Genomic DNA, 72089 nt, shown 5'->3' with positions numbered 1-72089 from the left:
CCCCCCGCCACTGGCAGGGGATGGGAGGGTATTGTTGCCGAATCCAGGCTGGAAAACTCCTGGAGATTCAGGAGGGAGGGGTGGAGCTCGGGGAGGACAGGGATCTTAGTATTTTATTGTTATTATGTATTGGGCTTCTAACCCTCCCTTCCCCACAAGCAAGCTCAGGGTGGGTCGCAAGAATATATAAACCACATAATACAACCAATTAAAACATAACAAGCGGTTGAAAATCAGTATCTCAGTTTATACTAATAAACTGTCGATGGCACCCGTAATTCATCTGCTCCCATTATACTAATAAACTACTGTCGATGGCACCCGAAATTCATCTGCTCCCGGAGGCTATAGCAGGGTATAATGCCATAGAGTCCACCGATCTCTGTAGTCGGGAGATGAGATTGTAATGGGGATCCTGAGGTCCCACCTGGAGCCTGGCTTCCCTATATGGAGTCCACCCTCCAAAGCTGCCGTTTCCTCCAGAGGAGCTGTTCTCTGTAGCCCGGAGAGCACTTGGTATTTCAGGAGAAATCCAGGCCCCGCCTGAAAGCTGGCAACCCTGTTTAATGTGCACAGGCCTGTTGTGATGCAAACAGTCCTCACAGCACAGCCTCCCTCCCTCGGTCTCTAGGCAAGCCCGAGCACAAAGCTGCCGTACCACTCCAATGGGAGAAGCACAATGTGTGGAGGTGCTAATCGCTCAGCTAATTGGCAGGTGGGGAGACAAGAATGACAGTGATGTAAGGATGTGGTGTGGAGGAATGTAAACAATACCACTGTCACCTAAACATGGATCAACAGAAGCACCACACTGTTTCTACTAAGAACTTGTAACTCAAGCAATATAGCCCTTGCAATATTTTAACAGTGCAGTCCTAGGCAGAGTTACCACCCTTCTAAGTACACTAAAGTCAATGGGCTTAAAATGGGCAACTTGGTTTAGGACCACATAAATCATCAGACTGGTATGGCAGGCTTAAACATCTTTATTCAGAAGTACGTTTGGCAGATTACAACAGGTCTTACTTCCATGTAAACTGTTACTGGTCCTCCTCCCTAGTTGTGTAGAAATGTTCGATGTTTTGATGATCGCCGCTTTGGGGACCCAAGAAGCGACAGTTAGAACCGGATATGGAACAACTGATTGGTTCAGCATAGGAAAAGGAGTACGACAAGGATGTATATTGTCACCTTGCTTATTTAATATATATGCAGAGTACATCATGCGAAATGCTGGCCTAGATGAATCACAAGCGGGAATTAAGATTGCTGGGGGAAAGATCAACAACCTCAGATATGCAGACGATACCACTCTGATGGCAGAAAGTGAAGAGGACCTCAAGAGCCTCTTGCTCAGGGTAAAAGAGGAGAGCGCAAAAGTGGGCTTGAAGCTCAACATCAAAAAAACTAAGATCATGGCATCCGGCCCCATGACTCCTTGGCAAATAGAAGGGGAAGCTGTGGAAGTAGTGACAGACTTCACGTTCCTGGGATCCCAGATCACCGCAGACTGTGACAGCAGTCATGAAATTAAAAGACGCCTGCTCCTTGGGAGGAAAGCGATGGCGAACCTAAACAGCATGATAAAAAGTAGAGACATCACCCTGCCAACAAAAATACGCATGGTCCAAGCAATGGTATTCCCAGTAGTCATGTATGGCTGCGAGAGTTGGACTATAAGGAAGGCCGAGCGCCGAAGAATAGATTCTTTTGAACTATGGTGCTGGAGAAGACTCTTGAGAGTCCCTTGGACTGCAAGAAGAACAAATCAGTCAATCCTAAAAGAAATCAACCCTGACTGTTCCCTGGAAGGCCAGATAATGAAAATGAAGCTCAAATACTTTGGCCACCAAATGAGAAGGGAGCACTCACTGGAGAAGACCCTGATGCTGGGAAAGATTGAAGGTCAAAGAAGACGGGGACGGCAAAGGATGAGATGGTTGGACAGTGTCATAGATGCAACGAACATGAAACTGAGCAAACTTCAGAGGACAGCGGAAGACAGGAGGGCCTGGCGGGATCTAGTCCATGGGGTCGCGAAGAGTCGGACTCGACTGTGCGACTGAACAACAACAACAAATCATCAGACTGGTATGGCAGGCTTAAACATCTGTATTCAGAAGTACGTATGGCAGATTACAACAGGTCTTACTTCCATGTAAATTGTTACTGGTCCTCCTCCCTAGTTGTGTAGAAATGTTCGATGTTTTGATGATTGCTGCTTTGGGGACCCTTATTTGGGTGGAAAGGTGATATAGAAAATTTTAAAATAAATAAATGAATAAAGGTGATTAAACCTACAGAGTAATACTACTATTTAAACCAGGCTACTTATCTGATGGAAAACAAGTCAAAGAGAGAAAGTGCCATAGCAAGTGGAGGAGGTACTATTGCAGCCAATGAGAAACTACCACCACATATCTTGTTTGCATCAGCCCTAATGAAGTATATACAGCATAAGTGGAAAGGAATGCACTATTTTTATTAGCATTTCCTGTCAGAGGATTCAAGGAGAAAAGCAACAGACTCTTATGTTAACATAAGGTAAAGAATGGTGGCGTAAAGAATGGTGGCACAAAGGTTTAAATTTATCAAGTGAAAATATTCCAACAATGATTCCCAATTTTGAGTTTGTATTTGGAAAAAAAAATCTGCCATGACTCTTTTTTGTTTTGGGTCCAAAGAATATTTTCATAGTCACATTGCCTTATCAGATTAGCTAATGTGTGTGTGTGTGGGGGGGGTGTCACATTTGTGGTCTCCACACAAACCCAATATTAGCCACCCTTGCATTCCACCAATAAGGAGGGGGGAAGATCTTGTGTAAACAGGACTACTGGTGCCATTCCCAGAGTGCTGTAAAGTCTATACAGTTCTTGGGAGCCCCTGAGGTGTGGTTTCCTTTGAGCTTCACAGTGGACAAAACACTACCTGACCTGGTTACTCCACTTGCTGACTGAATACAAAATAATTTTAAAGTTTATCTGATCTTTCCTAACATATTTTAGATTTTAAATTACTGCTCCATTGGTAGGTTAATATGCTGAGTTATAACAACTAACGCGATGTGAAGAAATCTGAAAACTCTGATAGGCTACATAAATGCCAGTAAATAATAAATGAGTGCCGTCAAGTTGCAAACAAGTCCTTGGCCATGGGGTTCTCAAGGCAAGAGATGGGCAGAGGTAGTTTGCCATTGCCTTCCTCTGCCCAGCAACCCCAGCCTTCGTGGCTGGTCTCTGTGACTGATCCATATAAATGCCAAAGGCACTATTATTACTTGAATGGGGTGCAATGCCGGTCCTGGTGTATGCATTGCTTATAGTTCAAACAGCAGGTTCTTTACATTAAATAATAAAAGAACCACAGGACTAATTCTCAAAGCACATTATTATTTTTCACAAAGATCCAAAAAGGTGAACATCTAGCTCCTCACGTACCAACAGGAAGTAGCCCCCATACCTTATGCCAAGTGGCATCCCTTTTCAAAAACTGAGGATACTTTTGACAGATCAGGACATGCCATGGTGTCTACCATTCAAACAAAAAAGTGAAGAAATGCAACTGGAAATGCTGAAGTCCTTGGCTGTATCCCAGGCCGAGGTTTGGGACACAACACTTGACTCTGTGCTGTCAGAGACTTCAAACCCATTCTACGAATTGGTTTCTTTCCTGATTTAAAAGTAACCCCTCTTTATCTATGAGTATATTTTCTGTCTCTAGCAACAAAAAAGGCCATGCTGGCTTAAATTATCATACTGTACAATTTCTTTAATAGCAGGGACTGCCTAAACAGGTGGCATTTGCTTGCCTGAGCAACCATTTTATTAATGCACAGTTTTTCTATTACGTAGTGACCTGGATACAAAAAGCCACAACCTACACAGATTTCCCAGTACACATTCATTTTATAGTTCAATGCAAAGCTACATTCTTCTGCTCAACAGCCTGTGTTTTAGTTTTATGAATGCAATATGGGTTAACAGGATTGAAATATTACACAGACAGGCCTCTTATGCCAATTACATATTTAGCAGAGGAGCAGAGTGCTAAATATATGTATTATATGTGTAAGTATTATGGTATTCATTCACTTTTACAGCAGATCTTTTAAAGCCACTACTATATATAGGCACCTTCCATTTTCATATATTCTTACAAGGTCCAAGTACCATGTCACAAAAGCAGTTTTCAGGACCAATCAGGTGGATGAAGGACAATGGAAAATCAGATGTTTCATAATATTTCATGAAGGACAATGGAAAATCAGATGTATGTAGTTTCATATTTCTGGAAGAGTGTCACGTGAACAGTTGTCCTTAGCTAGTGAAGAGATGCTGCACTGGTGGTGGAAAGTGCTGTCAAGTTGCAGGTGACCTGTGGTGACCCAGGAGGGTTCTCAAGGCAAGTGATGAGCAGAGGTGGCTTGCTGTTTCCTTCCTCTGCATAGCAGCCCTGGACTTTCTTGGTGGTCTTCCATACAAGTACTGACCAGGACTGACCCCTGCTTTGCTTTCAAGATCTGATGATACAGAATCATAGAACTGGAAGGGACCTCCTATATCCTTCTTAAATTGTGGTGCCCAACATTGGGCTAACCTGGGCCATCATGGCAATGCTGGATCACTACCTCATAAAAGATCCAAAGAATCCTGAGCTGAGCTGACCCTGGGAATGACATAAGTCTCCCCTGTCTCAGATGCACCCAAGTTCTAGGAAAATCTTCCATCAGGATGCAGGTATAGATATGAGATCTCACCTGTTTTCATTTCAAAAGCAAAGTAGTAGACCTGGTCCACACATGCAGTAGAATGAGGTGGAAGGTGGAGGAATTTTTTTTAACGTCCTCCCCTTGTTTTACAGAAACAACAGCAGCAATTTCAGTAAGTGAAGAATTAGCACATCAGAGGGAAAGATCTACCCTTCTCCTGGCTGTACTACTCCCTTACTTGCAAGGAGTTTTTCATAGAAGAGAGCATTGAAAACGTAGAGACTAGCTGGTGTGATGTAATGGTTAGAGTGTCAGATTAGAACCTGAGCAAACCAGTTGGGAATCCCTACTGTGTTATAGAGGCTTGCTGGGTGACCTTGGTCCAGTCAGATATTCTCAGCCTAACCTTCCTTACAGGGTTGTTGTAAGGATAAATGGAAGAATGACGTAAGCTGCTTTGGGTCGCCACTTGGGAGAAGATGGGGTATAAATGAAGTAAATAAAGTATGCTCTGCACCAAGTTCCAAGTAGCACAGTCCATTCTACCATCCCCTTAAGAGTCACAAGTACACAAGACTGTGGAAGAGCCTGGAAAGGATGTGCTATTCATTTCTCATAAAAGGTTTTATGTTTTTCAACACAAAAGCAGAACTGGGATTAGCAATATTTCTGTTAACTCAACAATCCATTCAGTTTTATTTCCATGATTCCCATCTGTCAGCAAATGAAGTGGTTCAGAGGAAGCTACCTGATCCTAAAGTGGTAAAGGAAGGAATAAAATAGGAGGGGTGGAAGAACAGTTGGTTTTTATACCCTGCTTTTCTCTATCCTAAAGGTTTACCTTGCTCGAAAACTAGTCAAATCCAACTCTAGGGGGTGGTGCTCATCTCCATTTCCAAGATGAAGAGCCAGAGCTGTCCGAAGACTTCTCCGTGGTCATGTGGCCAGCATGACCACATGGTGAGGCGCACGGAACGCTGTTACCTTCCCACTGAAGCGGTACCAATTTATCTACTTTAAATTTCTTGCTTTTGAACTGTTAGGGGTGGGAGCTGGGGCCAGAGATGGGAGCTCACTCCACCATGCAGCACTAGGGTCTTGAACTGCCGAACTACAGACCTTCCAGTCTGCAGCTCAGCGTCGTAACCTCTAAGCCACCAGGCCCCCCCCTCTATCCTAGGAAGTCTCAAAGTGGCTTCAAATTGCCTTCCCTTCCTCCCCCCACCACAGTCACCTTGTGAGGTAGGTGAGGCTGAGAGAGTCCTGAGAGAACTGTGACTGGCCCAAGGTCAACCAGCTGGCTTCATGTGGAAGAGTGGGCAATCAAACCTGGTTCTCGAGATTAGAGTCAGCCACTCTTAACTACTATACCACACTGGACTCGGGCAACATCAGCAGCCTGATCTCACAAACGTGGGGCTAAAAGGGAGGGAAACAGAAATGGCAGGTAATCCCATGAGAATCTTTATAATAAAGGCGAAATAACAGATCTACATCCAACCCTATGGGTAACGGGGAAGTGAAGGTGGCTAGCATTTCTACTAGCTGATGGACCGCTTTTGTTTTGTTTTTTACTTGTATTGGGAACAATACCTCTTTAAAGAACCTTTTCCACCCAGATTTCCAATCCAGTTTTGTTCTGGTATAAGCATAAATTCTAAAGATCCACTGCCTATTACCAGACTAGGTACTTTGAGGTATCCATAAATACAGGAATTTCCTCAGGGTGTTCATCTTTAAATGTCATGAGCTGTCTTTTTAACACCAGAAAATAAAAATGCTACAAATGTTAAGTTGGGTCCTGAGAACTGTGAGTAGAGTAGAGAGCCAATTTGGTGTAGTGGTTAGGAGCACAGACTCTAATCTGAGAGAACCGGGTTTGATTCCTCACTCCTCCGCATGCAGCTCCGGGTGTGACCTTGGGTCAGTCACAAGTTATTTCAGAGCCGTTCTCTCAAGAGCTCTCTTAGCCCCACCTACCTCACAGGCAATGTTCCCTCTAAGCTATGGAGGCTTGTGAGCAAAAGTTCTACTTTGTGAGCTACTGGCAATAAAGTTGTGAGCGAGCGATTTGACTACTGCATAAATTAGTTTGTTCTGGAGCCATCTTTCCTGACTTAAGACAAAAATCTCTGAGCTGGAGGCTCAAAAACTGTGAGCTAGCTCACACTAACTTAGCTTAGAGGGAACACTGCTCACAGGATGTCTGTTGTGGGGAGAGGAAGGGAAAGGAGATTGTAAGCCACTCTGAGACTCCTTCAGGTAGTGAAGGATGTGGTATAAATCCAAACTTTTCTCTTCTTCTAGATCTCCAAGTACAGAGTGGATCTCTCCACTCCGCCTTCCTCCTGCCGCTCCTTTCAAGGGTTGAAGGATTACCAGGAATAGGGCAGGATGTAGTACCGGAGGCTCTATCTTGCAGGGGAAATCAGCAGAAACTGAAGAGTGCCTGACTCTAGTTTAGCATGCCAGATTTCAATTTCAAGTGGGGCTACTAACAAATACTGTGACTGGGTAAAGCTTCATAGCTCTTTCCCCATATTATGGCTTAAAGTTGCCATTCTTTACTTCCTGCTGGCTAGTAGAGTGGGGGGCGGGGGTGACTTCTTGAAGATACCCACAGATAAAAGCATTTTCTACTTGCAATGCTCAGGAGTATCATTTTTAGCACTAAATTTACAAATGGGTATCTCTAAGCCAATGCTCAATAGGCTTTTACTGTATTTAGTAATTAATGTGACCAGTACTATTATTCTAAGTTCAATTTGATATATCTTACAGATCTTACAGATTGCTGAAGTGTACCAGTTTCCTAATATAATACCAGTTTCCTAATATGATAACACCAGTTTCCCCAGATGAACCACTGCATCAAAACAGTACTCAACCCCCCCATCCCAACCCAATTCCATCCCCACCACACCCCTGACAAGTCTAGGTGCCTACCGGGATCAGAAAGGAGATGAGCAGTGCCGACTGAAGAGAGCCAAGAGGATGTTATTTGGAGTCTGTTGCCAAAGGAGTCCAGGGTCACTATGTGGAGGCAGCAACACGTAAGAAAGGAAAGATACAGAGCTGATGCAGGAGAAGGAGTAAAATTAGCAGCTCAGGGCTCTAATCACAGACAATAAAATCTCCACCCACCAAATGTGTAGAGAATTGAACCACAAGAACATGGAGCTGGAGTCCATAGCAAATTCCATGGAGTACAAGGATCAGAGTGGAACATCAGATGACTGCGATTCAGAAGAAGAACAAGAGGCTTGAGAAGGCGGCCAGCATGACTGTCCTAGGAGTCAGGGATGGACCTCTCCTCCAGGACTCTTGTGGACACCCCCTTTAAGATCCTCTGTTCTTATGTCTAGCTGGGGGGGGGGGACGACGACGACATGGGACCAGTTTCTTGAATGAGAGCACCACTAGATCCCCACAGATGAAAGTACTTTGTACTTGCAATGCTCAGAAGTATCATTTTTAACACAAAATTTACAAATGGATATCTCTAAGCCGATGCCCGATAGGCTTTTACTGTATTTAGTAATTAACATGACCAGTATTTTTATTCCAAGTTCAGTTTGAGATATTTGTTTAAAACACAGGTCATCACAAAACACTTGCTTTCAAATCCTATTGTTTCAATTTTTAGGTTTTATGACTACTTTTAAAAAGACAGAAAATAAGTTTGCATAGTACCCAATTGGCTTTGCTGCACAGAGGCCATGACAGAATCTACTTCCATCTAAAAGAAAAGAAAATGACACCATCAGAGAACAAACTGAAGCAAGCACATTGCATTTTCACTTTTTATTTGTACATAAATAGAGTCTGCAATGTAATTAGAACATTCTAACAAAGAATTGCTTTTAAATCAGAATATGTACATAAGCAGAGTCACCAAAATCATTTTGGATAGTCTCATAAAGAACTGTCTTTAACTTGCCTCAGATGCCTAAATGTCACAAACACAATCTTTAACTTTGGCTAGATCATATACCAAGAGTAGCTGACTTAAAAGACATTTCTCCAAAAATAACCAGTAAAAATCACTTAAGTAAACAGCCCCATTAAAATCTGACAGCTTGCTGAAGTGTATTAGTTTCCTAAGAATTAGGATCTAAACAGTGATTCTTTAATGCGCCAGAACACACCCTGAAACAAAAGTATTTCTTCAAAACTATTCAGAAAGAATGAGGCTGCTTTAGAATGTAAGAGGTGCCTAATAAAAAGCAAGCAGCAGGCCTAATAAAAAGCAAGTTATAAAGGCTTTTTATAGGAAAACGTTAACAACAGTCACCAACTTCACCTTTCACTGTGCCGGTAGCAGCCATGCAGCTAGACTATGAACTGGGTAGTCTCCAGTTTAGATCTCAGTCCTGCTATGAACTCACTAGGAAAGTCTTAGAATACAATCCTAAGCAAAGTTACACCATTCTAAGCCCATTTACTTCAATGGACTTGGAATGGTATAACTCCGTTTCAGATTGCACTGCCAAGCAAGCTTATTATCTGAAATAATAACACTGACCTGGCTTACTGGGTGGTTGTAAAAATTTGTGAGACATTTGTTGAACATTATCACTGACTGAGGCTTCTTCTGAAGTCTATATACATTAAGCAGATTTAATGCTCCCCCAGTCTCCCAAAACCTGTGGGAAATGAAGGCCTCACATGCATGCTGTTCTCATGCTGCTAAAAAATGTTGACAGAACAAAGCAGTGTGCAGGCATGGGCCCACACCTAGGGCACACGGGAAGGTAGGCTGAGGGAAAGCAGGAGTCCCCCCTCCTGCTTCAGTTCAGTCTGGGCTACAAAGGGCAGGAAGGGGGTGAAGCTTTGGCCAGAGAGGTCAGGTGCCCTTAGCCATGTCCTTCTGAGCTCAATTGTATCTTTTAAGCTGTAAAGCAAACTAATTTGTGCTGGCAAAGGCCAAGAGAGCTTGACCCTTGCCCTTTCCAGAGTCTCTTGCATGCTAGTTCCCCAAGGCACTCTCGGATAACATCCTGCTATACTGTTCAGGACAACTAGCTTGCCAGCAGGTGATAGCCAAATCCTTGCAGTATGGCTGGCATGGAGCCTCTGCCAGGTGGTAACCACATCTTGGCACAATCTTGCCCAGGGGGTCCACAGAGTCACCAGGGAAGAGGAGATTCTGCCAAGTGACGTCCAGTTGTTTAAGCTGGAAGGGAAACGTTGATGCACATTCCATTGATAACAATGCAGAGCTGACAGATCATTCCCAATCAGGTGCCCACTGGGATTCACACCCAAGGGCAATGTTTTGTGCTTGACTGCATTGCTGTTGATGGAATGCATATCAGACTATGCATTCAAGTGCATGTTGCGGACAACCCAATGTGGTGTGATCCACAACTACACAAACTACAAACTGTATCTATACTTGTCTTTCTTCTGAATTGGTCATTGCTCTCTAGCTGGCAGGTATATCACTGTGTACTTTAATTTCTTAAAAGCCAACTCAGCCCCCTACACATGCATTCTTTCTGAGACTGCAAAAAATAAACCCAAAATTGCAAAAACATTTCTGCTCAGACACTAGTCATAATGCTTTGATAACTTCTCTACTTCTAATCATATTACTATACATGTTTATGAAGTGTGGTATGTCTAATATCTTTAACTACAGGAAGCCAAACACTAAACTTGAAAATAAAAATATGACTTCGCGGATCACTTTATTTTTGAAAAAGGAGGATTAAATGACTGCATTCTGTAACTCACTAGACTCTACCAGTCTGTTACAATACATACAACAATCTCAGAGAAAAATCAGTTTTGATTTGCATACTTAGAATTACTACTGAACAGGCTAGGAAAAAAAAATACACCAAATCAGCTTTTACTTCCTAGATCCGAATTTGTAAGAAAAGTGTTGTAATAGTGACACCTCATGGTAACAAATCTTAACCACTTGAGCCACCGCAGCTCCTTATGTAGGGATATATATGAGAGCAAAATATAACTGACACTCTTAAAAATACATTGTTAATATCAGAGAAATCAAGGCTTATGTGAAGTGCTTAATAAAAAGTCAGTGTGACATATAGGTAAAATAAACTGTACCTTTGAGGGCTTATAGCCAAACAGCATCACTACAACCACCTTGTAGTCCTCTCTGTTTAAGTACCCTTCGTTGCCTTCATCACATGCCTAATGTCCAGAGTATAAAAAGTTAATAGGGACCAAAAAATAGTGCCTAACATGGTCCTGTGCACTTAAGAGGAATTTATAGCCTAGCTCTGGTTCAGTATCTGATATTATGCACCGCAGCTCCTTATGTAGGGATATATATGAGAGCAAAATATAACTGACACTCTTAAAAATACATTGTTAATATCAGAGAAATCAAGGCTTACGTGAAATGCTTAATAAAAAGTCAGTGTGACATATAGGTAAAATAAACTGTTTCCTTTGAGGGCTTATAGCTAAACAGCATCACTACAACAACCTTGTAGTCCTCTCTGTTTAAGTACCCTTCGTTGCCTTCATCACATGCCTAAAATGTCTAAAGAACATAAAAAGTTAATAGGGACCAAAAAATAGTGCCTAACATGGTCCTGTGCACTTAAGAGGAATTTATAGCCCAGCTCTGGTTCAGTATCTGATATTGTGCACAACAAACCTGTGATCCTTAAGGTGTTAGTACAAGAGAGTTAAAAGCCATTCATTTTATTTAAAGCTTCTATAAGGGATGCTTTGCGTATCAAGGTGGAAATGTTATGCTCATTCATTCAGATATGGATCAGAAGTCTTTTGTATCTTAAAGAGGTGATCTAAATGAATATCTAATCTGTATTTAAATAGTCTCTTTTCACTTTGTTCAAACCATAGATATGGTTGCTAAGATGCCTGTTCCAACAGACTCTTGTTATTCCTTTCAAAGCAACAACTGTGGCCATTGTGAAGCTACAACTAAAGGCCCAAGACACAAGGCAGCAGGTGGGTCAATGCGCCAACAACAACTGCACCCTGTGTAGTCAGCTGACCCCAACACCCAGTGCCCACTCCGGACACAAGCCATGTATATGCCCAGTGCTGATGGAAACACCTGGGAAATATATGCTCTCTACCACCTCCCAACAAACTACAGATTCTTACCGCCTCCTGCCCCATGTTTAATGAGCCCCATCAGGAGGTTAAAGGCTAAGTCAGACTCTGGGTTACTAATATGCAGCTCTAACCATAGTGAGGTATCATCAGCCTCGTATGTGGAAAAGAGTTAGAGGAGGGAACAACTGGAGGGAATATCACTGCTAGATGTAAAGTCTTTGCTGAATATTTCCTTCAGTCTCCTCATAGCAGGTATAGAGCTTGGGAGTGGTCATAGGCAGAATCCAAAGAGCTTGTGGTTCTCTGCCCAGTGCTTGAGTTCTGTGCCCTGGATCAGCCAGCCCCTGAATCCAAGACCGGCCCAAGATGTAATATGGTGTTCTGTTCATATTTTGTTTATATTATGTTTTATTTTTGTTGTAAGGGGCTTTGGATCCTTTTGGTAAAGAAAGCAGGGTAGAAATAGTTGAATAAATAAAACAATAAACAGCTTAAGGAGCTACTTTTATAGAATACTGAGCCTTCTTCCTAAGCAACAACTAAGATTGCTTTTTCAACAGGCACTGAAGTAGTCCCAAAAATGAGTGAAAAGGCTCTTAAAAACAATCCTGAATTAAGTAAAAGGAAGACTACAGTAATATTAATACTTCAAAAATATTCTAATATTTTTCAAAGCCAAAAAGTGAACCAAATAACTACATTTCTCATTCAATATTTGAGCCAATGCATACAGCAACTCTTATTCTTTGGCCTTATATTTTGTGTGGGTATTTGTGTTTCTGCATGGGTGCATGTGTGCTTGCATGCCTGGAAGTCATGGTGACTTCTGGCGACCCCTACTGGAGGCTTGGATGTTTTTCAGAGAGGAGGCTTAATAGCCTGCTTCTGTATCCCAAGCCCTGATATTCCTTGAAGGACCCTTCCAATTGCTTGCTAGGGTCAGCCCTTCTGAGCTTCCAAATTCTGACGAGATCGGGCTTGGCTGGGCTATCCAGGTCAGGGCTCTTGATTTATACTGATTACAACAGAAATGAAGAAAGGCTGATTGCCTTTTGATCATCAGTAAAAACCCTTTGTGAAGAAAGTGTTAACGAAATGCATGAACAAATTATCAGATCCTGAAAACACACTAGGAATACTTTAGACTTTTGGAATGAATACACACAAAAAAGACCAGCTTCTGGAATTTTAATGAGTAAATATCATCCATAAATACAGCAGACATGTTAACCCTCCTACAGCAGGTGAGCAGGAAGTAATTCTCACATCTCAGATACATGAATTCTCTTTTTAAATTCCCCAAAGAAGAGATTTCTAGTTCTAAGGAATCACTGAAAACTGTAATATCAGTAAAAGTAAATTTACAAAATAAAAGCAAACTTTCTATCTGGAAGAACAAACTGCCCAGAAAAAGTACCATATTTTCTTACCTAGACATTTTAAAACACCACTTTGCATTCTTAAAGGACAACAAGTTATATTCCTAAATATTATTATTGTGTGTCTAGACTAAAAATTCCCATATTTTGCTGTTGGATTTTGTTTCGTCAAATTTTTCTAAAGAGAGCAGAAGGTTATTAGAAAGTCAGAAAGCTTTCACTATATCCACTGTCCATTCACTAGGGATGCAAATTTCATTTAAAAAAGCAACTCTTTGTCAAAATTGTATGTAAATAATTAAACATCAACAAACTACCTATCCAGCCCATATACATATGTTCTTATCCATCATCAGCTCTGCTATTGATTTTTGTTAAGAAAAATTAACATGTTAAAATGCTCTGGTGTGAGGCTTGCATGCAGACAATTAATGGTAAGGCCAGCATTGGAAAACAGGTGTTCTGGAGGCACAGACCATTTTGGAATGCACAGGTAACCTTTTGCCAGCTTTCCAAGCTTTGGAAAATGGTTAAATGTTGACAGTAATATTTATATTGCAAATGAATCTCATCTCTATATTCACACCCATTTATATACCACCTAAGAGCCTCTGCTTAAAGTTTTACATTACCACTGTTTATTTGCTATTATTAAAATGTAAAATTTATGTATCATCAAAATCAATCTATATATTGTACCAAGATAGGTAGGGAACACTGCAAAGCTGCTGCCAGTCAGAATACAATATACTGAACTGGCTGGCCACTCAGTATAAGGCAGCCACAGCACGCTCAAGGCACTCTCAGGGTATTGCCCTTTCTATGATCTCAGGCACATGTGGTTAACTAGGTACATGAGCTCCTTGTTACGCTTTACAAAAACTCCTTTGCTCCTGCACAAATGTGTGGGTTTGTTAGTATGACTTCATTATAGCTTTCTCTAACTCTTAATCATAAGACAGAAGACTACTAGACACTTTCATTATAGATTGTTGTAGATGAAGTCTACTTATTATTTAATTAGATTTTTATAACCAATTTAAGGATATCACTGTGTTTCCCCAATGAAGAATTTCTGGGTGTTATGTCAGATTATTCATACTGTTTCTCCATGCACAACTTGCTCACTTATTATGGCAGTGCAAAATAGGTACAGCAAGAATACTGATGCTGCTAGTCTTCCCACTCACCTCAACCTTGCGTTCACTCCTTCAGCGATGCAAATAAAATCAGGAACCAGCAGCCAGTTGGGTGAATATATATCCTTTATTCTCTAGGTGGGAAGCCCCACCTGTAAAGAGTAAGAAATTCCAAGTCCTTGTTCAACACTCACCCATTACACGTGTTAAGTACATCATCAAAACTAGTTAAGAGGCTGTACGTTTTGTTGATAACGTCTGAGAATGTATAACTACATTTCAGCCAATATTTCCTGCACTTCAGGGCCCCTTGACGCTGCTTTTTGTTACCCCCCCCCCCACCACCAATTACCTACATTACCTGAGCAATCCTAAGGAAGTCTATCCAGAATCCTACTCGGGTCTATTCAGTGGGAGGTGAGGATTCATTCACAGTGACAGGAAAAGGGGCTAGAGTTCACGAAAACTGATGCTGGAATAAAACGGAGAGAAGTCTTTAGGGTGTCGCCAGCCTCCTCCTCATGTTTTGGTGCCACAGACGAACAGGGCCGCCCCTCCAAAAGACTTCAAGGCAATCTGACTGCAGCTTGGCCGACACCCAGCGGAGCACAGCCACATGCTTCAAGGCAAAAGACTCCGAAACCGGCCCTCTCACGTAGCTACACCCATCGCTCCCGGAGATGCGCATCACGAAGGCGCCCCATGCCTCCCTCTGCTCGCCCGACCGCCGCGCACACCCCGCCGACAGGAACCCGCAGTGAAACTTCCAACAGCAACCAAGCGACCCACATTCAACTTCCCCCTAGCAACCACAACGCCACCGTTCATTGGCCGAAAAGCTCGAAGAAGCCCCAAAGGATACAAGTGGGCGGGAAAGCGCTTTTGGCGTCACATCCCCGTAGGCAACATTGGTGGAATAAAGTGTCAATCATTAAATTACAGTTCCCCCCCCCCCGGAATTTCGACTTCATGGAACTGGCCCTTTCCGGTGTTTTAGTTTCATTCTGCTCCGAAGGGGGGAACGTGCGAGAAAAGGTTTCTTTCTTGGCTTGTCTCGGTCGGTGCTAGTTTTTGTGGCAGACCGCTTATTAAATTTTTTTGACTGCTTTCTGTTAAGCAAAGAAGTGCTTGAGATTTCGAGGGTTTTTTTTTGGGGGGGGGGGTGGCGGCTGCTTTTTGATAAGTGAAAAAGCGCGTGGGATTTCGGTTGTCCCGACTGGAGAGGAAACGACATTCCTTTTACAGTGGACCTGCAGTAAAATGCACTCCTCCTCTTGAAAGTGCTGCTCGGGCAAACTAATTTCAGAAACTTGTGGCATGCGAAACAGGATGCGGTAAAGTGGATACGATGTTCTCGAAGTAGCTGATCCAGCAGGATAGTTGGAAACAACTGGAGAAAAACAGGAAAAGTAGTTTTGCTCTATTATAGGCGGTGTTCTAAATAAGGGACAAAAAGAAATGCATGCTTGGCAAAGGTACTTATAATAGATATATAGATATAAAGGAAGTTCAGGCTCTGTAATTGATAGGCATCCGTGCGTATCTAAAAGTTGTTTACTATATGGAATAAGAAGCTGATGCTGTTTTAACGGATTTATCAGGGTTTTGTTGCTGAGGTCCCCTTTAGTGTAGTAAAGTTCTGTTTACAAGAGTAAGTAGGCATAAAGTAAATAGGTTGGAGTAAATTGAGCACAGCTCTCTAGAGGTTGGAACAGGTTGGAAAAAATTGGGCATAGAACCTGCAGAGGAAAAGGCTGCGTGTCCCAGTGTCCACAATGGGAGCCAAACAGAGTAAATCTGGACAGCCTCGGAGCCCTCTCCAGTGTCTGGTTAATAGCTGGGAAGTTATAACTGATGATTACTTGGATTATCCTGTATCCCGTTTAATTGATTATTGTACTTCGAATTGGCCATTCTATTCCCTCGATAATGATCCTTGGCCAGTTGAGGGAACATACAAATTGAATATTGTGTGCGATTTGCATAACTTTTGTAAAAGGGAAGGAAAGAATGATGAAGCAGATTATGTTGTTTTTTGGATATATGCAATTACTCACCCTAGTCTATTGAAAGGTTGTGGAAGTTGCAATAAGAAGATATTGCGAAAGAATGAAAAATGTATGCCAAATACCAAACCCCCTGCCAAGCCAAAGGCTAAGGTGCTAAAATCCATTGATAATGCTGATCCGGTGGGTGGAGTTATGAGGAGGCCGTTGTACCCTAGATTAGATGGTTATGAAGTACCCAAGTTGCTGTTAGGAGTGGCTACTTCATCCCCCCTTCCTTCTTCAGTCCCCACTTCATCTCCTCATCCCTATTTGGCCCAAGCAGCAGGGTCCAGTAGTGAGGCAGATGTGAGAAGCACTCCAAGTTTATTAAACTCTGGGTCAGAGTCCAGAAATTCTAGCTCTGGACTTAGTCAAGCCGTGTCAATTTGGGAGGGCAGACGAGAACTGAGGGAAGCTATGGCCCCAGAAGTGCCAGGTAATGAAGACCCCATGGTGTCCAGACAGCTTCAGATGCCTCTTAAACCTTCCAAGCCAAATAAGGTGCTAAAATCCACTGATAATGCTGATCCAGTGGGTGGAGTTCAGGGGAGTTTGTACCCTAGATTAGATGGTTATGGGTTACCCCAGTTGCTATTAGGAGTGGCTACTTCATCCCCCCTTCCTTCAGTCCCCACTTCATCTCCTCCTCCCTATTTGGGCCAAGCAGCAGGGTACAGTAGTGAGGCAGATTTGAGAAGCACTCCAAATGTATTAAACTCTGGGTCAGAGTCCAGAAATTCCAGCTCTGGACTTAGTCAAGCCATGTCAATTCGGGAGGGCAGACAAGAACTGAGGGAAGCTGTGGCCCCTAAAGTGCCAGCTAATGAAGACCCCATGGTGTCCAGACAGCTTCCTCTTAGAGAAGTGTTGAATGCCAGAGGAGATGTCTCCTCTGTGCATGTGCCATTCACTGCCTCGGACTTGTTAAATTGGAAGCAAAATATTCCTTCCTTGACACAAGATCCTGAAAGAGTCCATGCCCTCTTTCAGAACATTTTTGCCACCCGTAAGCCTACCTGGGCAGATTGTCAGACTTGCTTAGATGTTCTCCTTAGTCCAGAGGAGAAGTGGATGGTTTTACATAAAGCTCGCACCCTTGCTCAAAAGGACCAACAGGACAATAATGGGCAACCTGTAGATGAAGTGGTTCCTCTTACAAACCCTAACTGGGACCACACTTTCCTGGCAGGCATGCAGTTGCATGAGAGTTATAGGACTGCACTTTTAAGGGGAATGAAACAAGCAGTCCCCAAGCAAACAAATCTGAACACATTGTATGAGGTTTGTCAAGAAAAAGACGAGGACCCTGAGTTGGTGGAAATTGCGTCTAAAGTGTATGTGGATAGAAATAGAGAAAAAGAAGAGGAAAAGCAAATGAAGCAACAAGCAGCCCGAATTGCATCAATTATGAGCCAGCAAGGTCAGGAAGAGAAGCGAAGGGAATTTCCCTCAATTAGAGCCCAGGCTATTGCAAAACGGCGACCCTTGCCCAAGAATATGTGTGCCTATTGTCGTGAGCTGGGCCATTGGAAAAGAGAGTGCCCCAAATTGGAAAGAAAGAGGGCTGTAGGAAGGTCTGGAAATGATGGAAAGTCTGTGTCAGAGGTGCTGCCAGCCCCAAAGAGACTCTCTCAAGAAGGTTTAGGTTGGTGCCTTACAAGTAACAATGAAGAGGGTGATTGCAAAGGCGAGGTGAAGAGAAGAGATGCAGCAGCCCCCGGGGTCAGACAGGAAGAGGGTGATGAACTTTCACTGAACCATAAATCTGCAGAGCCACCAGGCAAAGTGCAGGACACTTGGGATCTGTTGGATGAAGGGAATCCTTTCAGATTTTTCCTCACCAAAGTAGAAGGAATTGAGTACAAATATAACTCTGAAGCCCTTCACATAACAGGTAAGCATGAACCAACATGACAAGAACTTTCAGCTTCTGTCTGCATTACATATTTAGTTCAAACTGCTTGTTTGTTGTAGCACCAGTTCTTTGGAATGGACTTCCTGTGAAGCTTGTGTATTGCAGTGGTTAGAGTGTTGGACTAACAGCTGGGCAAGTGAGGTTCAGATCTCACAGTTCTGTGGAGCTCACTAGTTAACCTTGAGCTAGTCACACTTTCTCAGCAGTGTTCCCACTAAGCTGAGCTAGTATGAGCTAGCTCACAATTTTTTAGCCTCTGGCTCACACATTTTTTTCTTGGTTCAGGAAAGATGGCTCCAGAGCAAACTCTAAGCAGCCAAATCACTCGCTCACAACTGTAATACAAAGTAGAATTTTTGCTCACAAGACTCCACAGCTTAGAGGGAGCATTGTTTCTCAGCCTAATTTACCACACTGTATTTTTGAGAAATTTAAATGGGAAATCTGTGCCACCCTGAGTCCCTTGCTGGAAGGACAGGATAAATATGTTAGATAGAGATATCTGTAGGACCAGCTCCTTGCTTTCTTTTAGGAGGCAGTGCATGATATGTTCTTTTGCAAAAGGGGTTTGTTCCAGTGATGTGACTATCTTAGTATCATTTAGCTTAAGAGAAACTGTGGTGGCATTTATCTTGCTGTAAGTGCTATGATTTATTGAAAAGTTGTTTTAATCTATAAAGAGGCAGAATATGCATTTTTAAATATTAAGGAATGTGCTGATAAGAAACTGATACTGAAAGGTATGCCAGCAAATTTATTTGCACAGAGAATTGAATGAATATTATAGTACATGGTGAAGGGGATCACAGAAGATTTAGTAGTTACTTCTATTGTTAGAAAACATGCAATGTATATGATTTGATTTATTTACCATTGTTTATTGTATACTTCATGTCCAACAGTTAAGCTTGTGAATAAACTCAGTTGAAAAGCAAATTATTTCTTGGTATCTATTTCAATAATAACTTTTTGCTTATAATCTTTCTAACTTATTACAGATATTTTGTCTCCCCCTTTGGGGACTCTTGTGTCATCTGCTCAGGTAAGGTTGTGCATTCATATTCCTTTTTAAAAACATAGTGCTATATCACTCATTCAGATTGCCCTTAGTTCCAGTAAGTAGTTGGAACAGTTTTCTGAGGATAGTTTGTCATACTGTCTTTTGGAAATGGGTAGCTGTTTATTTTCTCTGTTATGCACATGCATATGTCTTTTGTTAGCAAAGGGTTTTATGCCCAATTTGTTTATTGATAAAGCCCCAAATTTTCCAAAAATATGTAATGTAACTTATGTTTCTACATTCTTCTATTGAAATCTGATTGGAGATTGTGAAGGCATTATAGAGTGTGATACTTAGGTTCCAATTAAGATTTAACAGTAATGAAGATATTATTTAGGTGCCGTGTTGATTTTTAAGCTGTTCTTTGAGCATAATGTTTTGTGTACATATTTTATGCATGTGTGGCAACAAATTAGGAAATAGCTTGATCTTGTCACATCTCAGAAGTTAAGCAGGGTCGGAAGTTCAGGGCTGTTACTCAGATGCCGAAAATGGCAAACCACCTCTGTTCATCCTTTGCCTTGACAAGCACTTTCCATTCCACCTGTACCTTTTTCAACAATAGACTTATGATTTTAAAAATCTTAAGAGGTCATATATATCATTATTAATAAGAAAATACCAGTTTATAGGCGCTGTTCCTTTCTAACCAATGCTTCTTTTTCTCTACATGGCCAAGTTTAACTATCGTATAGATGTGGAGTGGCTTATTAATCAGTACCCGGAGGAATTCAGGTAATTTGCTATGAGAGGAGCTCTCCCTTACAGTGCCTTTCTATTCTTGCTGAATATAAAAATTATCTAGCCTTCTCCTTCCCATTACTCATTTATATTTTCCAACTTGCCATTGTACATTAAATGATATTAGTGTACTTGCCATAAAAGCTACCTTTCATTAGCTGGTGCTGTTGTCTTCAAAGAGCACCGCTCTCCTTCCCATTACTCATTTATATTTTCCAGCTTGCCATTGTACATTAAAGGATATCAGTGTACTTGCCGTAAAAGCTACCTTTCATTAGCTGGCGCTGTTGTCTTCAAAGAGCACTGCCGAAAGGCTTTTCAGTTAACCAGGGCTTTTTTTGTAGAAAAAGCCCAGCAGGAACTCATTAGCATAATAGACCACACCCAACAGCAGAAACGCATTAGCATATTAAGCCACTCCCCTGGCATCACAGCTCATTAGCATATTAGACCACACCCCCATGTTACCACACTCACCTTTTGCTTCTTATTCTGTTTACTTTGTTTGTCAAAACCCTGGGCTTTTTTTTGTAGCAGGAACTTCTTTGCATGTTAGACCACACACCCCTAATGTAGCCAATCCTCATTAGTTTCTGCTGTTGGGTGTGGCATATTATGCTAATGAGTTCCGGCTGGGCATGGCCAACTCAGGAGCCAGCTGGAACTCCGTTCCTGTGCGTTCCTGCCCAAAAATAGCCCTGCAGTTAACAGTTAAAGGTTATTGATACACAGCTGTTGCTTGATACCATCTTTCTAGAATGGCGGTAAGCATCATTATCATCACTGAGACTTCTTCTCCATGTGCAGTGTTTAAATTGCAATGTTTGTCGTTGATGCAGTCCTTGTGTGGGCTGTGTAGATATGCCAAATTACAAGTTTTTTGTGCTAAGTTATAAATTATACATTTTTGTTGTTGTTAAAGCTGTAAAAATAAGTTTAGGGTCGATGGAGTATTGCCTATGTTTCGATTTCCCCCTAATCTCCCATTTCCTCCTTTTCAAAGTATTCAGAATTTTTGCATCTCTGCACTGGGCCAGCAGCACATACATAAAGCTACTGAATCATAAAGTGACACAATCATAAATAAACAAAATAAATAAAATGAGGTCTTGAAGCAAACCAGTTTAGAGATAGGTAGAGTTCTGTCTTGCTAATGTCGTCTGTTACTTGGAAGCAAAAATGGCAACTGCTGCTTATATTAAGGTGTTGAATCATGAAACTTTAGGTGCGTTGCTCTACAACAGGGGTCCCCAACATGGCCACCCTGTTGGCATCTTATTTGGAACCTGCAAGTGTTTTTAGGAAGTGGGTGGGGCTGGATGGGGCTTTTGCCCTGCAGGGCTTGTGATTGCCCTGACTGGGGATCTGATTGGCTGTGCAGATTAAAAAAACAGCAACACTGCTTTGGCAGCAACTTCCACCACAGCACAAGGATCTTCACTGTAGGACTGAAGGTAAGCTGTGTATATTCAAGAAAATGTTTTTAAACAATGCAGTCATTTTCGAAGGCATCCTGGGAAGGAGAGCTTCTGCCTGAAACGTGGCTATTACAGTAATGCATAACTTCACTCCATGACATTTGTGATTGGCTCTGCCTCCTGTGGCAGCCTTTTATGGTTGTGCCCACCTTCATGTGTCAGAATTCCACAGGAGCCCACAGGCTCAAAAGGGGTGGGGACCCTGTTCTGTGGAATGTTAGGTCTCACAGGCATAACTAGGAAAGTTTCACTTGGGTTGCTTTGCAATGTGTCCTGTCCCACATGTACCTCCTTGTGTGCAAACCTCTCCCTGAAAAGTTCTCCATCAATTAACCAGTGGTATACCAAGATATGGTTATACCAATTAAAGGTAAGATTACAGCTGGAATAGCACAACCAGACCATTTTTCAGCCTACCAGGACTTTTTTGTTAAATGGTATCCTATACTTGAAAAAATGGACCAAAACTCACTTAGTACAGCCTTCTTAGAAACTCACAGTAGTTATAGCCTAATAACACCCTTTTGATATCCATGGTTTTCTTCAATAAAAATGTACAACATTGTCATTAGAAAGTTAGCTAACATTATATTGTTTAGGTTTAATACACATTGTTCCAATAAGGTTCTTATAAAAATTGTTAAAGTGATATTGTAGTGATCAAACGGCATTAGTCCTACAATACACCTTATACCTTTTTGTAACCAGGAACTATATTGCTGAGGAACAAGCAGGTTTCAGAAGTGATTGCTCCACAATGGATCAGTGCTTGATTCTGCATCATGTAGTGGGGAAATATACCGCCAGGCCACATGGGGCACTTTAGCCTTTGTTGATTATAAGATGGCATTTGATAGTATCTCATGCAACAGATTATGGCCAGAACTAGAAGCTTCCACGGTAGACCGCAGACTGCTTGCCCTTATATATGCATACTACATGAGAACAGCTATTTGTCAGTGAGATGTAACCCACAAGGTCATCTGTCCCATCTGTTTCAGTCAAGAGAGGTGTGAAGCAAGGATGAATCTTTGCTCCCTTATTATTTAGCTTCTGTATAAATGTGGTGAGAGTCCTACACAAGTAAACTTGAACATTTGTAGACTCAGTACATACATTGTGGTTAGCACCCATAAAACAGTGATGGGGTTGGCTCCCGCATTTTCCCTCTTTGCAGGTTTAATGATGTATACTTAGAACATATGAAAAAATCTTTACATACCATGAATCCTTTCTTTTACTTTAAGGGACAAACCTTTATTAATTGTCCTTGGAGAGACACGAGAGTCCAAGGCTGATCTGCACCATCAAGCAAAGGCCTATCAAAACGTTCGCTTGTGCCAGGTAATATACTTTTGTCACCTCTTTATTAACAAAAGTAAGGTATTCTGTGCCGCAATTCACCAGTGGTATCCTGTGCTGAACCAGGTGTTCTGCTTGGGCTACTTAACTAGTATTTAACTTTTATCTGTTTTCATTGTATAAAGAACTTTTTTTGTTTACTATGTTAAATATATATTACTGTAAAAAATTCTTGATATTCTGAATGTCGTTCATTAAATTTATTATCTTTTCTAAAAAAAACCAACCCACCTCACTATTTATATTTGCTGTTACATGGAGCTTTTAGAATTTTTACATGCAAAGACTAATTGGCCAATGTCAGGTGTTCTCTCTATTCATTGGGCTCACATTTAATTTTTAGACCATTAATTTTTAGACCATTTTAGACTATTAGACCATAAATAAAAATTTAGACCATACATTTTTAGACCATATCAATAAAATATCAAAAATGCTTAAGAATTATTCACTGAGAACATGTTTGGAAGGAACCCACACAGATCAGCTGGTAGCGTCAACATACATGTTTCTCATGTATGGATATAGTTACGTTCTTTAGTATAAGCCCTGTCTCCATGAACACATGTGAACATGCATCAACTGACGTGCACACTGGCTTATTACATGCATAGCATAAGCACAATTCCCTTTTTAGCAAGCAGCAACAAAGTGGAACAGTGAGGGATTTCCCCTCACTTCACCTGCTGCACCTGAGAGGAGTCCCTTTCCACTTCACTCCTGTTTTCTGTGCAACAGCTTTTTGTCCCATTAAATGATTGCTTTGAAAATCAATTGCCAGTGTTTCTGAAGATGACCACATACTGAGCCCTGTTCTAGCCTCAGGATAGCCTACACATTTAAGGACTAGGCAGCACTTCCTGCCTCTGTCATCATGCCCCCCCTACTCTTAAGCACCTCTGTAGGAAGCAATAGGAAGAACGGGAATAATGCAGGGGCTGCATGTTCAGAGACACTGAGTCTTTTTCATCCATTTAAGAGGAATATCTTCACTGCTGTATCCTGTAAAAATGCGTGGATGACTTCTAAAGCAGTCTGCTCTTCCTTGGTTTTGTAGAGTATCATTTACTTATTCTCACTAGCTTGGATCCTGTAGAAATGCTCTGTATGTGTGATGGGAGGCAGGTTTTGACTTGTGGGGGTCCCCCTTCTCCTAGGAGCAGCATTTCAGGGGCATTTGGGGCTGCGGTGGGAGGGGGGGAAGTTGTACACTTCCATGCATGGACATTTTAAGAAATGAACCAACCCAGTGTTTGAAAAGTAAATGACTATGGAACGTAGCTGGTTTTGAATTTGCAGACTGGAAAATTTTAGTGGACAGAAAAGTACAGCTCATTAATTACTCAGTGGTTTTCAGTGGGAACATCCCAAGTCAAAATATCACATCTGACTTTCTAAATTATCTCTTCTAGAGTCTGATTTGTTTTCACTCCAGGTTTCTATGAATCAGTTTAGCAAAATCGTTTTTCTTGTATAGGTATTTCATTGTTTGTCCTTAAATTTTGAGAGAATTTTATCAGTATCAACAAGGTTAGAGCCAAGAACCATGAGCTGCTAGCATTGTTTTTCCAGCACTTATGGAAGACTTTGCACAACACTACAATAGATCAGTTTGACAGAGTTCTTCTGCTTGCCCAAGTGGAAGAATGTCTGTGGATTTTGCTTCACCTTTCATATGCATCTCAGTGCGCGGTGTAACATAGCCCATCCACAAGTAGTAGTAGTAGGAGATTGGATTTATACCCCACCCTTCACTCAGAGTCTCAGAGCAGCTTACAAACTCCTTCCCCTCCCCACAACAGACACCCTGTGAGGTAGGTGGGGCTGAGAGAGCTCTGAGAGAACTGTCCTTGAGAGAACAGCTGACAGAACTATGGCTTGCCCAGGGTCATCTAGCCGCTGCAAGTGGAGAAGTGGGGAATCAAACCTGGTTCTTCCAGATTACAGTCTGCGCACTTAACCACTACACCAAACTGGCACACACCTTTAGCTAAAAGTCTGAGTTGAGTGAACTGCAACGTATAACCTTGTTAGTGGAGAATTATGCATAAAACCCAGGACTGGCTCAAAGCATTTTGCTGCCCCAAGCATCCTCATCATGTGCTATCCTCCACTGGTTCCAAGGTAAGCTTCTCTATTGCAGCTTGGACCTGGGTGACTGCAGTATTGACCCCCTTCTAAATCCAAGGTGGGCTGCAGAGGTGCTCTGCTGTCTGTCTTGGACCTCACAGCAGCAACAGAGTATATCCCTCCTCCCATGCCATCCATGCCATCTCCAAGATGGGCTGCAGCAAAGACACTTCACAGCATTGGTACAGATCTTGGAGGCCATGCCCGTTGCCTCCTCCCTTGTGCTGCCCTCTAACCATTCAATGCCCCAGGCAGCCAGTCAGGTGATGTCCTTGCCCTGGGTAACCTAGAGAGTAACTTCGCAGAATCTGAAGATGTGCATAATCATTAGGTGAAAAGACTATTATGCAATTTGCGTTGAGGCAACCTGAGAGCAGTAAGCTTTTTAAAAAAGTAGCTTTCTTTTAAAATAGTGTAATGATGAGATTTGCTGTCCTGGAAAACATCTTTTAAGAATGCTGTTCTTATTGTAGGCGAAGCTGGATTTTCCCTTTGGAACCCACCACACGTAAGTAATGATAGCGCTTACGACAAAAGCAGTTTTGACAATAATATGATACTTTCATAATATGATGATTTTAAAATTTGTGCTGATGTCTACAGCTGCCGGTAGAGTCTATAATCATAAGGTGGGACCTAGAGAGGCCACTGCACAAAGCATCTCAGTATGCAGTAGAGAAGGGGAGGTAATGGGTAACATTTCTTTCCTTTTGTTTTTCTACATCTCTGCTGCTCTGGAGGGGCCCCCCACCCTTCCTTGGTGATACCTAGAGATGTAAAATTTCCGGAAATTTTGAAGCTCGGGAAAAAACCCAGTTTTTCCCCCAGAAAAAAACGGAAATTATCGGAAAAATTGAAAAAAATGCTACATTAGCATTTCTTTTGTCTTTTCTAGTTTGAAAGTCATTCTGTTACTTTAGGAACATAAAATATGACTATGGGCATTTTTACTTGGCATGAAATTATCACAACTAGCATATTAAAAATATAGTGTATCCAAACAATTATTACAAACAGAATACCCACCCACATGCAAAAACAAAACTGAAACTGTTTTCTTTTCTTGTGACAACAGCACCTCCTAAAGGAAGAAATGCATCTTGTTCTTGCATTGGAGAGTTCAGCTTGTAACCTAGGACTTGCTTGTCTTCAGTGCACAGAAATTACATCCATCTGATACCATATATATATATTTTAGAAATGATTTCGCAAATATTTGAACACCTGGTCTTATTCATCATGTTAAAATAAAACGTTCCATAATCATTTTTTTTTCTTTTCTTTTAGTTTTTCAATTTTTCCAATTTTTCGGAAAAAAACAAAAAGGCTTCAGGGAAAAAAACAGGAAAAAAAACGGTTTCCCCCCGAATTTTTCCATTTTTTTTCTGGGCCTTCACATCTGTAGTGATACCCATGGAATTCAATGTATGATGCTTTGGATCTGTGTGCTTAACACGGACTTCAGCAGTAGCTGGTAACTTTCTTCATGGGCTCACTGTTTACCAGTGACAAAACGTATATAAACTGCTTATGACAGGTGATATGTATTTGATTAAGGAAAAACTTGACAATGGTAGCAGTCTTGTTCAGTCTGTTTTTGTACTTAAAGCCCAATAAAGCCACATTCTAACACGGAGATTCAGCATGTAAGAGTTTTTCCTGGCATGGAAATAGAGATGGGGCACCTGCTTGGTTTCTGCATATCAACTGCTGCTGCTGAAGATACAGCAATAGTGTTGTGGTTTAAAAAATAAACAAAAAACCCTGGCGATTTTATTACCTGTCTGCTTGACCACACGTATCTAGATTAGTTATTGCACAAAAACTTCCCTTCCTGGCCATTTGTGGGACACTTTTAATTGTGACAGGAAGCAAGACAAATGGCTTTTTAAGCCCTGTGTTAAGTTCAGGTACAAGCTGAACTATGAGTCTTCCTGTTCTGTATTCTCCTGGGGAGCAGAGCTTTGGTTGGTTGCAGAGTCTGTTCATGTTTTCTGTGCACAGCATCACAGCAGCACAAGAGGTGTTTCTAATTCTTTCATCTTGGATATGAGGATATGACCATACACTGTACCTGCTGAGAAGATGCAGCCCATGGTAGCATTCCTGTGGCAAGACTTCCTTCTCCCTGTCATAATGTTTAGAAACACTTCCACATGAAGCATTAGTGTCAGTTTGCAAGTATCTCTGGAGATATGAGGCAGAAGATTTTCCAGTGCTTTATTATTCTGAAAAATGTTCTATTTCTAAAGATTCATTGTTTCATAAAATTATTATTAGTGAATGTTTAATAAATACTAATACAGTTATTAGTGTTAAGGCTACTTAAGCTCCTTCCCCTAGCGATCTCCAGTGCGGAGTGGGTTCAGTGGCTACACAGGCAGTCTGGGCCCCAGCGTGGCACCTCCCTGACGGAGAGCCGAAGCGACCTGCTGCTTGCAGGAGCTGGGATACTACTTGTGATTGCTTTTCACCTCTTGGTTGTAACAAATTCTGATGACAAATACAGCAATGTTGGTCCGGCTTCCTGTTTTATAATCGTTCAGTTATAATCGTTCAGTTCTTTGTCATTAAGCAGTTAATGTTTTTGCTCAGAAGTGATACTTCACTGTTGTTCCCGGTCTAGATTGTTCTGAATGCTACAGTGCACAGCAAGAAATGTTCAGTTTCTAAATAAGCGATTGCTGACTCATTCCAAGACCTCAAATAATACCATAACATCACAAACACACAAAGCTCAAAAATTAAACCAATGTGAACTAAGCGTATTATTTCCCCAGGGCATTTTCATTCTCAAGTATCAGTTTCTAAGGCAACCAGCTTGGGGGGGGGGGCAAAATAACATGCCATGCTTTCAGTCTCGTGTTCTACTGTAATTTTTGTTCATTAAATATTTTAAAGGACTTATGAAATCTATGCAAAACGGAACCTATGTGATGTTAGTGGATTCTGTTGGACTTGATTCATAAATTACATACTTCCTTTAAAAATGACCATAAGAATAAAATTGCTAAAAAGTATAAGTAATTTTTTAAAAGTACTTTGGCCACATATAATGTCAGAAGTAGAAAAGATTTTTCAAATATTAGACAAGCAGGTTTGCTCTGTAGGAAGCAGGCTTTTATTTTTATGCCAGTTTGTACTCTTAAATGCCAGCAAATGTTGTCTGTCTTTCATAAGTCCACTGTTCCTAACTTTATGCACTAGTGAGTGATCCATTCAAAAGCTTTAAAATCTCATGAGCTTGTCTTTGCCTACTATTTGTAGATCTTTGTTATGCAGGAGATAGTGCTGGTACCTTAGTGGGGCTTTGTTGGTTCTGAAGCAATATGTGTAGAGATGTGAAGGCCCAGAAAAAAAAACAGTTTTTTCCGTTTTTTCCCTGAAGCCTTTTTTGTTTTTTTCCGAAAAATTGAAAAAAAGAAAAAAAAGAAAAAAATTGATTATGGAATGTTTTATTTTAACATGATGAATAAAATATTTTAAGACAAGGTGTTCAAATATTTTCTAAATCATTTCTAAAAAATATGTGTGGTATCCGATTAATCTAATTTCTGTGCACTGAGGACAAGCAAGTCCTAGGTTACAAACTGAACTCTCCAATGGATAATGACAGACACAACAGAGTAGCTGCAAAAGCAGAGACTGAAACTGATACTGATAATTACAGCTCAGAAAATGATTCTGATTAAATTTCATGCCCATTAATTGAAACTTAGTCCCACACTCCCTTCTATACACTTCCCCTCTTTTCAATTCTTTTTATGAGAATTTTTATTATTATTTAATACTGTGAAGAGGAAATATGAATAATTGTTACTTCTGGATTTTAAAAAATTGCTTTGTGGAGGTTTTTGTGTCTGTTCCACATAAACTAGTAAACAGTTCAGGAGATTGTTGCTCCATTTGTTACAATTACAAATAAATATTATTTAAAAAGTAAATTCTGTTTGTAATAACTGTTTGGGTACACTATATTTTTAATATGCTAGTTGTGATAATTTCATGTTGTCCAGTCATATTTTATTTTCCTAAAGTAACATAATGACTTTCAATCTGGAAAAGTAAAAAGAGGTGCTAATGTAGCATTTTTTTCCCATTTATCAGAAAATTTCCGTTTTTTCTGAAAAAAACTGGGTTTTTTCCCAAGCTTCAAAATTTCCGGAAATTTTACATCTCTAAATATGTGTAGGGTAAAATGTTCAGCCATGTTTGTGTTTCAGAGCAATGCTGACTGCATTCGGTTTGTCTCAGCACCAACTTCTGTATATTCGGTGAATGTTACCACCAGACAGAAAGAATAAGATAAATCATGAGAGTTATTGCATGGCTTTAAAGTTATGTCTTGTGCATATCTGAAGTATGTTAAAGAGAACTGTGGCATTTTGAGCCCCTCTGATTTTTAACATTCTTAATCCTTTCTTCCTGTGATCATTTTAACACTTTTGCTTTGTGTAGGAAAATGATGTTATTGTGTTATGAGGAAGGCCTCCGTGTCGTGATACATACATCCAATCTTATCGAAGTTGAGTGGTGCCAGAAAACACAAGGGTGAGCACAGAGTTTTTAAGATTCCTAACTTGGCATCTTACTTTTTTAAAAAACTCAAATGTTGACTTCAGGAGAGCTTCTCTAACTCTACCCACAAATTGCCTTGCTTCATGAAAAGCCCCTTTTAGCTGTGAAACCAACTCAGACCATATATTTACAAATGGGGAAATTTTAAAAAACCTGCTGGAGTTAACCACGGCCCTGGTCCAGTCTTTCACCTTGCCCTCTGCTTTCCATAGTGCTTTGCTGGCAAAAAGGCAGACAGGAAATAGGTGGTGTGCTCGGCTGTCAGAGGCTGCGGCAGCATTTTAGTGAGAAAGCAGCAAGTGTAAGACTTTGCAGACTGCCTGCTCTAGTTTTCAATGGGGCAACACAAAGAGCCTGTTGGCAGCTGACCGGAAGTCCATTGTCTGTTTCCTAGGGGATGTATTATCGCTGGTTAGCCTTAAGCGCCTTGTAGGCTTCCAGGTTAGGCAGTCTCAAACAGTGCAGTTTGTCACCCAGGAGTTTCTGAAAATACATAATAGTTATTAATGAAAGCACGTAGGATTAGTTATAATAATAAAGGCTCTTGGCTTCAAAAATGAATTGTAAGCGCTTTTATTATGTTAACTGTAGTCTGGGCTTAGGTTTGGAGTCCAAACTTGCAAGACAGTGCCAGATGGTTCACCTCACAGCTTCTAAAGTAAAGATCTCTACTTCTGCAGAACCTGCAGTAGTCCCCCTGTTCTATGTTCCACCAACTGAAGAAACTGTGCCCTCTTGTTCTAGCTCCCTGCCATGCCTCAAAGAGGCCCAAGCCAGAGAGGATGCTCTGTGAAAGGGAATGGGTGGAAATAGGTGTTTAATTTGCTTACTGTCCTCAGTGGATCTTGGAAGGAATAAGGATAGGGTTTTAGGCCATATAGGCTTGTATAAGATTGTTATAATGGCCTGTGCAATAAATTTAACATTTCAGCTGTCACCAAGAATGGAGAAGTCTTACGTAGTTTCATATTTATAGGTATAAACTTCAGACCATTAGATCTTTTACTGCTCCAGGACTTTAAAGGTCACCTGGATGAAAGGTTGACAGGTGATGGTTGCCTGTTTCTCTCTACCCAAAACACACTGAAGCCATTAAACCCCATCTTCAACTGATTAAAGAAAACAGGCTTCTGAATCGGATAAGTTTTATTCTTTATAACAATTTGTTTACTGGCAGAATATAGTTGTGAGGTTTGAGTCTAAATAGCTCTTCTGATCTCTTTCCCTGAAGGAAAGTTACAAAGAGGAATCTTGCCAGGAACAAAGAAAATGTGTCAAATATAACAACGAGCAGTTGTCTTTTTAAGGCGCAGAACCGTTTTTTGTCATCAAGTCAACAAAAAATGTGTCTACTTTACTGGAAAATATGTCTATTTAACTAGCAGCAGTCCTGGTTGTTCAGTGTGTCGATAACATAGTGGCTTTATTGTTTCTGAAGGTGAAAGTAACATATTGCGAAGATATCTGCATAATGTTTCATTTATTCTTGCTTCCCCCTCTCTGCAATTGAAAAAGTAATGGAGGCAAGTAAGCAGGGGCAGGAAGGGACGGTGGAAAGTTGTGTAAAAAATGAGATGTCCATCTCTGTACTCCAGTCGAGACAGCTGATACTGGAGACGGTAACAGAGACAGAATAAAGGAACTGCCCAGTCCCAAATATCTATTCATAACAGTACAGGATTTATTTATTTAATTCATTCATTTGTACCCTGCCTTTCTCCCCAGTGGGACCCCAAGCAGCTTACGCCATTCTCCTCTCAACTTTACCCTCACAACAATCCTGTGAGGTAGGATAGGCTGAGAGAGTATGCCTGGCTCAAGGTCACCCAGCCAGCTTCCATGGCACTAGTGGACATGCGAACCCGGGTCTCCCAGATACTAGTCCGACACTCCTAAGTTCTATACCACACTGGCTTGCACGCAATGTGCCCTCTAAGCTGTGGAGTCTTGTGAGCAAAAAAATCTACTTTGTGAACTACTGGCATTAAAGTTTTGAGTGAGCGATTTGGCCACTGCATAAATTAGTTTGCTCCTTCCTGAGCTAAGACGAAAATGTGTGAGCCGGAGGCTAAAAAACTGAGCTAGCTCACACTAACTCAGCTTAGAGGGAACACTGGCTTGCATGTGCCTTACCTTTCCTTTTCAGCGTGTGCAGAATGGGGGTGCCTGGACCGGGCAATGGCCAGTCATTGGGATGTGGGATTTCCCTGACTGTGATCCACACCCTCTTGTCCACATGTAGTGATATTAAAGACCTGGAGGAGAGCACTCTCAAGATCAGGAATTGCTCCTGACTTCAGAGTGTGTAGGGACTCCGGAAGGAGGCTGGATATGATCTGACTCAGATATCAGGGTTTTGATGACTATCCAAGATTCAGAAGTAGATTTGGGAGTCAGTATCTGGAAGGTAAGACGAAGCCACCATCTTTCTTGCTTTGCTGTGCTGAAGGAAATGGTGGTCGTGCTTGTTGGTTTGAAAGTCCACATATCCTAAAATACAAAAAACATTGTTGCTTGAATCCAGAGACCAGAGCAGAGGGTACAAAGTAAATGTTTGTTGCTGTTCCCTGCTTGCTGCAGCCTCCTAAGCACTCCCCCACCCCAGTCGCTGTTGAACACCAGGTGACCTCTGGGTTATAGCATGGGAAGGGGTGTAGTGGGGCCGCAATGGGAAGGGCAAGTAGTGGAAGTAGCCTCTCTGCCCCCCCAACAGTTCTTGTGCCAACAGTAGCATGAGTTTCCACCACCTTTCCCTCCCCACCCCAGTTGCAGCCCCCTTCTGTGCATCCCATATAATTGCCATGGTACTTTTATGTTTAGAAGAAGCTTTTCAGAGGGGACAGATGGCTGCAGTGCTAGGGAAGCAACAGAAATCTGTTAAGCAAGCTCCATTTTGTCCAAAGTTCTTTGGATCCAAGCCTATAGAGAGATTTTGTTTTGATTTGGAAAAAGTAAATATCCAAATTGCTGTAAAATAAAACTTAATTTATCAGATGTTCTTTGGTTACTAGACTACAGTAAACAAGTGCAATACAACAGTTTTGCAATGCAGCATTCATTTCCCCCCCGCTTATGTTTATTTTCTAGCATATGGCTGAGTCCTCTGTATCCAAAGCTACCACCCGGAACGCCGGGGTCTGTTGGTGAATCTCGTACCAATTTTAAGTCTGATCTGATCACTTACTTGATGTCGTACAAATCCCCAACTCTCGATGAATGGGTTGAAGTAATCAAGCAACATGATCTTTCAGAGACAAGGTGCGTACATCATTTGGACAATAGATACTTCTAAAAAAAAATGTGTACATTTGGCTCTGTATTTCTGGGGAGCCTCAGGCAAGAATTCCTCCAGGAATAAAGCTGCTTCAAATGGAAGCTCTCTTTGGTTTCTGCTTCTAAATTGGGTTTTTTTGTGCAAACAGGTATTGTCATGTAAAATACTATCTCCCCCCCCTCCTTCTGTGGACCTGACTGTGGCCTTGGGATTATCATAGAGGGCAGTAGAACTGAAGAGGAGTGACCAGAAATTGCACAGGCTTTTCATTATTAGGACTGCAGACAGCCATTTGGAGGGAAGCTAAGCTCATCCTAGCCCTTAGCACTGATTCTATTATTTGAATTGTTTCTATGTTGGACTCTTTAAATTAACGTATTTAGACCTCTTATTATGCCTGAAAAGATTTTATATTTATGTCATATTATTAACAGGGTAAATTATGTGTATTTTGGCCCTGTACTTTTAAAGCAAGAGAAAATAGAAAACCATTTACACATGGAAACTTCCTTGACAAGTAGTGGTTTGAAATTGTTCTGAATTGCACCAAAAAAATTAGAATCGTGCATGTTTAGTTGGAAGCAATAATTTATAATAATACTTGACTTTTTAATAAATTGATAAAGGGAAAACAGGACCTGAATTTACTTCATAGTGAATAACTAGAGATAAGTTTGATACCCAGATTTCAAAGTAGCTCCTTGGATGTTCGCGTGCTGGTGTAGTTGCTGCTCCTCCGTAAAGTACACTGAAGATCAATATCCTTCTGAGATTTTAAAGTTGACTGGAAAATTTTTTCTTTCATTAGAGCAGAATGTATAATTATAACTAGGGATGGGCACAGACCAGTCCATGAACCTAATTTTGTAACAGACCAGGGCCCAGTTCATGGTCTGTTTGCCTGGTCCATGCATTTGTGGTTTTGATGGACTGCAATTTTTTTAAGGTGGTCCATTTGGTCCGTTGGAGCAGTCTATGGGCCAGGCATGCTGGTATCCAGGAACCCTTTCAAGCTGTGCCACCATTGCGGCATGCCGTGATTGAGCTCAGGAGGTATTTAAACGCCTCCTGAGCTGACTGGCGTCACGCCGCCGCAATAGCATGACCCACAAGTGGGCTCAAAAGGCATTTAAATGCCTCCTGAGCTGACTGGTGTCGCACCACCACTGCAGCATGATGAAGTGGGCTCAGAAGGCATTTAAATGTCTTCTGAACCCATTTCCACATTGCGCCCATCACAGACCTCACAAACCACAAACTGGTTCATAAACTGTGGAAGGTTGTGGTTCATGAAATTCACAAACCACAAACCTCCATGGACCTCCATTTTTTTGGTCCGTGCCCATCCCTAATTATAAGACAATTTGATGCAATTTCTCCTAATTTTAGAATTATCCTACATGGCATCTTGCATATATTTTTCTCTAGAGTCTATCTTGTTGGGTCTACTCCAGGTCGATACCAAAACTATGAAAAAGAGAAATGGGGCCACCTTAGACTAAGAAAGGTACTGATTTTGATTTCTATTGACTTTTCTTTCGTCTGTGTGCTGTTACCTTGATCACTCCCCCCATTGATGAGCCTTGAATCTTGCTACACATAAACAAATAGCATGTAATAGAATATTTGGGTCTCTGTTTCTTTGTCCCTGGAGAAGATTGCTTGCATATACAACACTTGACAATTGAAAGGTGCTTCAGCTAAGCAGCAATTTTAATATCTGCAAATAACCTGTCAGGAATATTCTAGTACTACATGGAATCCTGCTTCTATAGTATAGATAGAAATTACATTCCCAGTTGGAGTACCAAAGGTAGAGTTAATTTTTGTGCTGAGCATTGACGAAACAATGTAACTTGAGATACAGCCTAGATTTTGTGGTGTGAATGATATGTAATGACAAACAATGGTTTGTTGTGGAACAGTCCTGGATCTCTCATCCTCCTTGGCCATGGGTAGGGAGGTTTGTTGCAATGTCCAAAATTAAATGCTGGTTTGTCCTCCCACCCTACCCCCCAGGTTTCCAAACCACATCCAGATTTGGAGGACAGTGAGCAACCCATCATTTCTGATGTGGACGTTATAACAAATATAATATTAAATGTTTTTATTGTCTTAATGTTTTTATGACGCCAATGGCTTTGTAAGCCGCCCTGAACCTGCTTCAGCAGGGAGGGTGGGATATAAATCAAATAAATAAATAAACTATAGTTTGTTATGGAAGTGTGTAATTGATCAAGGTCTGTGGTGACTGGGGGACCCCTTGTTCCCCCAAGCAAGGGGGGGGAGGAGGTATGCTGAAAGTCCCGAAAACTAGGGAAGGGAATAATGATGTCTTGATTTGCTCCCAACCATCCATTTTAAAGTTTTTACTGTGCAGAATGAATGCAGCAACAATCTGTTCTTGTGTCAAAACCCATTGGAGATCAAACTGTATGTGCTGTGATAAAATGATATTGATACATGGTGCAGTGACAGAGTGTCTCAAATGAACATTCAGTTCCAGAGCTTCTATAGTCTTTAAAAGGGTTTGAATGTGGAAGTCGCTTTTGGGCTCTGCGGAACTGGGTGCTCACATACCTTACTACTACCTCATTTATTCTATAGGAGCCCTAGCCCATGGAAGGTCATGCCACAGTAAATGAGTCCTATGGTGTCTGACAACCTACTGCTTCTTGCTATAGTATATTAAAACAGCTTCCATGGTGTAATTTTTAAAAAATCTCTTATATTTATAGCTATGATTTAACAATAATATCTATAAATAATCTAGTATGTAAGACTGGAAGAGACACTCATTCAAGTAAGTAGCTAGTCAGAGTGATTGACTTTTAAGAAGAAGGAAATGTAGTACCATGACATACCGTACCTGGCCAAGTTCCATAGTTCATCAAAGTCTGATGAGCTAAACTTCATGATTTTTTTTTTTGCTTTTATTTTACCCCAAACAGCTTTTAAAAGATCATGCAGTGCAAGTGCCTGATGAAGATTCTTGGCCTGTAATTGGGCAGTTCTCAAGTATTGGATCCATGGGAGCTGACCAGTCCAAATGGCTGTGTTCAGAGTTTAGACAAAGTTTGACCACTCTAGGAAACAGTGCAAAGTCTCTAACAAATCGGGAGGTTCCCATTAATCTGGTATGGATTGCTTTTTGTACCTTTGTTAAGAAAGTACAGAAAATCAGTGCTGCTGCTAATTGTCATGTTTACATAATCTTGTTTTTAAGAAGATTGCTTTGAATGCTTTAGTTAAATGGTAACTTCTCTATTTTATTCAAAGATTCTAGGTGCCCTTTACAGGAGAGTGCTTTGATTAATTCAGTGGGCTCCGAGCAGGACTAATTTTCTCTAAAATGTTACAAATAGGTCATCTTACAAACATTCCTAGCTTATTTCTATCACTTTGTTTAAAAATCTGTAACTTTTATTCTCTTACCTTTCTGCAAAGCAAGACTGTTGGAGGTCAGTAATTTCTAGTTTTGTCTAATTTCTGAGATTAATAATCATGTTGCACACCTTTTAAATCCAGAGAAGTAGCTGTATTGATCCATTGGAGCAAAAACAAACAAGATTCTTGTTGTACCTTAGAGAGTAAAAAAAATTACTCCACTATAAATATTTGTGGGTTAGAGCCCACTTCTTATTCACCATGATTCCTCACTATGCAGACATTTCATGTAGATGACAGATGGGGGAAACACTGCAGGGTCAAGGGTTCATTAGATGTAGACAGTAGAGGGAAATGTAATTATGTAAAATTCAGCCTGATCAAGAAAATACAGAGACCATTCACTAGTTATGCTAAGGTAGTTAGTACTTGTGTTGAGAGTGAAGTCCCAGGCTTTGCCGGAATAGCTTGCTGAAATAAAATTTTGTTAGTCTTTAAGTGCTACAGGACACCTGTTTATTTTTGCAACATTTGGAGGTGCTAGAAGTGTTGGCTGAGGTGCATTTTTACGGCTAACTCACTTATTACATTTTGTTATTTAGATTTACCCCACTGTGGACAACGTGAGGCAAAGTTTGGAAGGTTATCAAGGTAAAAAAAAAAGTAATTTTTTTTTTGTGTACAGCGTAGAAAGCCAGGCCTGAGTGGGAGATATCCTAAATGAACAGCTGGTGGCAGCATAAATCCCCAGAGAGAAGCAAGGAACTCCTCTGGGAGCCAAGTGGGGTCAGGGGAGCGGTATTCTGCCACTGAAAGACCTGGGACAGTTGCTGAGTGTCTCAACCCCTCAGAGGACCCAAAATGAAATGATGCTCATGGGCCAGTGGAACCATTCTGTGATAGTTGGTAAAAATAAAGGAAGATCTATAGAGAACATACCCTGACCTAGATAGCCTCAAGTAGCCTGATCTTGTCAGATCTTGGCTGCTAAGCAGGGTTGTCCCTGGCTAGTGTTTGGATGGGAGCCCTCCAAGGAATACCAGGGTTGTGATGCAGAGGCAGGCAATGGCAAACCACCGCTGAACGTCTCTTGCCTTGAAAACCCTACGGGGGTGCCTTAAGTCAGGTGTGACTTGATGGCACTTTCCACCACAAATGTGCCATGGCATCTGTCTTTGCTGCTGATGGGTGGAATTAGATCCATAGAGCCCAACAACTGATATTTTTTACTTTTACTGATATAATAAGAATTCCGAGGTCTGATCCAGATCTTCCACTGTAGTGTGGACAGTGTCTTATTTTGACAGGAAAAGGTATGGTATGAGTCTTATCCATTCAGTCTCCTTAGATAACTAGAAATAGGATATCAGCCCCCCCCCCCATGAGAGGGCCACTTGACCAAAGGGCATGACCACCTATTTACTCCGAAGTAACCAGTCAGTCACCAGTTTGGTGTAGGGGTTAAGTGTGCGGACTCTAATCTGGGAGAACCGGGTTTGATTCCCCACTCCTCCACTTGCACCTGCTGATGTGACCTTGGGTCAGTCACAAGGTCTGGCACAGCTGTCCTTGAAAAAGAGCAGTTTGTGTCAGAGCTCTCTCAGCCCCGCCCACCTCACAGGGTGTCTGTTGTGGGGAGGGGAAGGGAAAGGAGTTTGTAAGCCGCTCTGAGACTCCAAGTGAAGGGCGGGGTATAAATCCAATCTCTTCTCTTCTTCTTCTCTTCTTCTAACTCCCTAGCTAGACTTTTGCTTTCTAGGCTTAGTTTTGGATTCTTATGAGAAATCTACGCACTTATTTAGGCTGTTTCCCAAATGAATCCTACCACAAGCCTGAAGCTACCACCCTTCACTAGAGGGGTATGACAGCTCCCCACTGGGGTACCTGCTGCTTCTCCTCCCTAGTACTAAGAACCATCCCTCCCACTCACTAAAAAGCAAAATGGCATTTTAAGACCTACTTAAGTAGTTCGAAGAGCAGAAGACAACTTTTGTTTTGTCTTTTGGTTATATATGCCCTTGTGCACATGATTAACATCTATATACAGTATTATTAAATTGTCATGCATGGACATAATTTTTCACAAGCACGGCAAAGACAGGACACTCCACTAATATGAACCAGCAAGTTCCTATTGTTGGCAATTTTATTTAGACTCTTTTTGCAGTTGACTGGTTCATCTTGATTTGACTTGGTGTGTTACAAAATTCAGTTTGACATAATTGGATAGAATCTACATATAGAGTAGTCTTTTTAAAAGTCTGAAGTGTAAATCATTTGGAAAAATTCCTGCTTATATCTGTTTCTTTTTTTGTGATGAGGAAAGCTCATTTGAAGGGAATATTCTGTGGTAAAACAGAGAATTTGCCATTCCATTATTTAATGAGATTCCATTTCAGTGGCACGTTTCACTGTAACTAAGTTATCTTTTCTTTCTCTTGGAGCTGGAGAGTCTCTTTCATATAACATGGAGATTGCACAGAAACAGCTTTGGCTGCATTCTTACTTCCAGTAAGTGACATAATCTCTTTGTGACTAATGGCATTTTGAGTTTCTAAGGTCAATTAAATCTGTGAGAGATGTAGGTCAGACAGGCTTTGGGATGTTCATTAAAAAATTAATTGAATTTCATGTAAATTGAGACTTCATATATCTTATATTCTAATAGCAAAGTCAGGATATCTTTGGATATTGAAATCCGGTGACTGGAGCTGTGAACATGCAAGACAGATCTTTCTACAAACCTGAAAATGTCCCCAGGTTTGGAAGAAAATGTGAAATCTTTTAAAAATAATAATAATAACCCACTGGACAGTGTTAGCCAAACTGCCTTATCTACGACAGTGGCAAACTAAATTTAACGTGAGTCCTTGCCAAAGTTTACGGAAGTCCGGCTACCCCAAAGAAATCCCAGTGAGAGACACTAGACTGGAGTTTTTCCAAAACAAATAGTCTTTTTACTGAAGCAATATCAAAATCACATACACACAAAATCAGTCTCACATTCGCATACAATCAAGGTTCCTTTAGAGTTACAGAAAGATATAAAAATAGTTTCTCATTTACTTAGGAGGTAGGTAGGTATCGGTTTATACTTGCCTGTTCCTGAAGTCTTGTCTGTTGCAATGTAAAAATAGGTGAAGAATGATAGAATCTAGGGGTACTTCTAAATCATGTTCTGCTAGAACCAGCTAGCAGGGCATGGACCTCTTTGGCTGCGCACATCAAAGGATCAACTAAAGACAAAGGCTGGGCAGGCTGGGCAGAAGGGGAGTTAAAGCAGGAGGGGGGTAGCGGCTAGCAAAAGCTCTAACGCATGGTCTTCACGTTTTATAGTCAAATCTTCGGGTGGGTGGCAACCTAGCCAAACTGAGATCCCACCTATCTGTAGTCCGTCCCATTCCTTCTTCTCATTGGTGCATGTTAGTAAGGGGCAGCACCTTTAAGGGTTGGGCCAATATTTGAAACTCTAGACTCTAATTCATGGAAAGCCATCTGGTCAGGTGTGAATTCTCAGCATCATGATTCTCCTTGATGTGCAGATAGATTGACTCTAGGCACAGTCCACCAGGAAATGGCAATTCAGATGAAGATTAGCTCCGTGTAAAACATGACATCAAGTCTCTCAGCAATGGGGGAATACTTGTCTTTTTAAGCTGTATTTCCTGCTAACAATGGCGAAATGTGCTTCTTCTTCCCATAAGGCTTAGTAGCTGTGTTTGTGTGTCTGCAAACTCATTAGCTTGAAATGCAGTTCAATACCCTCTATGTGAAATCTCTCTCACAACAGGTGATTCAAGCAGCTTTACCTTTGAGCCTATGAGCAAATGTGTGTACACAATCTATATAGTGTGTTAGCATATATATAAATTCATAAACAGCAAATATGTCAATTTCTCAATAACAGCTTTAAAAAAATCCAAAAAATGACAAAAGAAGCACCTGTGTCTTTAAGCAACAGATGCCTTCAGTGGCTGTTGCTAGGCAGCCCCAGCATTCCACATTTGGCTCTGTCGGTAAAAGTCGGGGGGGGAGGCCCTTTCCAATCCTGTTTCGGCTTTTGAGGGAGAACTCATTGGGGCCAGGCCTGGCTAAGGCTGCCAGTTCCAGGTTGGAAAATTCCTGGAGATTTTGTGATGTCTGAGGAGTGCAGAGTTTGGGGAGGGAGAGGCCTCAACATGATATAATGCTATAGAGTCCACCCTTCAAAGTAGCCATTTCTCCAGGGGGACAGATGTCTGGAATTGTAATCCGGGGGGATCTCCTGGTCACACCTGGAGGTTGGCAACCCAAGGCCTCGCAGCAACTTCTGGGTGACTTGATGCCACCTGGCTTGCATGACTCAAGTAGGCTTGGCCGCTTGCTACTGTTCAACAGCAGCCACCCTATGAAAGGCAGTGTGGTGCAACAGTTAGAGCTTCAGAGTGGGGTCTGCAAGACCCAGGTTCAGATCTCCCTCTTGCTGTAGAAGCTGACTTGGGTGATTTTGGACGAGTCACATACTTTCAACCTAACCTGGATAAAAGAAGGAGAAGAGAATAATGTAAGCTGCTTTTGGTATCCACTGTGGAGAAAGGTGATGTATAAATGAAGTAAATTAATAATAAATTTAGCTGAAGATGGGAATTAGATAAAAGGTAGGTTGGTGAATGGTTGAGAGAAAGAGGCAGGGAGAGGATATGAGGATTGCCAAGAGGAGGGAAAAAGGTTAAGAAAATCCTAAAAATTTGGGGGGAGGGGAGTTTGAGGAGGGGAAGGAACTCAGAGGCGTATATCCACCCTCCAAAGCATCCGTTTCCTCCAGGGGAACTAGGATTGCCAACCTCCAGGTGGGGGCTGGAGATCACCCGAAATTACAGGTGTAAGATGACAGGGAATAGTTCCCCTGGAGAAAATGGTTGCTTTTGAGGGTGGATTTTATGGCATTATAACCAGCTGAGGTTGCTTCCCTCCCAAGGCTCCACCCCCAAATCTCCAGAGATTTCCCAACATCAGTCTGGCAACCCTAGGAGTACTGAACTCTGTAGCTGGGAGATCTGTTGTGATTCCAGGAGATCTCCATCACCACCCAGAGACTGGCAACTCTAGAAGGAGAGACAGGAGCAGGAAAAGGAGAGCAACTACGAGGGCTTTCAGGAAATGGAAAGAGGAAATATGTTTGTATGATTTATGAACGTTAAAAACCTTCTAAATCATCCCATAATGGTGGGATGCGGGTATATGCTTGCTTTCTTCTCTTGTAGTTGGTATTCAAAGAGGAAAAAAAGCAGCCCTAAGAGTCTGAACAAGAACAATTTTTATCAATCCCTAGCAAGACAAAAATTGACTAAATTATGACCTGGACCCAAAGAACCAGTCTGTATGCATTAATGTGCATGGGTGCGATTAACAGTTTTCCATGCTGTATTCTTTTATGCCACTTTCAATTTCACTGCAAAGGGTCACCTGACCTCTGAGGGAAGCTTCTTGGGAGGTACAAATGGCCGTATCAGGAAGAGAGGGCATTGGTGATTGGGTTCTCTCTTGCATGTGAAGAAGGTGGTAAAAAAGATTGAAGAAGGTGTTAAAAAAAAAATCACTTTTAGCCATGGCTTACCCAATGGGGATAATGTGGATCTGAAACTGTGATTTCACTCCTGTCTTCCTTTTTTACTTCAGCAAATGGTCAGCTGAAACTTCAGGTCGTAGCCATGCCATGCCTCACATTAAGACTTACATGAGAGTGTCTCCTGACTTCCAAGAGATTGCATGGTTTTTGGTTACCAGGTAAGTCTTCTGTTAGTAGGTAAGGCGAGGTTTCTTTTTCCCCCACTCCTGCCAGGATGCCTCAATGATCACTTAGGCTCCTTTTCATTTCACACCGTGTAAAGATGAAAAAATCGCTCTGAAGCCACTTGAGACCCTCTTTTAGAATTCCATAAGTTAAGTCTCGTCGTTTTTCTCATCCCAGTCTGGGAAATCAGGACTGAGCTCAAATTGCAGCTACAAACTTTCTCACAAGGTTAACATATCTCTGGAAATACAGGCAAATGTGCTCAAAATGGGGAATTCACAATATTTTGCCCATCTAAAAACTAGAACTCTTCAGAATCCACATTCTGCATTGACAACTATGTGCATAGGAACCATTTATTTATTAGATGTTTATCCCACCTGCTCTCCGAGGAGCTTAGAGTGGCACGCATATCCCCTCTCCCTTTCTATGCTAACTTCAGTTCTGTCGAGTAATGTACCCAGTGAGCTTCCAGGCAGAGTCGGGATTTGAGTCCAGGTCTCGCTAGAATGTATTCCAGCACTTAAACCAAACCATGTACTTTTGCCATCAGCGGCCATGGGCGTGCTTCAAACAGAATTGCTGTCCTCCTCCCTACAGTGCCAATCTTTCCAAGGCTGCTTGGGGAGCATTCGAAAAAAACGGTGCCCAGCTGATGATCCGATCGTATGAGCTAGGAGTCCTCTTCTTGCCTTCTGAACTTGTGAGTTCACCTGTACCCCAGACAGTGTTACATTTAGTGGAGCCACAGTCTCTTTATTGTTTACAGCTGATTGAGAATCTAAACTTCAGATCAGGGAATTAAGGTGGTTAAAATATTTTGAGTAAAAGATCAAGTGGTTTTTCTCGTGTAAGAGAATGGGATTGGATGGATCTGATCAACTTTTCTGCTGGTGAAAAAGAAGGGATTGCTTTTGATCACCCAGAGCAGCGAGGGTAGGAACCATGGGTGCTACGTATACAAAAGCAGTCAGGGGCTGTAGTAAGATGGGGAGCTGGGGGTGCTTGAGTTCACAGTTCCCTCTAAGCTGCACTAGGGGGCGCTGGCGTACAACATTTCAGAGGCCAGCTCAGAGGGTTTCTGCTACAACTCACAAACAATGGAGGGTGGGGGCACCTCCTTCTGGTCCATTCTTTTTGAAATGTTTTTTTTTTTAGGGAGGGGCCCACAAGCACCCCCCCCCCCCCCCGAGCCCCAGATATCCCAGATCGAGTCTCCATTATAGCCTATGGGGCCCATTGACTATAATGATCAACATAGGCTATAATTGAGGAAGAAAAAAATAATTTTTTGTGCCACCGCTATTATGCTTTTTAGTACGATTTTTAAGCTGCCTTGAGTCACAGGGAAAAGTGGGATATAAATATTTGATAACGTTTAAGCAACTTCCTGTTTGTTAGGTTAACATAAGAACATAAGAGATGCCAATGTTGGATCAGGCCAAAGGCCCATCCAGTCCAACACTCTGTATCACACAGTGGCCAGAAATACCAGTGCCATCAGGAGGTCCACCAGTGGGGCCAGGACGCTATAAGCCCTCCCACTGTTGACCCTCCAAACACCAAGAAGACCAGAGCATCATTTGCCCCAGAGTCCCTATCTATACCTTGTGGCTAATAGCCACTGATGGACCTCTGCTCCATATGCCTATCTAATTCCCTTTTGAAGCCGTCCATGCTTGTAGCCGCCACCACTTCCTGTGGCAGTGAATTCCAAGTGTTAATCACTCTTTGGGTGAAGAAGTACTTCCTTTTATCCGTTCTAACCCGACCGCTCAGCAATTTCATGGAGTGCCCACGCGTTCTTGTATTGTGAGAAAGGGAGAAAAGTACGTCTTTAGGCAGGGTTCTGACAGTGACTCTGGTGAAGCACGGCCAGTCAGAATAGACAGTAGTGAGCAAGATGGAGCAGCGAGTCTGTCTTTGATAAGGCTTTCATAGCCTCTTGCAGAAAACTCCTTGTAGGCCTCAGCTGTGAATGGGAGGATGGTAGTGACAGAATTAGGAAGTGCACCAAAACTGCTGCTGACGGCTGGGCTAAAAGTAGGCTACTGGGGCAGAACCTTTTGGTTTCCCACTGATCGAGACTCACCAACGGTTCCTGACTAAACCTAGAAGTCATAGGATAAAAGGACGGGTTCTCTTATGGATTAAAAAGTGGTTAAATGGCAGGAAGCAAAGAGTAGGAGTCAATGGACAGTTTTCACAATAGAGGGAAGTAAGCAGTGGAGTCCCACAAGGGTTGGTATTGGGGCTGGTACTATTTGATTTGTTCATAAATGATATGGAAGTTGGGGGGAGTAGTGTAGCAGGCCAAGTTTGCAGATGACACAAAATTATTCGCGATGGTAAAAACCAAGGCTGACTGTGAAGAGCTCCAAGAGGACTTCTGCAAACTGGGTGAGTGGGCGACATTGTGACCAATGAAGTTCAGTGTTGCTAACTGTGAGGTGATACACATTGGGACAAAAAATCCCAGATTCAAGTTAGGGTCTAATGGGGTCTAAACTTGCTGAGACAGAGAGAGAAAACAGATCTTGGGATCATAGTGGATAGGTCAATGAGAGTGTCAACTCAGTGTGCTGCAGCAGTGAAAAAGGCAAACTCTTTGTTAGGGATGTGAGCTGTTCTACAGGACATGGAAAAGCTAGAGGAGGAGAGAAAGAGGCGTGTGCATACGTGGGCTCCTTCAGCAACCCAGCCTCTTGCTCCATCCGCCTGCTGCAGTGCCTCATTGCCCTCTACACACTGTGGGAGATGTACCACACTGAGCCCCTTGCTGCCAACCCCTTTACCGCCATCCGCCAGCTTCACTCATCACCTAACACACACACACACACACACTGTGTGCCTTCCTCAAATTCCACTCTGGCTCAGCTGGAAGAGACAACAGAGGGAGGTCCCTGCTCTCAGGTAGTTGACCTTAGGAGGCATCTTGTGAACTCTCCACTGGGAAGACAAGACTCTTTGTTCTAGTCCCTTCTCCCCCATGAGTGACATGTTTATGGATGGCCTTGGTTGCTGTAATGTAGACCGCTTAATTTCCCTAGTCATGTAGTCAGTAATGTGTGGATTAAATCTTCACAACACAGGTAATGATGAAAGTCTACCCTGGAGGTGGTTGAAGGTGGTATAATGCTCAGCATCAAGCAGTTTCAGCGTAAAGCTGTTGAGTAGCATCTACCTTCTCATGCATGGTGGTTCTTACCCAACAGTCTGTCCTTTAAGTTTAGACAGAAACTAGGGGTGCTTTCACAGCTTGTGCTGTGCTAAGCCCTTTGCACTGTACTAAAGTTGAAAACTGATATTCCTCCTTTTTAAAGAAAAGAACATCCTGTCATGTGTGATGAATGCAACCACTTGTGCTGTCTCAATAAGCAAAACAACACATTCAGTTACAAATGAGAGGTATATACATTTTCCTGTGTAGAATAATATCTCTCTTGGAAAATCAAAAGGTGTGAGCTGGCCCCTAGAACAACCAACTTCAGGGCTTAACTTGAGGCGAGGCTTTGGCCTGTATTTTAAAAACAAAGACCTGACTCTGGAAACAGTATCTTCCATGCCATACTTTAGCATGTGCATGTTGATTGATAAAGAATCAAGTAAAACATGTCCTGGTGGTTACTAGAGCAAATTTCTTAGAATCTTAAAGGAGATTAGAAAGAGTAGTGGAGAAGAAGAGGGTGGTCAAAGGTGGGAATGTAGCCCTCAAATACAAAGGCTATGTACTTTGGAATGCCACTTGTTTGGGTTCATAGTAGGATGCAGTTTTTGTTGGTTTCTCAAGAACATCTGGTTGGCCACTGCAGAAAATGGAATGTTGGACTAGATGGGCACCAAGGTCATTGTTTGTCTAGGGTATCAGAAGACCTTGACTTGATCCTGGATGGGTCACTGTGCCAAGTAAATTTGGACTTGTGGGTCACCATAGCAAAAAGGTTAGGAACCACTGCCCTAAGCAACAGGAACAGTTTTTCAGGGGAACATGAACTACAGTAGGAAATGGGCTCTTGAAGAACCTCTGCACATGCAATGCTCATCTGCAGCATAAATGCCTCTAGAGGGATTGGCCAACTTGAACAAGATAAAGAATTACAAATGTACAAAAATGGTTTGATCAGACATTTAAACTGCTGATTAAGCTATTACCACAACCAAAGAGCACAAAACAGAATTGTTCAGTAGGGTATTTTTTTTTAATAAAAGAAATAGGGATACCTCATAAATGGCTGATCCCACAAAATACATTGCTTTTCTACTTATGTAATAGCATGTTCTGCCTTTTCTAAAATGTTATGTTTAATACTTATGCTGTGTTCAGATAACAGCTCTGTTCCAGTCTTCTGCAGTCCTAGTCCTGTTACATTGCTTATTAGTACTAGAGCAAATTTCTTAGAATCTTAAAGGAGATTAGAAAGAGTAGTGGAGAAGAAGAGGGTGGTCAAAGGTGGGAATGTAGCCCTCAAATACAAAGGCTATGTACTTTGGAATGCCACTTGTTTGGGTTCATAGTAGGATGCAGTTTTTGTTGGTTTCTCAAGAACATCTGGTTGGCCACTGCAGAAAATGGAATGTTGGACTAGATGGGCACCAAGGTCATTGTTTGTCTAGGGTATCAGAAGACCTTGACTTGATCCTGGATGGGTCACTGTGCCAAGTAAATTTGGACTTGTGGGTCACCATAGCAAAAAGGTTAGGAACCACTGCCCTAAGCAACAGGAACAGTTTTTCAGGGGAACATGAACTACAGTAGGAAATGGGCTCTTGAAGAACCTCTGCACATGCAATGCTCATCTGCAGCATAAATGCCTCTAGAGGGATTGGCCAACTTGAACAAGATAAAGAATTACAAATGTACAAAAATGGTTTGATCAGACATTTAAACTGCTGATTAAGCTATTACCACAACCAAAGAGCACAAAACAGAATTGTTCAGTAGCATATTTTTTTAATAAAAGAAATAGGGTTACCTCATAAAGGGCTGATCCCACAAAATACATTGTTTTTCTACTTGTGTAATAGCATGTTCTGCCTTGTCTAAAATGTTATGTTTAATACTTATGCTGTGTTCAGATAACAGCTCTGTTCCAGTCTTCTGCAGTCCTAGTCCTGTTACATTGTTTATTAGATTTATTGTCCTGTTGATTGCATTGATCTACATTGTGTGATCTGCCTTGAGTCTCAGTGAGAAAGGTGGACTATAAGTAACATAAATAAAGCACTGGAACAGAGCAGTGTGAAAGGTATAGCAAAGGCTGTCTTTGCTTTCTTATCTGTTTTCTGATTAACGGAAGCCAAAAAAACTGCTTGAATGTAAGGCCGTGTCTGTCTGCATTTTGTCACAGGGCTTGGATACTGGCTATTTCCAGGTGAAAGAGAACCTGCTTTCTGATGAGCCAGCATTATCGTTTCCTGTACCTTTTGATCTTCCCCCAGAGAAGCATGAAAGTGAAGGTAAGGTGTCTTTCTCAAATGCAGAAAACAAATTGGATAAATAAACGTACTGCATATGGACAACACAGCCCAGGTTCCAACAGCTACAGACTCAGATAATAACTACCACTGGAATTGCCCAGCACATGACCTCCTCTTAGAGAACCGGGTCCCCCACAGTATAAACAGCACCGGTGCTTTCTAAGACTAACTGTAGCTGCTGTTCAGATCAGCATGGCGTATTGTCCACTGAATTGGTCTATACAAAAACCCATGTTCAGTTCCCACTCAGCTATGATGCTTCAGGCAAATAAACTCTGCACATCTTATGGCACTTGATGTTGTTGCTTCTGGCTGGAGGGCTGGCCAACAGGGTCCTCTGAGCTTCTCTGGAGAAGGCTAGCACAAAAGTATCGCAAATAAATATTGGATTTTAGAGTTTAGGCAAGCCATTTCTATAATCTGGTGACCAATAAGCTAGCCCCTGTGTCTTCTAGTAGAGATCCAATGTGCTTTTAGTAGATCGTGTGGAGAGCAGAACAATATCCGTAGAAACAAACAGTAACATCGTAAGAGACAGCCACTCCCACAGCATCCCTAGCAGTGCTGCCAAATGCCAGTCATAACATTTTTGACAACAACTCCCACAGTTCTTACACAAAAAAGGCACCAGTCAAAGTGTGTCAATGGCTGAGATGCCAAAACCTACGCCACATATTCTGTTCTCACACACAATGCATAAGCATGCTCCCAGGAAAAGTCAATACTTCTCATGGCCCAGCAGTTAAAAGGATTGCATGTCAAGGCCAGAACCTTCTCAGGGGACAAGGCCCTGGGTTAGATATAGACACTTTGCCTTGGAGGGGTGCTGGGATGAATTTACAGCCCACTTTTCACATGTGTTCCCCCTATGAGCTGAGATGAGTAATAAGGGGTTGGGGGTTCATGTCATGAGAAGAAGCATGGCCAGGCCTGTGGCTACAGTGGGGCTTTTGGGGGCTCTGCCCCCTTTCTTAAAGCCACAGCCCCACAAGAATTCCCCCTGTAAATGCTTTTTTCAATTGTTTTTAAACATTTTTTAAGGTCATGTGCGCCTTTAAGCAGAGTGAGGTGCTGTAGTTGACTAATTCCCACATTGAGCAAGGGGGTTGGAGTAGGTGACCTCTGGGATCCCTTCTGTCAAGAATCTGGTCTTTAAGAGAGTTTTTCTGCCTAAGTCTTAGCTTTCTTCACTATAGAAGTCATCACCTCCACCTGCTGGATTGTTAGCGGAATTGTTGCTCAGGCTGGCAGAAGTGATTAATGCAGCAGATGAGAACTGTCATCTAAAGTGGTTGACAGCTTGCAATTTAGAGATCTATCCTGGTAACAGTTTTCTCTTGGCTGAATGGCTTTTCTTTCTGCACTGAGAACTTCAGCCCCACCAGAAAAAAAAATTGCCCCTCAAGCCACAAACTCCTGTCTATGGGCCTGAGCATGGCTGTAACAATTGTTTGAAGGGAGCTGTTGGCAATGCCACATACTGACAAGCGGCCTCCCACTGCTAACTGCTGCAGTAGCCCTTCATGCCGTTGGTTTGAGAGAGGGAAGTGGAAGGGTCCCTTAGTTGACATATCGGTGTGAGTGGATGCAATTATGCATCACAGTCAGAAGTGTCCCTTGCTTTCAGTTTCCTGTAATAACATTCCTGTAATACAGTTTCCTGTAATAACGTTCTTCTTGCTCTTCCCATGTATCCTTTCCCCCGTCTAAACATAGCAGTTGATGCATTTTTCTCTTCACAGCTCTACCCTTACCTTCCCATCCCCAGGTCGTTACTACCATTTTATCTGTCATAAAAACATAAGAGAAGCCAGTGTTGGATCAGTCCAATGGCCCATCTCACACAGTGGCCAACAATACCAGTTGCCATCAGGAGGTCCAGCAGTGGGGCCAGGACACTAGAAGCCCTCCCACTATTGCCCCCCCCACACACACACACCAAGAATACAGTGTATCACTTGCCCCAGCCTGAGAGTTCCTATCGATACCTTTAGGCTAATAGCCACTGATGGACCTCTGCTCCATATCTGTTGGGTCTCCCCTCACTCCACTTCTATCTTCTCTGCCTCATAAAATAATTTATGTATGAAACACTGTGCAGAAGACCATCATCAAGAGTAGAAAATTCCACTGCCTGGCAATGTTCCCTCTAAGCTGTGAAGTCTTGTGAGCAAAAATGCTACTTTGTGAGCTACTGGCATTAAAGTTGTGAGCGAGCGATTTGACTACTGCATAAATTAGTTTGCTCTGGAGCCATCCTTCCTGAGCTAAAGCAAGAATGTGTGAGCCAGATGCTAAGAAACTGAGCTAGCTCACACTAATTCAGCTTAGAGGGAACACTGCTGCCTGGTGAGAGAGAGGTCTAGTATCTCACAGTTTCCATGTGCCATTTCATGGAATGTACATGTGTGTGAGGTGTACAAATGGTCTTTGTCCATCACTGTCTCTCAGAGGTCTTGGTTCCTTTGTGTGCATAGACAGTGGAGGAATCCTCTTTCCAAAACTCCAGGCTCCTTCCCAACTACAGGTAGGGATCGAAGAAGAGTACATAGGTCTGCCCTCACCTGAATAGCTCAAGCTAGCCCCATCTCATCAGATCTCAGAAGCTAAGCAGGATCAGCCCTGTTCAGTATTTGGATGGGAGACCACCAAGGGATATAAGGGTTGCTACACAGAGGCAGGCAATGGCACATTGTCTCTGAATGTCTCTTGCCTTGAAACCTCTATGGGGGCTGCCATAAGTCAGCTGTGACTTCACCGCAGAAAAAACAAACACAAAATCATAGGTCTCGTAAAAGGTTCTCTTAGTGGCCAAGTGTTGCTACTGCAATGGATGGATTTGGTAAGTGATTCTTAGGAAGCACACTGAAGATGTTCGTACAGGATTGTTTTCTGCTGCCGTAGGCAATAGAGATTTTCCAGAGTTAAAACTGAGTTTCTAGGAATTCCAACGAACTGGCCAAGTCATGTGAGCTTTTGTGTGTATAGCACTTAGTCCGCCAATGAGATGATGCTTACTTGTTGTGATTCCCACCTGGCTGTGTGCCCCAGCATCAAGCTGTGCTTGTTAGGAGGCCATAAAGACCAGCACATCAGGTTTTGCCATTTTTGTTGGAAGGAATTGCGAATAATCGGCTTGCCATTTCTGGGTAGCAAACCCCCATAGTTAAAGGTCAGTTAGTTGGGAAGGTGGGAAATAAGAATTGTGAAACAAATGTCTAACTTGTTCAGAAGTCTAATTGCATGTCAATCAGCTCCTTTCCTATTGGTGGTACAATGAGCCCTGAGCTTTTTGATTTTCGTTGCAGATCGTCCGTGGATTTGGGACATTCCTTATAGAGCTCCTGATACACATGGAAATATGAAGTTTTGTTAGGGAAAAGCTCCAGCTCCCTCTGAAACTGTTACTGAGCCCACTAACTAACCCTGGAGAGAGGGTGGTTTTAATTATGTGGATTTGTGCACAGGTTAAAGCCGTTTCTATAAAGAAATAATTTTCAATTGCAAGTCTTTTGGGGAAAACAGTATCAGCTACACAGCTGCCTGTTTTATTTTAGAAAGCAAATATAATGCAGAGGGGATACAAAAGGGAAAAAGTGATTCTATAGGAATTACATATAACAAGGTTATCATGCATTGCAGAATAATTGGAACAGAAAGAGTAAATATCCCCTTCGTTATAGTTTTTGAGACATTTTGTATAGAAAACAATGATCCTTCAAACATTTTGAATTTCAAATTTCATAACTAATCTACTTTGCAACTATATTATTTCTTTGTTATTACGTATTTTGCGTTATATTTCATTGTTTCCAGATACTAGCTATAATTTTTAAAATACCAAAGCCTAAATAAGTCTATTATATACCTCACATATAAGATAAAAAATAGATATTTTTTACCATTTTTCTCTTAATGCTTGGCTGGCTGTGTACTTAATTTCTTTATCCCATAACTGTTCCCATTGGTGCATTGCTATTTGCACTCTGAAATTCTACATCCATTTAATCATACGTTTTTTCACTTGTTCTTCTTCTGTTTCTAACTGAAGTAATAACTTGCATATCCATCGTAATTGATAATCTTTTTGTTTTGTAATCATAAAAATATTCAATGTGCTACCTGGAAATACTGGCCCTGATGAAGGGAAATTTGTATACAATTTGCAATAAAATGAATAAAAGTGCTTGGTTACGTTTGTCATTAAAATACGAACTTGAGGTTTGAATTACTTGTAAAAGCAAACAGTTCTGCCATAAATGGTGGTACTCGTTACATAATGCTTTTTAACAGAGCCATTGCATTCCATACTGTCATTTCATTTTGTTCTTCCTGTATATTTCTCCAAGGCTAAAATTCTGTCAGAAGCACACAGTGTAGATAAGATGGATGGTTGCTTACAAGTAAGGCTCCAGTCGACAGACACCACCCACTGGTGGCTGTCGTGGATGCTCTAGGCCCTTTCACAGGGGAAAGTCTTGGATTTAACTTGCATTTTAAAAAGAGCATAGGGGAGAGGTGCAAGATAATGCTTTGTCAGCATAACAGCCTAGAGGCTATGTTTATTAAAGGTCAGCAGTTGATTAGTTATGCTAATACAATAGCACAGTGTCTAGTTTATTGTTGAGTAGCTGCACGTGCTGTCCCAGTCTTTCATATCATTGGATGGGTGAGCTACTTAATAGGAAAAACAAAAGTTAACCTGGCACATGGAGATATATAATGCACCTATGGAAAACTGTCCAATTGTAGGGTCTATACACATCACTGCATGAAGTGTTCATTATGTCCTGGCAACACAAATGAAATTTGCTTAACAAACACTTTAAAAATACATTAATTTCATGTTTTCTGGTGATACTTCTAAATAAGGGCAACCCCTATTTTTTTTTCAGCTGACTCCTATTGAACTGCTGGGACTTCTGAGTAAGAATTCATATTATTAGGCTCTTGGGCTAACAGAGGCCATATATTGTAGTAATCACTTTGCCTCTTGTTCTCATCCTTGGTTTTCCTGTATGATAACTGATCACTAGATTAATTATGTTCATTCACCACATGTGTTGAAGATAGGAGTAGTCAGCGCAGAAACGAATGTTAACAACAGAGGCTGCTTCTATCAAGAATTAGTTTACAGGTAACAGATATACTGACATGGACCTTGAACTTTCATTTTAGTGCTGGATGAGTTAAACATATTCCGTGAAATTTAAAGTATGAATACTTTTTGCCACCTAACTTTTACCATAATGACTCAGGAGTTAGCCCTACCAATTCCAGCAGGGTACACTTTTAAAGAAGTATGCTTTGGACTGTGCCTCAAAACACATAGTCAATGTAATTGTTACGGCACTGGTGGGATGTGCTCTTCCAGTGCACAGGGACCACAGGCTCTGGCAAAATAAATGTAAGTCAATAACTATGCATGCAAAAAGAGATTTTGAGAACCGGGTTGCATCAAGACAAACAATAAACATTTTAAATATATATCTGGAGCAGGAAACCAGCCAGAGAAGAAATGGGGCTTTTGAATGACAAAGGATTAAAGGGATTGTTTCTGTGTTCATTGTGGAAAGTATGGACCCTGTACCCATGCCACAGCCCCTATTTTCAGGAAGGGAGTCTGAAGAACTAAGCCCACGAGGTGACTAGAGATGTTGTATACCTACTGGGGAAATTAAAAACTGATAAGTATCCAGGCCTTGATGGCATACACCCAAAAGTTCTTAAGGAATTCAGAGGTGAGATAGTTGATCTACTAACCCATATGCGCAACCTATCACTAAATTCAGCTGCTGTACCAGAACACTGGATAGTAGCAAATGTTACAGCTATTTTAAAAAAGGGATCCAGAGAGGAACCAGGAAATTACAGGCTGGCCAGAGTAATGTCTGTCCCAGGCAAATTAGTAGGAACTGTAATCAAAGATAGAATTGTTAAGCACATAGAGTTACAAAGCCTGCTGAGGAAAAATCAGCATGGCTTCTGCAAAGGAAAAGTCCTCCTTCACCAACTTTTTGGAGTTCTTTCAGAAAGTGAACAAGCATGTAGACAATGGTGACCTAGCAGACATTATATGTCTGGACTTTCAAAAAGCTTTTGACAAGGTACCTCACCAAAGACTCCTGAGTAATTATAGCAGTCATGGGCTGAGAGAATGGGTTCTCTTATGGATTAAAAAGTTGTTAAATGACAGGAAGCAAAGAATAGGAATCAATGGATAGTTCTCACAATGGAGGGAAATAAGCAGTGGGGTCCCACAAGGATCAGTATTAGGGCTGGTACTATTTAATTTATTCATCAGTAATCTGGAACTAGGGGTGAGTAGTGTAGTGGCCAAGTTTGCAGATAACACAAAATTATTCAGGATGGTGAAAACCAAGGCTGACTGAAGAACTCCAAGAGGACGTCCACAAACTGGATGAGTGGGTGACAACGTGGCAAATGAAGTTCAGTATTAAGTGTAAGCTTCAAGTATAGGCTAATGGGGTCTAAACTTGCTGAGACTGAGAGGGGAAAAGATCTTGGGGTTATAAGGGGATAGCTCAATGAAAGTGTCAACCCAATGTGCTGCCACAGTGAAAAAGGCAAGCTCTGTGTTAGGGATTATTAGAAAAGGGATTGAAAATAAAATGGCCAATACTGTAATGCCCCTGTGTAGATCTATGATGTGGTCTTATTTGGAATATTATGTACAGTTCTGGTCACCGTATCTCAAAAAAAAAAAGACATTGCAGAGCTGGAAAAAGTACAGGGGAGGGCAGCCAAGATGATTAGGGGATTGGCGAAAAGGATGAAAAGTCTGGGACTTTTCTGTTTAGAAAATAGATGACTGGGGGTGGGGAGCATGATTTTGTTGTTGTTCAGTCGCACAGTCGAGTCCGACTCTTCGCGACCCCATGGACCAGCTCCTGTCATGTCTTAGAGGGAAAAGGAGGAGGAGGAGATTGGATTTATACCCTGCCCTTCACTCGGACTCTCAGAGTGGTTTACAATCTCCTTCCCTTCCTCTCCCTACAACAGACACCCTGTGAGGCAGGTGGGGCTGAGAGAACTCTGAGAGAACTGCTCTTGAGGGAACATCTCTCAGAGAACTGTGACTGACCCAAGGTCACCCAGCAGCTGCATGTGGAGGAATGGGGAATCAAACCCGGTTCTCCAGATTAGAGTCCACTGCTCTTAACCCCTACACCAAACTGGCTCAAGTCATGATCCAAGAGTTCATAAAATGTACATAGGAAAGGAGGCAGTCCTTCAGTTATTTTGGACCTAGACTATTCAGGGTTTGAAATATCAAAATCAGCACCCTGGATAGATCCTAAAAAGACACTGGTAAATGGAAATCACTGCAAATGGAATCATGCCAGAGTTGTGCACAGCATACAACAAACTCCAGTTAAAATTCTGGCAGCTGCATTTTTGTGTCCATTGGAGCTTCCAAACATTCTACAAAGGCACACAGAACACATTGAAGTAGTTAATCTGGATGTTACTAAAGCATGGCTAGGTGAGGTTGACACAGTACTATTGTTAGTGCATGAAACAATTTTACCTATTTCTTTCCAAGGCAGTAACAATGGTCAGCGAAAATGTAACTTTAGGACCAAGAGTAATTTCAGTACACTGGGTTTACCTTGTCCCCCATGTACTGTGCCTTTGGCCTTAGTGGAGGGATCTGACCCCTTGGCTTTTATCCAGCCATGAAGGACTCAGTTTTCCCCCCATTTTCCTGTCCAATCTGACATCCCCTTCCAACCCCTGGACCTATCATATCTGGGCCTGCAGGTGCACAGAGGAACAGAAGCACTGCAGAGCATAGAGCGAAGGGGTATGTGTGAAATGGATTCTTTTGTACTTTTGGGAAGCACTGCTCCCCTGACAGAAGAGAGAGGAGGGGCAATTTCATCCCTTCACTTTCCTCACAGCAGTGCCCCATATTTATGGCTGCTCCTTTGTGCAAGTCCCACAGTTCAAGGAATAGAAAAGAGTAAGAGTCCAGTAGCACCTTAAAGACCAACAAAATGTATGGTAGGGTATGAGCTTTCGTGAGTTACTGCTCACATCTTCGGATACAGCTAGAATGTGAGTCCATCTGTCCTCTATATTGGAAAGTGGAGTGATTTCAGATGCCAAATGACATTAGCAGGCAACTGACAATATAAAGTGTGATTGGACTAGGTGTAATATGCAGAGAGGAAATGTAGCAGGAGTTCTGAGAAGGGGATCACCAGGAGACAACAAGGAGAATCAGGATATTTATTATGCGCATAGGTACGCAGCCGATAGTACATAAGAACATAAGAGACTCCAATGTTGGATCAGGCCAAAGGCCCATCCAGTCCAACACTCTGTGTCACACAGTGGCCAGAAATACCAGTGCCATCAGGAGGTCCGGCAGTGGGGCCAGGACATTAGAAGCCCTCCCACTGTTGACCCCCCCCCCAAGCACCAAGAAGACAGAGCATCACTTGCCCCAGAGCCCCTAGCTATACCTTGTGGCTAATAGCCACTGATGGACCTCTGCTCCATATGCTTATCTAATTCCCTTTTGAAGCCGTCCATGCTTGTAGCACCCACCACTTCCTGTGGCAGTGAATTCCATGTGTTAATCACTCTTTGGGTGAAGAAGTACTTCCTTTTATCCGTTCTAACCCGACCGCTCAGCAATTTCATGGAGTGCCCACGGGTTCTTGTATTGTGAGAAAGGGAGAAAAGTACCTCTTTCTTTACCTGCTCTTTCCCATGCATAATCTTATAAACCTCGATCATGTCACCCCTCAGTCGTCTTTTCTCCAAGCTAAAGAGCCCTAAGCGCTTTAACCTTTCCTCATAGGGAAAGTGTTCCAACCCTTTTATCATTCGAGTTGCCCTTTTCTGCACTTTTTCCAAAGCTATAATATCCTTTTTAAGGTGTGGTGACCAGAACTGCACACAGTATTCCAAATGAGGTCTCACCATTGATGGCACTGGTAAGTACCTCGAGGCACCTTCACAACAGGGCGTGTGCACCCCGAATGTAAAGATTCAGCTGCTTAAATAGTTTTCCACAGCATAGACAAAGAGAAGAAAAAAAAATTATTTTTCTTGGTTACAATTGCATGCAAGATTATTACAGTCACCTGATCATGAAGCTAGAAGTGCTTTGTTCCTAAGCGAAGCCACAGTCTGTTTGCGGTTAAGCTACAAGTTTCCTGTCTAAGACAGGTGTTTCTTGCCAGCAGTCAACAAGTTTCTTGGTGCTGTCTGGAGGCAATGTCGAGGCTTACTTTGAGCATGCGCTGTCAATTGTGGCAAGGCTCTGTATTTTCTGGTCTCGGTTCTCCTACTTGCAAAGGCAATTTGCGTTTCTCTTAAAGGAGCGCATTGGGGTGACACTTCTGCAATGCTCTTATATAGCACAAGCATTTAGAGGGGCTGGCTGGGCAGAAGGACTTACTGGGCTCCTTACTTCAGTAGTAGCCATGGAGAAATCAGCATCTCTCTGCAACTGGTCCTAAATTGCAACTGATAATGAAGCTCAAGACAGTGCATCCACCTGGATTGAATTGAGACCTAGGTTTCCTGTCTCCTTACCAATGCTGATTTCTCCTTAGGTTAGATCAAGTCTGGTGCCAGAAGATCCCCTTAGGTTAGATCAGGCCTGGTGCCAAAAGATCTCAGACTTCATTAAAGGCCTGTTATGCAGGGGTATTTCCCCTCACTTTCGCTGTGCATCTCCATCAGATTTTCTTTTTCATTCTGTACTGATTCCCCCCCCCCCTTCAGTGCTCAGTTTGCTTTATGGTTGTCGTTTCCCCGGCTTTTCTGATAATGGTTTTGTGCTGATTTTTCCCTTGTTTCTCTTCCAAGCTGAAGGTAATTCAAAAGCGTACAAATTCCCTTGGATTTCCCCTGCCCCTTTGCTGTCCCTCAAAGGTCACTCCCCCACCCACATCGAGGTCACTCTGCCCACGCTGTACCTTCTGGGCTGCCCTCTCCTGCCACATGGTTTAAACTAAACCAATGGTTGTAAGACCATTGGCTCCCTGCAGGCACAGCAGTCCCAGCTAGGCTGCCCTCTCCTGCCACCCAGTTTAAAGGTAAGCATCAGCACCTTGAAGGAAATATGAAGCACTGTTGATCGAGAGATAATAGACTCCACAGCAGATGGCTCAAGGCACTGATTTGGGTTTTGGCTGCCTAGGGAGATAAGAACATAAGAGAGGCCAATGTTGGATCAGGCCAATGGCCCATCCAGTCCAACACTCTGTCACACAGTGCCCAAAAATACCAGGTGCCATCAGGAGCTCCAGCAGTGGGGCCAGGACATTAGAAGCCCTCCCACTGTTGCCTCCCCAAGCACCAAGAAGACAGAGCATCACATGCCCCAGCCTGAGACACATTGCATCTTTTGAACTTGAACTTATCCCTTCTGAACTCATTCTCCTCTCCAGATAAGACACATTGCATCTTTTGAACTTGAACTACTCAGTTGAAAAGGCTGTTAATCATTTAGACATGCCCAGTTCTTATCATGCAGCCACTGCTGCTCAGATTTGCCTCTGGGTTACTCTGATGGCCTCTGAGCCTCCTTCCTGTGTGTTTTCATTGTGCATGGGTTTCAACTATGTATGTGTTTTGCTAAATTGTTGTTTTAAATTACTTTTATACTACCATACTATCAAAAACTTGTCCAAATGTGTTTGATGGTTCACAGCCTTGGGGACCTTAAACTGGGTGGAAAGGTGGAATAGAAACACTTTAAATAACATAAATAAATAACAATTTTACTTTGCAGAGCCATGAAAGCCTTTTATCTCTCAGTATGGTGGTGGTTCAGCATCAAAGGCGTAAGCGCTTGCAGTTGTTTCACTGGGGAAATCCCTATGAAGGTCAATGGCGCCAATGCTACTCTCAGATCAAGGCTGGAAGGAAGAGAAGGACAGTGTAAGCTGCTCTGAGACACCAAGTGAGAGTGAAGGGCGGGGTATAAATCTTCTTCTTCTTCTTCTTCTTCTTCTTCTTCTTCTTCTTCTTCTACTTCTTCTTCTGTCAGTGAAAGAAATTCTGCATATTGAGAGCCAGTGTCTTCTAATGGCTAAAAGTTTGAATTGCCAGCCAGGCAGTCCCTGATTGATGAAGAAGAAGATGAGAGAAGAAGAGATTGGATTTATACCCCGCCCTTCACTTGGAATCTCAGAGCAGCTTACAAACTCCTTTCCCTTCCCCTCCCCACAACAGACACCCTGTGAGGTGGGTGGGGCTGAGAGACCTCTGACACAAACTGCTCTTTCTCAAGGACAGCTGTGCCAGAGCTTGCGACTGACCCAAGGTCACATCAGCAGGTGCAAGTGGAGGAGTGGGGAATCAAACCCGGTTCTCCCAGATTAGAGTCCACACACTTAACCACTACACCAAACTGGCCCTGATTGAAATGGCACTTCAGCCAGAAACTTATTTCCTCCCTGCCTTAACTTCTTCCTGGGAATGCCAATGTCTGTGGGGGGGGGGCTTGGAGTTCTTCTGGAATTACAACCGATCTCCATACTGCTGAAATTCCTTCTCCTACAGGACAGGGCAGCTTTAGAGGGTAGACTCTACAGCATCACACCCCTTCTAAGATTACTCCCCTCTCCAGACTCTACCATCCCCAAATCCCCCCCCTCCAAATCTCCAGGAATTTCCTCAAGCAACCCTGTCTGCACCTCACATCTGCACCATGGGGATACTGACCTACCTGACAGGGTTGTTGTACAGCTTACTGCTATAAGGTATGTGAATCAGTTGAAGGCACATGATATAGTTGTATTCCTGAAGGAACACAGGTCTTGTAAGCTATGTGAATGGTGGGAATTTGAAAGATGGAAGGTCTAATCTCTCCTTATATATAATTGAATATTGGGTGCCAAAGTTCTAATTCTAAAATGCACTCCCTTAGTGTATGGCTGATGGCACTGCTCCTCAGCATATATCGCCACCAATCAGAAGGCAAAGCCCAGGTCCCGCCCACACCACAACTGCTGCGACAACCTGGTCTTTTGCATATGGAAGCTGATTGGACTTCAGTCCATTCCACACCTCAAACTCCCCCCCCCCCCGCAAGGCAGTTGGAATTTTCAGTTGCATAACATACCTCATAGGGGAGAGGAGAATGGGTAACAATGGTTACCACTCTCCAGGTGAGGGCTACAGATAACTCAAACATACAAATGCTCTTCAGGTAGCAGAGATCAGTCCCTCTGGAGAAAACAGTGGACTCTGTCATTAAACCCTGCTGAGGTCGCCACAGGAAACTGACACTGTTTGCCCAAAGCCAGAGCACTCTCCCAGAGCCTCTTTCTAGATCCCGTTGTATTTATTTCCGCAACGGGCATTATTTCTAGTTAGATATGATGCTGAAAAATCCTTGAATGGATTTCCCAGTGTTTTTAAGGGGAAAGAGCAATCTTGAGTTGCCTGATTTGGAATGGCAACACAGTATGTGTAGAAAGGGGATTAAATTTTCTCCCATGCATAAGGTTTTTAAAGACTTTTAAAATGTCCCCCTGCACATTTTTACTGACCAAAACGTATTCCACTGTTGGCTGTCTATTAGTCTGGAAGGAAAAAGACAGGCCATCTACTGGTGAAACTTAGTCTTTTCAGATTCAGAGTATGTTAAATCCACTCATAAGGTAGTATCTGACAAAGAGGCTATGTGACGAAGGGAGGTTTAACTCTTGAAAGCTTGAAAGCTAAGGTGCACCTTCTAGCTGCTCATAAGATGGAGGCATATCTTGGCTTTTAAAGGGTCTGTGTTCAGCCTTAGTCCCCCTTCCATAAAATGCAAATAGAATTGGTCTGCCTCTCATAACTGTCGTGATAGTGAATGAGTTTAGGGTCGTAAAAATGTTTTCTATACTTAACACTGAAATACTTACGCTACCATCTGCCTGGTACATTTTTATCCCACCCTTCCACCAAAGGGCTCAAAGCAACATGCCTGATTCTCTGTCCCCCATCTTACCCTCACACCAATGCTGTGATATAAGTCGAGAGAGAATGAGTGGCCCAACACCATCCAGGGAGCTTCATGGCAGAGGAAGGATTTGAACCTAGATCGCCTGGTCCAATGTTCTAACCACTCCAGCCCACTGGCAAATATCCAAAGGTATCTGACAGTTATTGGAGATGTGGGAAACCAGGTGCTGATGGTCATAAAACAAAATTAAGAATCAGAAACGGAGTGGAGCTTATGGAATCGATCATTACCAGCTTCCCTTGTGTATGTGCAGTCATGTAGCCTGCTCCTCAGGGTTAGGATATTTTGGGGACAGCGCCGTGACCTGGATATCCCAAGAGAGCCCGATTGCGTCAGATCTCAGACGCTAAGCAGGGCCGAATCTGGCAAGTCCTTGGAAGGGTGATCTCCAAAGAATACCAGAGGCAGGCTAATCAAGCCACCTCTATGAAAAACATCCATGCCCTCAGGAAGGGTCACCAGAAGTCATCATGACTTCCAGGAAAGTGCACAAAAACATGCACACACACAAAAGGGGGTGGTGGTATTTTGGGAACAGCAAGAGATGCAAAGCAGGGAGGTGTAGCCTGAATGGGAAATACATGGAAACTGCAGAAACTCCCCTCCCTTGCATGAGTTGAAATGCTTTCTCCTCACACAAGGACACCTGTGGACCCAGTGGTTCATTTCTGCTAAGTGAGAGATCTTCCACTGCAGAAGAGGTTGAGAGCTAAACCACTGACCGGAGATGAATCAGAGAACAGAATTCATAGTTGAATATTCTGCTCCACTGAGCTCTACTTGTATCTCGAAGAGACAGTATATTATATAAATGTAGAATTAGTGACTAATTCATTATTCTCCGCAAGAACTGAAGCAGGTACGTAGATGAAAATAATCAGAAAACACCAGCAATAAATGACTGATTGTCATTGTTCTGTAAGGCTATGTTAATGATAACGCTGATTGCTTTAGTGAGGGCCAGGGAAAGAAACTAATTTGCAGATAGTGGGAAAACAAATTCAAATATCAATGTTATTCACCAGGCCTCCCTAGGAATATTATTTTGGGGATATTTACTGTACACTAATGCAATAGATTGGGAATCTGTGGCTGTGTTGTGCACTGTTGTATTCATGTGCTAAATGGCTCAAAAATGTTTAAAATGGAAAGACCAAACAATTTTAAAAATGAATAACTTGAACTCTGTTGGTTCTGTGGGCAGATGTGGCTATGCTGCCATCTCTTGGCACTGCTGGGGAATACAACATAAAGGACGATGCCTATTAAGTTTTGTTGCCTGTAATAAACAGGGGATAATAATGATGTTCAGAGCCTATTATCAAGGAACATTTTAAAATACATGTTCCTGAGTCAGTACAGAAGACCCAGAAAGTCTGGCTTGCATTGGGGTGGCACTTCTGCAATGCTCTTATATAGCACAAGCATTTAGAGGGGCTGGCTGGGCAGAGGGGCTTACTGGGCTCCTTACTTCAGTAGTAGGCGTGGAGAAATCAGCATCTCTCTGCAACTGGTCCTAAATTGCAACTGATAATGAAGCTCAAGACAGTGCATCCACCTGGATTGAATTGAGACCTAGGTTTCCTGTCTCCTTACCAATGCTGATTTCTCCTTAGGTTAGATCAAGTCTGGTGCCAGAAGATCCCCTTAGGTTAGATCAGGCCTGGTGCCAAAAGATCTCAGACTTCATTAAAGGCCTGTTATGCAGGGGTATTTCCTCTCACTTTTGCTGTGCATCTCCATCAGATTTTCTTTTTCATTCTGCACTGATTCCCCCCCCCCCTTCAGTGCTAAGTTTGCTTTATGGTTGCCGTTTCCCTGGCTTTTCTGAGAATGGTTTTGTGCTGATTTTTCCCTTGTTTCTCTTCCAAGCTGAAGGTAATTCAAAAGCGTACAAATTCCCTTGGATTCCCCCTGCCCCTTTGCTGTCCCTCAAAGGTCACTCCCCCACCTACATCGAGGTCATTCTGCCCACGCTGTACCTTCTGGGCTGCCCTCTCCTGCCACATGGTTTAAACCAAACCAATGGTTGTAAGACCATGGGCTCCCTGCAGGCACAGCAGTCCCAGCTGGGCTGCCCTCTCCTGCCACCCAGTTTAAAGGTAAGCATCAGCACCTTGAAGGAAATATGAAGCACTGTTGATCGAGAGATAATAGACTCCACAGCAGATGGCTCAAGGCACTGATTTGGGGTTTGGCTGCCTAGGGAGATAAGAACATAAGAACATAAGAGAGGCCAATGTTGGATCAGGCCAATGGCCCATCCAGTCCAACACTCTGTCACACTGTTAGCCTGATTGCTCTGGATTAATTATCAATATTGGGGAATTATGAATTATTATTAGGCAATCAGCTAAAGGACCTTTGACCTGTATATACAGAGGGTGCCACTCTTCCAGAAATACCAGTAAGAGACAAGGAGACTGAGTTTTAGTTAGAATAATGTCTTTTACTGTAAATCTTCTTCATACACAAACAATACACAAACCACTGACCGGAGATGAATCAGAGAACAGAATTCATAGTTGAATATTCTGCTCCATTGAGCTCTACTTGTATCTCGAAGAGAGAGTATATTATATAAATGTAGAATTAGTGACTAAATCATTATTCTCCGCAAGAACTGAAGCAGGTACGTAGATGAAAATAATCACGAAACACCAGCAATAAATGACTGTCATTGTTCTGTAAGGCTGTGTTAATGATAATGCTGATTGCTTTAGTGAGGGCCTGCAGATAGTGGGAAAACAAATTCAAATATCAATGTTATTCATCAGGCCTCCCTGGGAATATTATTTTGGGGATATTTACTGTACACTAATGCAATAGATAGGGAATCTGTGGCTGTGTTGTGCACTGTTGTATTCATGTGCTAAATGGCTCAAAATGATTAAAATGGAAAGACCAAACATTTTTAAAAATGAATAACTTGAACTCTGTTGGTTCTGTGGGCAGATGTGGCTATGCTGCCATCTCTTGGCACTGCTGTGGAATACAACATAAAGGACGAGGCCTATTAAGTTTTGTTGCCTGTAATAAACAGGGGATAATAATGATGTTCAGAGCCTGTATCAAGGAACATTTTAAAATACATGTTTCTGAGTCAGTACAGAAGACCCAGAAAGTCTGGCTTAGCTCAAACTCCATCGTACTGCATGTTGGAATTCTGTGTCTCAAGCTGACATGAATTCAGGAGGCTGAATAAATTAGCCCTATTTTTCTCCTATAATAAGTATTTTCAAAACATTTTGTCTGACAACAAATAACTGTTCTTTAAAAGAAATATATTAGAACCCTTTATTTGTTTATTTGTTTATTTCCATTTAGGAATCACCGAATGTACAGCGTTAAAACAATAAAAGCCATAAAAATTATTTCCAACACATATAATTCATTAATTATAACCAAGTGGCCAAGTTTTAAGGTTCCCCCCCATTTCCGGTCTGTGGGTGCCTCATGGGTGGTGGGGGGGGGGAGGAATTAAATTTAAATGAACGGTTATGTTATTTTATGAGGATGTTGTCTGTTGACTGTTTTTAGTGTATTTATATGAATTTTATGTAAGCTGCCCTGAGCCTGCCTTGGCAGGGTATAAGTTGAATAAATAAATAAATCCTTCAGGGGACAGAGGTCTGGGAAGGATGCCAGCCATGGTGTAAGCCGTCACTGACCTCAACCAAACTTCTGGCGGAACATCTCTGCCTTACAGGCCCTACAGAATTGCACAAGGTCCCGCAGGGCCCTGATGCTCTTTGGCATTAGAATCAGAACACATTGAGCATTTGGATACAGCACTTGGGACTTTAATTGGTTTTATTAAGAAGCCAGCAAGTTGTACCTGCATACTTGGTCAGAGTGTTGGATTGGATCTGGGAAACACAGGTTCAAATCCCCTCTCTGCCAATGGAAACTTGCCGGGTGACCATGGGCCAGTCACACTCGCAGCCTAGCCTCACGTGGTGGTGGTTGTGAGGATAAAATGGAGAAGAAGAAGAAACGATGTAAGCCACTTTGGGTCACTGTCTGGGGTGAAAATAAATGGATAAACTTTGAAACAGCAGGAGCATGGGAGCACAGTGACCCAAGAACTTTTGGCCCGAGCAAGGTAGGGTGAAGGAAAATACACAATTTCTTTGTTTCCATACTCTTGATCAAAGCACACAGTTGGTTAAAGGCATTTTCTACATGGGAATAGCTCAAGCAGCCCAGAAACACCAAGGGACATGAATCTTCTGAAATTCCTCACAGCTTCTTGGCTCTGAAGTGTAGCACTGGTTTGCAAGGCAAACAACCAAAGCTCTTCAGATTTCTTTTACAGATGCAGTTTCTGGAACTCTGTGATCAAGCCAGAAAGGACCCTTTGGCATCTCTTTGATAACATTAGTATATCCTTGTCAATTTCAACATCTATCCTAAGGCACTTTTCATACATATTCTAGTGCTCTTCTTACAATAGGACAAATATTTCAGCCTATCAGAGCCCAGCACATATCAACGGTTTTCAGATCCAGTAGTGTAAGAATCAGGATCCACTTCAAAGTCTACTAATAACAGTTAGTCTCCAAAATTCTGGATCAATACCAACAGGGACCCAGATATTGGACCAATTGTAATTATTGCACCTAAGCACCCAGGTAAATTCAGGCAAGGCTGACATCCAAAACCATCTTCCAGTCACCACAATCACTGCAACATTGGACCCTTCTGCTTTAACACAGGCAGAATATGATTTATCTTCCTCAATTTTGCCTCCTTTAGCTTTCTTGCTTCTTGCTGAGAACTGGTTTGTCTTATTCCAGTCTATTCCAATGTACTGCATCCTGGTCAGAGAATCTCTTCCCATTACCCTAAATTTTATCCCTTTCTACCCTACAACACCTTCTGGTCTCATTTCGGGTAGCCCATCCCATATCTTTTCTGTCAGACTTTGTTTGCCCTGGGCTAGCTAAGTGAGAAAAATATAATTGGGATCTAAATACCATTTTAATTGGGAACTTAGCATAAAATAACACTACTACACACTAGGGTTGGGTAAAACTGACTGTTTTATTTCAGTTTCTGCAATATAACTGCCTATGATTTCTGGTTTCCCTATTGATTCTCTGTTTCTTGTTGGTACCTCGTTAGGACAAATAAAGTCACTTGCTGGTTAAATTAAGTCCTTTGTTTTTCACCCTTCTCATTTTTGACCACGTCAAGCTTGCCTTGATTCATAGATCTTACATTCCAGGTTCCTATGCAGTATTGTTCTTTGCAGCATCGGACTTTCCTTTCACCATCAGACACATCCACAACTGAGTGTCCTTTCGGCTTTGACCCAGCCGCTTCACTCTTTCTGGAATTACTTGTACTTGCCCTCTGCTCTTCCTCAGTAGCATATTGGACACCTTCCGACCTGAGGGGCTCATCTTCTTACAATAGGACAAATATTTCAGCCTATAAGAGCCCAGCACATACCAATGGTTTTCAGATCCAGTAGTGCAAGAATCAGGATCCACTTAAAAGTCTACTAATACCAGTTAGTCTCCAAAATTCTGGATCAATACCAACACCAACAGGGACACAGATATTGGACCAATTGTAATTATTCCCAATAAGCACCCAGGTAAATTCAGGCAAGGCTGACATCCAAAACCATCTTCCAGTCACCACAATCACTGCAACATTGGACCCTTCTGCTTTAACACAGGCAGAATATGATTTATCTTCCTCAATTTTGCCTCCTTTAGCTTTCTTGCTTCTTGCTGAGAACTGGTTTGTCTTATTCCAGTCTATTCCAATGTACTGCATCCTGGTCAGAGAATCTCTTCCCATTACCCTAAATTTTATCCCTTTCTACCCTACAACACCTTCTGGTCTCATTTCGGGTAGCCCATCCCATATCTTTTCTGTCAGACTTTGTTTGCCCTGGGCTAGCTAAGTGAGAAAAATATAATTGGGATCTAAATACCATTTTAATTGGGAACTTAGCATAAAATAACACTACTACACACTAGGGTTGGGTAAAACTGACTGTTTTATTTCAGTTTCTGCAATATAACTGCCTATGATTTCTGGTTTCCCTATTGATTCTCTGTTTCTTGTTGGTACCTCGTTAGGACAAATAAAGTCACTTGCTGGTTAAATTAAGTCCTTTGTTTTTCACCCTTCTCTCACTGGTCTGGGCGTTGCTGAGTCCAGAAATGTGAGGCATGTATACATCGGACAGAAAAAATTATAGTATCCCCCGCTCAGATCGGGCTGGGGGGGGGGGGCTCTACATGTATAGGGGATGCTGGATAATAGAACCACCACCACCCTGTGATGTTATGAGCTCTTTAGAGGAAAAAGGCCCAGGGCTGTACACCCAACTGTCCATGTATAGAAGACCTATGAATTTCCCCACATTCCTCTCCATTCCTGTAGGCCATCATGCCCCCCAGAAAAATCATCCCTAGGCTTACAGGATCCATGCAGAGGAAAAGCCATGCAGATTGCTGGGCTGCTGTGAGGAAGGAGAAGAGAACGAAATCAGCCTCTTCCTTCAGCTGAGCTGCGCTTGCAGAAAGAGGAGGAGCCATTTAGTCCCTGTGTCCTTTCTTGCTCAGGCTTCCCAGCTCATGCAGCTGTTCCCCCAGATGTGACCTGCAGCCCTGGGAATGGTCAGGGGGTCAGAAGGGACAGAGGTGAATGCAAGAAATCTCCACATTCCCTGCACAGGGTTGGATCCAGACTAATGTTTTGGCAGGTGCAATATTTCTACTAATGGAAGATTATTTTCCTGCTTACCCTCTTCCCAGACAGCCCAAACTGACGCTGAAATTTTGTTCCTGAGGGTCCCTGGTCCCCTCTCCTCCAAAAACAGAATGTCAGGGGCTATTTCAGATGGGTATGAGATGCATGAAAATCATGTTCTGCGAGAGGAAATCCATGTGCTTGCAGAAACTTCTCATCTGAATTCAACCCATGGAATGTTTGGATACATGCCAGGTGTCTGTTTTCCCCCTGCCTTTTTACTTTAGAGGACTATATTCATGTAGAGGCGCCACTTTTAACTCTAAACAAATAAAAACGGACATCCCAGACTGTTGTAGCACTTTGAAGGGGAAAGAAGACAGGACAAAGATGAGAATGCATCATTTTTGCTCTAAATGGTTAATAACAGCAGGGGGCAGCTTTGATTAGCAAAACCAAGAGGAATTGGAAGGCTCAAAATACATTCCCTTCCTGTGCCATCCCAATACAAATCAGACCTCTGCAATGGGTATAGTTTATTCTTCAGCCCAGGGCTTTTTTTGTAGAAAAAGCCCAGCAGGAACTCATTAGCATAATAGGTCTCACCCAACAACAGACATTCATTAGCATATTAGGCCACACCCCATGCATTCCCTTGGCTTGCCTGGGCACCCCGCAACTGCGGGGAGCCCGGGCTAGCCAGCCCTTGGACAGGCCAGGGAAGTCACGGGGAGGCATTTAAATGCCTCCCCGATCCTTCGAGGCCCGCACGCCTCAGAGTCGCTGGGGGGGGGGGTCACTATCCAGGCCTTCCCTCTGTAGACACGCACACAGAGGTTTTGGCTGTACTGGGTGTGGCCAGCTCTGAAGCCAGCCGGAACTCTGTTCCTGTGCGTTCCTGCCCCAAAATAGCCCTGCTTCAGCCCATGGGGCAGGCCATGGGATAGGGTTAGATTTGCCAACTCTGGATTGGAAAATTCCTAGAGATTTGGGGGTGCAGCCTGGAGAGGGCAGAGTTTTGGGAGGGGAGGGACCTCAGCCGAGTCTAATGTCATAGAGTCCACCCTCCAAAGCTGTCATTTTCTCCAGGGGAACTGCTCTCTATGATCTAGAGATCAGCTCCAGAGAGATCCAGGGTGGTCTAGTGGCTAAGAGCCCCCGACTCTAATCTGGAGAACCGGGTTTGATTCCCCACTCCTCCTAGACATGAAGCCAACTGGGTGACCTTGGGCCAGTCACAGTTCTCTCAGAACCCTCTCAGCCTCCCCCCCCCACCACGTCACAAGGTGCCTGTTGTGGGGAGCGGAAGGGAAGGCGCCTCTCAGCCTCCCCCCCCCACCACGTCACAAGGTGCCTGTTGTGGGGAGAGGAAGGGAAGGCGATCGAAAGCCGCTTTGAGACTCCTTAGGGTAGAGGAAGTAAAGGTAAAGGTTCCCTTGCTCGAAAGCCAGTCGAATCCGACTCTAGGGTTGCGGTGCTCATCTCCATTTCAAAGCCGAAGAGCCAGCACTGTCCGAAGACGTTTCCGTGGTTATGTGGCCGGCATGACTAAACACCAAGGTGCACGGAACACTGTTACTTTCCCACTGAAGTGGTACCTATTTATCAACTTGCAATTTCTTGCTTTCGAACTGCTAGGTTGGCAGGAGCTGGAACTAGAGACGGGAGCTCACTCCATCATGCAGCACACCCGGGTCTCGAACTGCTGAACTACTGACCTACTGACCTTCCACAGCCTGCAGTTCAGCGTCTTAACCACTTGAGCCACCGGAAGAGGAAAGTGAGGCATACTCTTCTTATTCTTCAGCTGTAATGTTGTTGCCAACCTCCAGGTGGGGTCTGCAGTTCTCCTAGAATTACAATTGATCTCCAGACTGAAGGATCAGTTCACCCAGAGGAAATGGAGACTCTGAGGGTGAACTCTATGGCACCACATCCCCACTTCCTCCCCTCCCTGTACACTGCCCTTCCCAAGCACCACCCGCAAACCTCCAATAATTGGCAACCCTGTAATAGGGGAATGGTGCTGGGGGAAGAGTCAACTCCTTCCCTTTCTCATCAGTGCCATGGTCCTAAATCCAAATCGCCTCTCCCTACATGGTTGTTTCTTAGGGCCAAACTCCATAGACTTCCAATCAGACTGAAATGGCTTCCCCTTACCACCTGGCTTGTGCCTTTTGGTCCATTTATTTCCACCATCACTCCCAGTATTTTTCTTCCCACCATCCCCCCCCCTATGTTATGACGAGAGCCAGGGTAGACATTTGTCTTCAGGAGGAGAAGGTGTTGTGGTGCCATAACTCTCCATCATCACAAATGGCAAAGCATAACAGAGGACTTTCGACCCTTCCCATACCACAGTCCTCCTTTCTCATAACACATCTCATGTGCCCAGAGGGCAAGACTCTCCCAGGTAAACAGGCCCATAAAAATTAGTGTCCTGCTTAAACTGAAATGTGAGAGTTGGTGATAAAACTGGGGCTTAAAGGAATCTATTTTTAGGCTTCATGTGTTTTTGTTTGTTTTACTAAGCACTTTGTGCATATTACTTTTGAAGATCTATTCAGAGCCTTACCACTTATTGCTTCTTAAGAAGCCACATCACTTACTGTATTGAGGATGCCTTTGAATAGTGCTGGTAAGTATGTGGTGAACAAATTACAATATTGTAAGCAGAGTCGTCTTGTTTGGAGGTTTTATATATCATATCCTTTCATCTAAATCACCCCCATCTGCTGGGATGTCATTGCGGAACTTTTGCCGTCCTCAATACTATAATTTAGCACACCAATAATTTTGTTCTGGGTGTTTTTATGTGTGTAGATCTTAGTATTAGCAACATCCTTGCCAGAACATGAAGTTGTAACCTTCCGGTATTATCCGAAAGCAGTAATTTTAGCATAAGGGTCGCTAATTGCATGTTAACACACGTTTCAACCCATGCGTTTCTCTTCCCACACTCTCATCACAATTACAGGAGCTACTCATTACTAGTTAGCTTACATTTCTAGTCCCCATGGGACTATACAAACTGAATTGTTGTGACTAATTTCCTCTCTCCATCCTTGTTGGATGTCTCAATGAAGAATCATAGAATCATAGAGTTGTAAGAGACCCCCGGGTCATCTAGTCCACCCCCCTGCGCCAAGCAGGAAATTCACAAATACCTCCCCCTCCACACTCACAGTGACTACTGTTCCATGCCCAGAAGATGACAACAAAACCCTCCAGAATCCCTGGCCAAACCAGCCTGGAGAATAATTTATGCCTGACCCCAAAGTGGTAAATAGCATTTCCCTGGGCATGTAAGAAAGGGCCATAAGAACTAAGCACTGACAACCGTTCCGGTGTGGGCCTAACTGTCCAACCCTTCCGGCCCTCCCTCTCACAATCTGCCTTAGTTCACAGAATCCACATTGCTGTAAGATGGCCATCTAGACTCTGTCTGAAAACCACCTCTCGAGGAAGTTTGTTCCACTGAAGAACCGCACTGTCAGGAAGTTCTTCCTTATGTTTAGCCGAAAACTCTTCTGATTTAATTTCAAGCCGTTGGTTCTGGTCCAGCTTTCATATGTATGGATATGTGTGCCATCAAGTCTAAAGCAACTAATGGCAACCCAAGCAAGGGAGAAGGCAATCTCAAGGCAAGTGAGAAGCAGAGGTGGCTTGCCATTGCCTTCCTCTGCAGTGTCCTTCTTGGGGGATCTTCCTTCCAACTACCGACCCTGCTCAGCCTTTGAGATTGGATTATGCCATACCATTTCACATCCCAGCCATATCATACAAAGTCTTCTCTGTCTCCTGGGTAGTAACTTGTGGAACCTTCACATTCCTCCCCCCCCCCAATTTGATTATTTGAATGTTTACCACCAACCCAGTACAACGGGACTTTGAATTTAGGTATGAGCATTCCATGTGCCAAAGTACATCCTTGCTTCAGAAGTAACAAAATATGAAAGTTAATGTTATGTTTTAACAGATTTAATGGTCATGTTTAAGTATGTGGATTCATTCTTTTCAATGGATGTGTACATTTTTGAACCAGATTTGTAAATGGTTCAGCCATACCAACCAGGTGCATCCCTTTAACACAGCCACATTTTTCTTAGTACTAATTAATATAGTCTCATCAGCACCAGTCTTGCTGTTTTATTGATTTAGAAAACACCATGCCACCTCTCCAAGAAGCCTGTGCAAGACAGCTCCCAAAATAAAACACAGCAAAAACATAAAGTATTAAACGTTAATTAAAACACATTTTTTTTAAAAAAATAATCAAACCAGACTTAGAGTCACTTCTGACTTATGGTGAACCTATGAATTTAGGAATTTGAATCCGAGTCTCCCAGATCCTAGGCTGACATTCTAACAACAGTGGCTGGAAGAGAATCATTGGATCCAGCCCACTGTATGTCAGATTAGCAGCTCCTTAAATATTATATTTACTTATTAAAACATTTATATCCTGCCTTTCCCTGCGGCTCCAGGTGGATGACAATACATAATTTAAAACACCAGGCAAATATAAAGCCCAAATTCTCCCCAGCCCAGTGTGTGTGTGCTAAGCACCGTCGAGTCACTTCTGATTTATGGTGAACCTATGAATTTATGACCTCCAAAACGTCCTTAACAGCCGTTCTCAGGTCTTGCAAACTGAGGGCCCTGGATTCCTTGATTGAGTCAATCCATCTCATGTTGGGTTTTCCTCTTTCCCCACTGCTCTTTCCCTGCTGCCTTCAACTTTTCCTCACATCATTGTCTTTTCCAGTGACTCTTGTCTTCTCATCATGTGACCAAAGTATGATAGTTCAGTCATTTTAACTTCTAGGGAGAGTTCAGGCTTGATTTGTTCTA

At 42.4% G+C, this 72089-nt stretch overlaps 1 protein-coding gene across 1 annotated transcript; it reads left to right on the top strand.

Annotated features, from left to right (window-relative positions):
* Positions 1 to 17531: 17531 nt before the first annotated feature.
* LOC107111311 (tyrosyl-DNA phosphodiesterase 1-like) lies at positions 17532 to 51188 on the top strand. The gene is made up of 15 exons (XM_015412273.1): positions 17532 to 18239; positions 19259 to 19302; positions 20000 to 20055; positions 22787 to 22883; positions 25505 to 25539; positions 29490 to 29582; positions 32697 to 32867; positions 34312 to 34390; positions 35835 to 36020; positions 36873 to 36921; positions 38715 to 38781; positions 41929 to 42036; positions 42644 to 42746; positions 47392 to 47500; positions 50830 to 51188. Exons 1-15 carry the CDS (start codon positions 17537 to 17539, stop codon positions 50895 to 50897), a joined length of 1968 nt encoding a protein of 655 aa, XP_015267759.1. The 5' UTR covers positions 17532 to 17536; the 3' UTR covers positions 50898 to 51188.
* The last annotated feature ends 20901 nt before the right edge of the window (positions 51189 to 72089 follow it).

Source organism: Gekko japonicus, unplaced genomic scaffold (assembly GCF_001447785.1).
Source record: "Gekko japonicus isolate JY-2015 unplaced genomic scaffold, Gekko_japonicus_V1.1 scaffold3098, whole genome shotgun sequence".
In the NCBI taxonomy this organism is placed as follows: Eukaryota; Metazoa; Chordata; class Lepidosauria; order Squamata; family Gekkonidae; genus Gekko; species Gekko japonicus.
The sequence above is the reverse complement of the archived record's forward strand: the minus strand, read 5'-3'. Positions and strand labels throughout refer to the sequence as shown.

What these genes read in the sequence shown, in the direction of transcription:
- LOC107111311 (XM_015412273.1), top strand. Translation starts at nt 17,537, where the DNA reads ATGCAGTTGCATGAGAGTTATAGGACTGCACTTTTAAGGGGAATGAAA. An exon ending in TGAAGCCCTTCACATAACAG is followed by an intron (nt 18,240 to 19,258) that starts GTAAGCATGAAC and finishes AACTTATTACAG; the next exon opens with ATATTTTGTCTCCCCCTTTG. An exon ending in TGGCTGCATTCTTACTTCCA is followed by an intron (nt 38,782 to 41,928) that starts GTAAGTGACATA and finishes TTTTTACTTCAG; the next exon opens with CAAATGGTCAGCTGAAACTT.